We start from the raw sequence: 72,089 nt of genomic DNA on the forward strand, positions 1-72,089 counted from the left end.
AGGAACAATAGACCAGGCAGGCCAGGTACAGAAGGTCACCAGGGCAGAAAGCCCCAGGTGCCTAGGAACTGACAATTGTATGGTCAGACCTTGCCCCCAGAGGGACTTTTTCTCACCTGGCATGTCACTGGTCATGTGGTTTGGACCCCCTGACATTTTCTCCCCTAGCATGTCACTAGTCATGTAGTAGACCCCCTTAGAGAAGGAAAAAGGGGGCTGGAGAATAGCCTCATATGACTCCCATGTAAGCCCTTGCCTGGCCACTCCCTTAAACTCTGAGTTCCAGGACAATGAGGTTCTGACCCTCACCAAATAATCTTAGGATCAAAGCCTCAGGTCTGTTGACCATGGAGATAAGGTTTTGGTCAAACTAGAAATAACATCTAGATCTCAGTTGTGTTTCAGAAAAGCAGCAAAGCCAGGTGGGATGATGCTATGGCTGACATCAGGACCAGCTGTGATGGCTATGACCTGCCCCGGCACATACCAGTCAGTGGCGACAATGACAATGAAAGGACACACCTGGAAAAGCTAATGATATTCTACTAAAATCCTCCCTGGGGACCTCCCTTAAGATCCCTGCCTTTAGAGAGGGATAAAAACCCTCAGGATGGAGGACCCAGCACAGCTCTCTTGGTCTCTCTCTCTCCCCTGCCCTCTCTCTCTCTCTCTCTCTCTGTCATGCCTTTCCCCACCCCCTTCTTTCCCCCAGCATGCAATCTCTCTAAAGCACACCTGATCCTTTCTGCCTCTCCTTCCTCCAGGCAGGTATACTATGCAGCCTTGCTTTCTTTCTCCTAAGTTCCTAGTGCCCTTCTTTTGCCTCTGTAACTTGTTTCCTGAGTCCATGCAGCCTAACTGGCTCGCCTATTCCACAGCTCACTTCTTCTACCTCTGTGACTTTCTAAATAAACTTGTGGCGTTATTTGAGTCTTGGCTCTAAATTCTTTCTTAGTCAGAACTCAAGTACCAAGGTTGCTGAACTGAAGTCCAATCGCCAGTAAGATTCTGGTGCCATTTCACCACCAACAATTCTATGTACTTCTCCGTATAAATACTTTGATGAAATGGATATGTTTCTATGAAAAGAAAGCTTTTCATAGTTGTCTCCAGAGAAATTAAAAACCCTAATTTTAAAGTTTTCAAGGAATGAATCACAGGCACACACACATACACACAAACAGCGTGGCATACTAATGGCTTGACTAAGGAATTCTTTCAAACATGTATGAAACCACAAAATGCAACTCTTATAGAGCTTACAAACAGGAAAATCCTTCAGCTGATTTCATAAAATGTATTTCCCTTGTGCAAATAATTTAATTCAATCACTGAACACATGAAAACAGATCATTAAACTTTGTGTTTCTCTGAGGCTTTAATATGGCAACAAGTTTTGTGTATCTTCCTGAAGAAGGATTTCTCAAGCTTATTTGATTACAGGAACTTTTGTTTGGGCAGCATTGATTATTTCCTAGAACAGTGTGAGAAACATTGTTATACCAGGTGAACTCTAGCAGCATGCAAGAATATTCAAGCATTCCTCTTTTAAAAATACAGCTAAAAGAAATATCTTCCAAGAAAGCAATGGCTTAATATTAGGAAATATGTTAACATCGTGAAACCCACCGATGGATCAAGGATGGCAGTGAGAGAATACTGGTTGTCTTGCCGGATGATAGAAAGCAATTTGATGTAAATCAGCACCACTGCCGACAAGAACTTCCTTAGCATAACAAAAGTATTTCAAAAACCAGCCTACTGTATACGTAATAGCAAAAAGCTAATTAGAGAACACGTGAAAAGTCAGAAATAATACAATTGTAAATGGAAGAAGAACCCTTCTTCCAATTACTGCTTCCATTCTCAGAAGAGACCTGCTTTTGAATCCGATTTAGCCTGAATTAGAGAAAATCTGTCATTTCACTCCTTTGGCAGTACTTTGCATTGCTAACAGTGGGGAAACTGGATGATGGCCCTTTAGCAAAATTAACTTCTTAATGAATACAAAGTTTTTTGTATATGCAAAATTATGCATGTAGCCCAAATTTGTTGACAAAAATGTAGCGTGTATTTGCAGTCTTCCTGTGCTTGGAAACAGTGGGGATGCATGTGAGAGTTTCTGAGTGCATTTGTTTTGTATTCTGTTTTTTTAAATTTTATTTTTCAATTAAAATTTATATTCAAGATTATTTTTTATTAGTTTCAGGTGTACAGCATGCTGGTTAGACAATCACACACTTTAACAAAGTGCCCTCTTGATGTTTCCAGTACCCACCCGGCACCGTACATAGTTATCAGAATATTATTGACTATATTCCCTGTGCTGGGCTTTCCATCCCCGTGACTATTATATAACTACCCATCTGTATTTCTTAATCCCTCCGCCCACTTCCCCCTCCCCCAAGCCCCTCCCCTCTGGCAACCATCAGTCTGCTCTCTGTGTCTATGAGTCTTTTTCAATTTTGTTTGTTTTGTTTTAACATTCCACATATATATAAAATTATATGGTATCTGTCTTTCTCTGACTTATTTCACTGAGTGTAATACCTCTAGGTCTACCCACGCTGTCATAAATGATAAGATTTCACGTTTTATGAACGAGTAATATTCTGCTGCATATATGTGCTGCACTGTTTTATCCAATCATCTGTTTATGGGTACTTATGTTACTTCCATATCTTGGCTATCATATTGGGTTGGCCATATGGTTTTTCCTTAAAAGACACATTTTTCTTTTTTTTTTCTGTGCACAGTTGTCTCCATTTTGCCCCCACCACTTGCCCCCTACCCTAGCCATCCCCACTTCCCACCCTTGATCCTGCCCGACTTTGGCTTTGCCCATGTGTTCTTTATAGTTGTTCCTGATAACCCTTCCTGCCTTTTCTTTCCATTATCCCCTTCCACTTCCCCTCTGATTACTATCAGTTTGTTCTTAATTTCAGTGTCTCTGGTTATATTTTGCTTGCTTGTTTGTTTTGTTGATTAGGTTCCACTTATAGGTGAGATCATATGGTATTTGTCTTTCACTGCCTGGCTTATTTCACTTAGCATAATGCTCTCCAGTTCCATCCATGCTGTTGTGAAGGGTAGGAGCTCCTTCTTTCTTTCTGCTGCATAGTATTCCATCATGTAAATGTACCATGGTTTTTTTATCTACTCATTTACTGACGGGCACTTAGGTTGCTTCCAGCACTTGCCTATTGTAAATTGTGCTGCTATGAACATTGGGGTGCATCAGTTCTTATGAATTGGATACTAAAAATGATACTGCCTTTTGACCCAGCAATTCTACTCTTGGGACTATTCCCTAAGAATCCGGAAATACATTTTTCATTTTAATCAATAACTTTATTGATTTGGATATTTTTGAGTATGTTGGCTATCTCCTGTGTAGTATAACATTGATTGTTCTCAATTAATGTCTGGATTTGTTTGCTATCAACTTCAGCTGGTCTACCTGACCCTGGAGCATCATACAGCAAGAAATCTTCAGAAGGAAACTTCGCAAACCACTTTTGACACGTTGGATCAGTCACGGCACCTTCTCCATACACTGTACAAATCTTTTTTTGTGTGCATTTCAGTTGTGTTTTTACCTTTCTTGGAATAGTAAAGCATAATATGCCAAAAACGTTGCATATGTTCTTCCATCTTCAATATTTTTAAATGGTACACAAATATTCACCTATTTTCACAAGTTATTTTTTAATGTATGCTGGTTGACAACTGTCATAATACAATCTAACAAAATTTTTTCGAATGAAGTTAAAGACAACTAAGTACTACTAGAGACACTTAAAAAAAAATGGACTTTTCAGCCAACCTAATAAATAACACTATGAGGAACACAAGAGTACATACATTCTTTCAAATTAGCGGTTAGCATATCTTCAGATATATACCCAGAAATGGAATTGCTGGGTTATAAAAAAAGTTCCATTTTTAATTTTTTGAGGACCTCTATCCTATTTGAATGAAGAGAAAAGGGGATGACAGGAAGAGCTCTCTACAGAGTGGAATAAGAGATGCAGCAAGTTGGTTACAGACAGCAAGCTTGGGAGAGTGAGATGATTGGTGAGGTAACTCATGTGGGAAGTTAAAGAGAGTGACACCTACTAGTGACGTTTAAGTTGTTCTCAGATGCATGTTTATTGTAAACTCACTTCCTTCTTCTCTCTGTGTCTGCCAAACACCAGCACCATATTGGCATTATTTCAGGATAGAGAGGAGAGAGGGTACTCACAAAAGCAGAGACCACAGTACTCATGCTGTTTTGATTATTGTTGCTTTGAATTCAAGAACTGTGATAAGTCCAGCTTTGGCCTTTTCTCCTCAGGATTGCTTTGGCTATTGTGGTCTTTTGTGGTTCCATGAAAATCTGATACTTTTTTGGTGTATTTTTTTTAAATGACATTGAAATTTTGGTGGGAATTGCATCAAATCTGTATATTCCTTTAGGTGATATGCCGTTTTACCTATGCTGTTTCTTCCAATCCATGAGCACATAATACCTTTCTATTTATTTGTGTCCTTTTCAATGTCTTTTAATAATGCTTTGTAGTTTGCAGTGTACAGGTCTTTCTCAATCTTTGTTAAGTTTATCCTTAGGTAGTTTAATTTTTTGTTGTTGTTGCCCAGAAATAAACTCACATATACATGCACAGATAATTTTTGACAAAAGGGCCAAAAAAATACAATGGAGAAAAGAAAGCCTCTTCAATAAATGCTGGAAAAAGTTTTGGAAAGCCACATGCAAAAGATTAAAACTAGATACAGTTTGTCTCCATATACAAAAATTAACTCAAAATGGATACCAGACCTAAATATAAAACCTGCAACAATAAATTACATAGAAGAAAACATAGGTACTAAACTTTGGACTTTGGTCATAGATAAGATTATTTTTAATTTGCAATTATTCTTTATATTTTTACTGCATTGTTTGCCATCACCATTTATCCCTCTTATACTCCCATCTCCCCACACAGTCACTGCACTGTTGTACACATCCCTGAGTCCTTTTTCTGTTTTGCTCACTCCTGCTACCCCTTAACCCCCCATAGTTGTCATCCTGCTCTTTATCTATGAGTCTGTTCTTATTGTGCTTGTTAGTTCAGTTTGTTCATTAGAGTCCGCATATGAGTGAAATCATATGGTATTTTTCTTTCTCTGACTGGCTTATTTCACTTAGTGTAATGTTCTTCAGGTTCATCCATGCTGTCACAAAGGGTAAAATGTTCTTCTTTTTTTATAGTCGAGTAGTATTCCACTGTGTAAATGCCCCAGAGTTGTTTTATCCACTCATTACTGATGGATACTAAGGCTGCTTCCATAACTTGGTGACTGTAAATAATGTTGCAATGAAGATAGGGGTGCTTATGTTCTTTCAAAGTAGTGTTTTGGGTTTCTTCAGATATATATTCCAAGATTTTATGAATTAATGCCAAAGGTAGGGGAACTAAAAGCGAAAATAAATGAATGGGACTATATTAAACTAAAAAGTTTCTGCACAGCAAAAGAAACTGCAACAAAACAAAAAGGCAGCCAACCAAATGGGAGATGATAGTTGTAAAAAACTGCTCTGACAAAGTGTTAATATCCAAAATATTCAACACTGAACAAACAATCCAATTAAAAAATGAGCAGGAGATATGAACAGACACTTCTTCCAAGAAGGAATGTGTGAAAGGCAAATGGCCAATAGACACAGGAAAAGATGTTGTCCTTCACTAGCTATTAGGGAAATGCAGGTCAAAACTATAATGACATACCACCTCACACTGGCTATTACCAACAAGGCAGATGATAACAAGTGTTGGACAGGTTGTGAAGAAAAAGGAACCTTCATGCACTGCTGTTAGGAATGCAAACTGGTACAGCCACTATGCAAAAGAGTATGAATGCTCCTCAAAAATTTAAGAATAGATTTACCATATGATGCAGCAACCCTTGTTCTGGGTACCTACCTAAAAAGCTGAAAACATGTATTTGCAAATATATATGCACCCCTATGTTCATTGCAACATTTTTCATGGTGACCAAAACATTGAAACAATCAAAGTGCCTTTCAATAGATGATTGGATAAAGAAGATGTGGTACATATACACTATGGAATAGTACTCAGCCATAAGAAAAGATGAAATACTGCCATTTGCAACAGCATGGATGGATGTTGAGAATATCATGTTAAGTGAAATAAGTCACACAGAAAAAGACAAGAACCACATGATTTCACACACATGTGGGATATAAAACTGAAAGCATCACATGAACGAGAAAAAACACACACACACAAGCTCATAGTCACAGACAAGAGTAGGTAGTTACCAGAAGGAAGGGGGATTATGGGAGTAGTAAAGGTAGAGGGGGTCAAATACAAGGTGATGGAAGAAGATCTGACTTTAGGTGGCGGGTACACAATGCAATAAACAAATGAGGTATTATCGAATTGTACATTAAAACCTGTATAATTTTATTAACTAATGTTACCACAATAAATTTAGTGAAAAAAAAAGCAGAGACCACAGTGTAGACTACATCAGACACTAAAATTTAGAAAGAGATAAAATTACTATGAGACTATTAGCCACAGAATGATCAAAAATAGTGCAATAGGAGCTGGAACTTGCAGAGAACGTGGAATGAAATTCTTAGTTGTTTCATTTGGAAATTAAGGAAAATAGCAACCTGGAGACATTGGGTTTCACAAAGATTCTCAGTATCACCAACATTATCTAAGTCTGCTTTTATATTTTCATTCAGAGCAATCAACCAAGGAAAAGGAATGCAACATATAAATAATAGAAGAGAGACGGCAAAAATATCATTATTCGCCAAAAGGACGGTTGCGTATGTAGAAAACCCAGAGAAATAATGAGAGACTTCAGCGAGGTAGCTTGGTTAATAGGGAATATATCAGTGTTTTCTTCTAGTAGTAATAATTGGTTTGCAAATGTGATGGTAAAAAGATGCTATTTACTATAGCAACCTGACTCAGGTTGCTATATTTAGCAAATAAAAATATGGGATGCCCTATTAAGTTTGATTTTTCAGATAAGTAATGACTTTTCTAATTATAAATATGCCCCAGTAATATTTAGAACATACCTATAGTCAAAAAACTTGTGTATTTTGAAATCAAATATAACAGGCATGCTGAGTTTCGTCTAGCTACCCTAGACCGGAAATATAAAATTTCATTTAAAAGCCAGGGTGCCGGTCATAGAGCTGATTACACTCTCCTGGCTACGTACAGTCACTAGCCTCATCATTCAACAACGATTTTCACTATAGTCTGCACTTTTATTGTTCTTTTAAAATTGCAGCCAAATTGTGGAATATAATTTTTAATAATTAGAGTAAGTTTTAATTCTGTGTGGAAAAACCGGTTCCCTTACTTTTGGCCCAGTGGAGCCTTTTGGTATCTAGCTGAATTTCCAAAGCCTCCCATAAAAATAGCCAAAGTTTATCAGCATCCTTCCCCCTTCAAACAAGTACTCACCTCTTTGCTCACACAGCGTTGGCTACTGTGCACCAGCCCCTCTTCGATGCTCACATCAGCCTCTCATTCCACTCTCCCATATGGACTTGGAAGGCCCTCAGGGAGTTCAGGCCACACTGTGGAGAAATCTGCTACGGTACATTAAACATTGACCGTGGTCAGGACAAAGAACCAGCTGTTGAGCTGGAATGTCCCAGAATCTGAGTTTGCAAAGTTTTTAAAAAGGGAAGTTGTTACTGGTGGATGAGCTATGTTTCCCTGAAGGATGCTGTGTTCTTGGGAGGCAGCCATTGCAGTATTTCAAAAATTAAGTTATAACTGAACAATGTATAAGGATGTATAAAAAGTAATTTACCATTTTATAATTACTTTTAATTAACTATTTTATAATTACTTCTCATGGTAATGCCTCTGGGCCTGATTGTGAAAACAATTATCGGCTGGGAATTTGCATACCAGTAATAGGCCTTAACATAAACGCCATAAATGTAGCTATTTCTTGCTACTTATTTGGCACATCATGAAATTGCAGCTCTAACTATATATTATTCACCCTCAACCTTCTTCCAAATTGAAAGGAAAAATAAAAAGAAAAACATGTTTCCTTTTAGAAAAATATTTGAAATAATTATAGATTATTTTGTTCTGTAGTCACTTATATGTTGCAAAGTTATCAAGTTATTAAAACAAAAAGCCACATGTACTCTCCTTGGCCTTCAAAGTGTCCCCCAGGCCCCGTTCTTACCCATTTACGCTTAGCTCTCACCAATGACAAAGCAGTGTCATTGCATAGGATGTGCCCATGTTTAAAAACTACACCGAACTCATTGCCTTATTTTGTAACTGATGATTAATATCACGATATTGTCAATTAAAGCAGCCGTACTGCTTAACACAAAAACAATGCATTTTTAAACATCAGAACAAAGATCAGCCGAATCACACAAGGATTCACAATAAAACCTGTTTAAGAGAGAAAAGAATAAGGAAGCAGAATGCCCTTAATTGCTTTGAGTCTAGCCTTCTCTTTCTCATTAGCTTCAGCACAGGTTATGATTCAATACTTAATTTCCCACCTGCATCAGAAAAATTAACTGAAGGGTACATGACCTTTGCCTGCATGTGCTGGCCACCAACTAGCACATTATGGTTCCTTGGAAGAGACTAATGAGAAAATTATTAATAACTAAGGGAATTTTATTGTTCTCTATTAGCCAGACACTGATGTAGCAGCATTGACCTAAAGTCAAGATAAATATAATAGGAAAAGAGCCAGGGGCTTTGGTCAAACGAGCCTAGAATTCAAGATGTCCTTCATAATCGAGTCTTCACCCCATTGCACTTTGCCCTCGCCAGTAAAGGAAAAGTCATTGCCTGCAAAATGTCCACTTTTTAAAACTGTTCTCAAGGCATTACTCGTTATGTTACTCAGTGTTGTTATTACAGATTCCTTTAGGGCTGAAGGAAAAGAAAAACTGTGCTTCTCATTTTGACAGAGAAGATACCTCATCATTTCTGCTTGTCTTTTCTTGGGTTCTAGGAAGCTCAGCGCCAGTTCTTTTCAGCAAACAGAACTCTTTGGGGTACAAATTTCAGCTCTTTTTCTCCTTTAAAGTTGGGTTCGTCTTCTAGTCATATGAATAGGTGTTTGTCTTTTACCCAGTGGAAATTCCTTTTGGAACAAAAAGAAATTCTCTGATTTCTCTGGTAAAGGTATGGAAGTAACATGCTAAGCCATATTGAAGCTAATGAGCAAGAGAAAGCTAAACTCGAAGCAATTAAAAGCATTCTGCTTCTTTATTCTTTCCCCTTTTTAAATTTCCCATTTCTTTATTGTGAATCCTTTGAACATTCTACTGGTCTCTACCCTGACACGCTTCTTAAAAATTAATTATTCCTGTTTCAAGCAGCATAATTGCTCTGCATAAGTACACTCTTATTTACTTTTATTTCATGCGATGTTTCATATCTTTTCAACCTCACCCGAGCTCCAGTGAGCCATTAAGATAACTGGCTGTACATTTGCTGACCTTCTGATTTTGTCGTGGAAATCCCTTCATCACACACCCTCAAAACTCATTCTGCATGTTTCCTTCCTCATGCTTTGAAATTCAGCACTTATCTCTTCTCAGCCACTGAGCCTTTGCCGACGGCTCTAGCTTCTACCGATTCTGTGAACACTAAAGCTCTCGACATATATGCTACAAGGTCTTCAACCGGTTTTTTTTTCTTTTAAGTTAGTGGTAAGCGTTGTCTCTTTAAATAAATGATAAGTGTCAAGAGACCAATTTCCAAGTTTTTGCATATATGCAGAGGTTTGAGAAATATTTGTTGTTGACAAGTTTTAGTCATTTAAAAAAATAACTTTCCCCAGCCTGAACATTATTAATAACACATCTTTGCTCACAGCTAACCACACACAAAACTAATTCAGTTTAATTACATCTACTCTTTTTTAGATTCTCTTTACCAGTTGTTTGACCAAAGCACTCGGCTCTCTCCTTATTATATTTATTCTTATTTTAGGTCAGGGCTATTGCCTGTATTTTCCACCATTAGAAAAAAGTATTGTTCTCCTATTTATTAATAGTTTCCTTTTTAGTCTCTTCCAAGGGCCCAAACATGTTCAGTTAATTTATCTGATAAAGGGATGAAAGTAACAATTGTCTGTTAGCCACGTTGAAGCTAATGAGCAAGAGAAAGGGAGAAAGCTAAACTCAAAGCAATTAAAGGCTTTCTGCTTCTTTATTCTCTCCCCTTTTTAAGTTTCCCATTTTTTTATTGTGAATCCCTTTTTTAAAGCTGGTCTCCAGCTTTAAAAAAATTAATTGTTCTTATTTTAAGTAGTACAATTGCTCTGGTTGATAATGTTGTGATATCAAAGCAAATGCTATGGAAGAATCCAAAACAACATATCAAAAATAAACAGTATGCAATATATGCAAATAGTAGGTATATCATAAATACTACTGATTACTAAATAAAGCTCAATTCAGACAAAATTTAGCATAAGTTCCTGGCTGGTGTGGCTCAGTGGATTGAGCGCTGGCCTGTGAACCAAAGGGTTGCTGGTTCTGTTTCCAGTTAGGGCACATTCCAAGGTTGTAAGCCAGGTTCCGAGTAGGGGGCACATGAGAGGCAACCATACATCAATGTTTCTCTCCCTCTCTATCTCCCTTCTTTCCCTTCGCTCTATAAATAAATAAATAAATAAATAAAATATTTTTTAAAAAAGATGTAGCATAAATGGAAGAAATTATAAAATTTTAAGATCACCTGAGACAACAGATTAATATCAAACAATTTTATTAAAACAAAAAGTGGGCATCATAGGATAAGTAGTTGGGAAGAAAAGACAATTGAGTTATCTAAAGACAAAAAAAGAAAGGAAGAAGAAAAATATCATGCAGTGAAATGACTTATTTAATTTGTCGTTAGGAGCTGAAAGTAAAAAAGTGAGAAATTGAAAATCAGTTTCTGTTCAAGTATAATATGCATTGGAATGACTTATAGATATTGTATGAAGCATGCAAATGGACATCACAACTATTGGGTTCGGGACTGAGTGCCAGCCTGTGAACCAAAAAGTCACTGGTTCGTTCCCACTCAGGGCACATGCCTGGGTTGCGAGCTAGGTTCCCACACCAGGGCACACCAAAGGCAACCACACATTGATGTTTCTTTCGCTCTTTCTCCCTCCCTTCCCCTCTCTCTCTAAAAATAAATAAAATCTAAAAACAAAAAAACCTGTTGGGTTCGCCAAAAAGTTTGTTTTTTTTTTTTTCTGTTAAAATAGCTCTAGTAGTGCTTAGTTGTCTTTAACTTAATTTGACAAAATTTTGTTAGATTGTATTTTGACAGCTGTCATATCAGCATGCATTTTTTAAAAAAGCATCAAAATTGGTGAATTTTTGTGTAGCCATTTTAACATTGAAAATGGAGGAAAATACGTAACATCTTTGACATTATGATTATTATTTGAAGAAAGGTAAAAACACCACTGCAACACACAAAAGGATTTGTGCAGTGCACGGAGAAGGTGCTGTGACTGGTCAAACACGTGAGAAGTGGTTCGCGAAGTTTCGTGCTGAGGATTTCTCACTGGACTATGCTTCACGGCTGGGTAGACCAGTTGAAGTTGACAGCGATCACACTGAGTCATTAACTGAGAACAACGAATGTTATACCATGCGGGAGATAGCCGGCATGCTCAAAATATCCAAATCAATGAAGTTATTGGTGAAAATGAAAAATGTGTCTTTTATTTCACAGAAAAAAACTAAGTGGACCTTTTGGACAACCCAATATAAATCAGTTAATTGAGACTTGGAAAGCACTGTATGTCTAACAAAGAAGAAAATGCCAGAGTAGTGGTCTCTTTATGTAAACCCAAGTGGTCCTACATCTGTGCAGATTGGGGCATCCTAGTCCTGGGAGATTGGGACTGGGTTTTCCATGATGAAGGGTAGTAAGCCTCTTCTGGCAGGCACCTGCGTTAGGGCAGCAATAGAAATTACCAAGAATTTGAAAGTAAGAGGTATCTGATTCTGTTAAATGACTAATGTCATAAAGGAAAAACTACAAAAATATATGTAGAAACAATGGTTTTGTTTTTGTAAAATTGCTTATTCTAAAACTTCCATTGTAATTGGTGTCTTATTTACCATTATTTGCATTTAGATTTCTCCCTATTATAAAATGAAAGTGACAAGTGCTTGTAGTTTGAAAATCTTGAAGTTTAAAAAATATAAATAACAATCATGCAAACTTCCAACTCCAAGAAAAATTATAGTAATATTTTGTTATAAACATTTTGAGAATTAGTTTTAATTCACAACACAAACACAAAAGTTTTAGGTCAAACCATATTGTATGTAATATTTTGTTATTTTATATTTTCCCAACTAACAGAATATTGTGAAAATTTTAATATGCCTCGTGGTAGGCATGATAATGCCCAGAATTACACCCCTCTTCCCCAACATGTTCACACTGTAATTCCTTGAAACCTGTGAATATGTTAGGTTAAATGGCAAGAGGAATGAGGTTGCAGATGGAATTAAGGTTGACCTTGAGATGGGGAGATGATCCTGGGCTACCCAGGGAGTCACAATGTAATCACAGGGGTTCTCATGAGTGAAAGAGGGTAGAATGGAGAAACCAGAGGGATGGAAGCATGAGAAAGACTAGACCCACTGTTGCTAACTTTGAAGATTGAAGCAAAGGGCTATAGTCAAGAAATGTGGGTGGCCAGTAAAAACTGGAAAAGACGAAGAAACAGGTTCTCCCCTAAAGCCCCTAGAAGGTACCCAGCCCTGACAACACTTTGATTTTAGCCCAGCAAGACCCTTATTGGTCTTCTGACCTCCAGAACTATAAAATAATAAATTTATATTGTTTTAAGGCATGAAATTTTTATATTTTTATAGCAGCAATAGGAATCTAATACAGTGATACATGGATGCCCATTATTTTTTATACTACATAGTGTTTTATTGTTGAATAAAATATAACTTAGTAACTAATCCAGGAGTTAAAAAACTCTCTTTAAAGGAACACAGAGTAATATTTTTGGCTCTATTTACTACATTGTCTTCACTAGAACTACCCAACTTTGACATTGTAGTATACAAGCAGCCAAATATGTAAATAAATGGGCTTGCCTTGGTTTCAATAAAAATTATTTACAAAACCGGGCTGCAATTTGCTGACCCCATGAACCAATATGCAACTGAAGGATGTTTAATTATTTCCAAGCAAATGAGTTGCTCCTTATATTTTTCTGATTAAATAGATATACTATTTTCTTTTGCTATATAAATAGTAAGTAGTATTTCTTACTCTGACATTTCTTCCTTAAATATTCTCAATCTTTAAAGTTGGTTTTAAAATTCAGAACAAATTAAAAGCTTCTATTTACCTTGTTCTCAAATGCAAACATTTAAATGTGAAATGTTAGATGTTGGTTTTTTCTTCACTAATTAGAGTTTCATTCTTAAAGAAATAAAAGGATCTCTAATGCAAAAAATTAGATTTCTCAGCCTTAAGCAGAGGTGACAAATGTGGCATCAATCCCTACAGTCACCTTCATTGACAAAGGGATTTTAAGTTGTGCAACATAACTAATAAGAGGTACGAAAGGAAAAAACAAAAATAAAAACAGACAGGAAACAAAGAGCATAGGTTCCAAAGCCAACTTCCCCTGGCTACTGCCCCACACAGCTTTCCAGGTCTGTCTCCATGATAAGAAAGAGTAGAGAAAAGTCTACAATTTTGACTTTTCAAATATATGAAAGTATTGTTGTTTTTAAGAATTTTCAGAATTTATGAAGCCAAAAAAAGAAAAGAAAGAAAAAATAACTTTATGGAAATTAAGAATAAACTAAAGTTTGGCTGGGGTGGGGGAGGAAATGTTGGTAAATATACAAGGAAACAAGCAATCCTGTGATTATTCTCTTCACAAAACCTGCAGGAAGGGAACCAGTGCTGATGAGTGAGTGGATTTGACAAATGTGATTTATCTCCTTTCCGATGTCGTGTTGGCATCTTAGATACTTGTGGACACTTACATCCTGACTAATGTACTGACCCAAACTGAAGGGAAGATGCAGGTGGCAGACGGAATCAAGCAACGGATATTGTATTACTCGCATCTGTGATTTCCCAAAGAAGAATTCAACAGACGTGCCGCATGCTGCAAAGGCACATATTCCACTGTAGCTGCTGTAAATTCGTCACCCTGCATTTTCCTTGAATGTTTCTTTGTTCTTGGTGATGATTAAATCAGACTGCATTATCTGCTTTTCACTAGTGACTTCCTACTTTGCATACAGACACAATAATTTTGTCTTTTTCTTCTACTTTTTTTTCCAAATATTTTCTAAAACTTTGGTAACTAAAGTTAGAAGGGAAAAAAAGCTATGATGCCCCCTAGAACTCTTAGAGATTCTGGGTAATATAAAGTAGGAAACAGGGTAGAACCTACCTGAGAAATAATAGATGTGTTTTGGTGTCTTTTATTTAGCCTAAATAAATATGAGAAGTCAAAGAGAAAAAAAAATGACCTCTGGTTATATATGGGCCACTCACTGATCTTATACCTACCAAATATATAGAAACTATGGTGAAAACATGTATTTTTAAGATAGAAAATTTTTTAAAAACACACAAAGCTGAGAAGAATCTGAACTGGCAGGACCGCGGTGAGAGCAAGACCCAGGGCTGAAGCTGAGTCTGTAGCCTGTGGTTTGGACTGGGCACCCTTACTAGAATGCTACCTGCAGCTAAGGTTTGGGAATGCTCTTTTTTATAAAATGCAAGCTGCACATTTTCTCCGATGGTCCTGTTTCTTGATAGAGCCAGCTCCTTGCTCCAGGTTGCTGGTGGTAGCTGACTCACCACTGGAAAATTAGACTTTGTAGCAATGTTGAAGATGAATTCACCCTGACTCTCCGTGAGGAAACCCCAAACCGAGGCCCTCACTCACATACCAACAGGCTCAGAGATGGACTGACATAAACACAGAACTGCTTCTGTAAGAAGGCTTGTACAGCACAGACAACACAAAAATCCCTGAAAGCTGAATCCCATGTAAAATTAGTACATGGAAGAGAGGACAGAACATCGGAGGAAAATTCTTCAAATTCAAGGAAATCAGTTTACAGAACTCAAAATGGGTGAATCCACACCAAAGGAATGAAATCTACAGATAAAATCTGAAATTCATTTTAAGGTAAAATCACTTAAAATGCTCAAAGAAATTAAAAAATAACAGACTGCCTAAAATCAAGAACAAGATTACACAGACATGCACACATATACTTGCCAGCTTATTTTGTTCACAGACCTCTTAGTAGTCTAATCCTTTTCATCTGTTACATGTACAATTTTACTTCCATTACATATGTTTCTCTCATTCTTTTGTCTTATTGCATCACCTAAAAATTCCAGAACATAATTTGACTAATGTAAATATCTGCCAAGATCATCTTTTTATCATTTTAATGAGGCCGCTTCCAGGATTGTATGTGCAATTATATGAGGGTGGTATTGGACCCTATATTTGTTATTTTCCAGAACAACATTCTTCCTTTAAAAAAATTTTTTTTGATTAAAAACATACTAAAAGGATACTCTTTAAAGCTCTTTTAAATAATAAGTTAAATCTTAATTTTAATTTATATTAAGGAATTCTGACTATTAGAGGGTACTTGTATTTCTGGTATATATCTTAAGTAGTGACATACATAAGGGGTATGATACTTGGCGTATCTGCAGCTTTGGAAACTGCTTTTCTGTTATATTATTAATTTTATGTTTGTTTTGTTTTGATGCCTTTTTCTTATAGTTAGCATTCATTAGAGACTTGTTTATTTAGAATTGAATGATACCCGACAGCTAAGGTCTGAATCTTGCCAGCTTCATGCCTCATAATTTTATTATATCTAATCACCTTCTTCTCCACCAAGATTTGCAAAATAACTCTTTTTCCCTTTACCCTTGTGAAGTAGGTTTCTAAATGTAATATATGTAGCTTCCATACAATCTTGTTTTTTAAACAAAAGTATTAAATACCTCAACGCTTTGCTCCTGTTATTGAAAAGAGAAGATCTGTCAACTAAAAGTAAAATTTAACCTAAGGAATTCTGTTTGACTCCCTTTTCTTTTAAGAAAAGCCAGAGCATGCCCTTTGTTTCTTTACTCCTTGGGCGGGAATTATTGCAGACATCATCCAATCACTTGAACAATAAGGTAACATGGGGCAAGACAATGGTGGTATTACATGTCATATTTTTGTAATATAATATTATTTCAGTCTAGGTCATTAGTTTCTCATTTTAATATGTAGTTAAGTTATCATAAACTAATAACAGATATACAGAATAATATTTCAATTTTTTTGTGGAATACTTGTCACAAACTGTCATTCCCAGCTACTGGAAATAAGACAGCTAGGAAGGTTCAAAATTCCAAATGGACTTCCCTCATTGCCTACAGAATGAATAATGTCTTGTGAGCACATATGTGCACACACACACACATATGCTTACTACTTTTCTGTCAAATTATTAAAGACATCAGTGTGATAAATAAAATACAAATTATTCTAAAAGTCATCATTACTTTTTGCTCATTTTGCACTTCTTCACTAACTGAATGATGAATGTTAAACTTTTGATAAGTAGTATTTTGCATTTGTTTAGTTGAAAAGAACTATCTTCCTTCTTGAAAAAGTTAGAGTATTATCAATCTAAGTTTTGGACTTCATTCAATGAGAGATGTGGTAAAGTGACTGGAAACTGATGGATATAAATGTATAGGAAATAAAGAACATGGAAAAGTGAGACATGCTTGCCTGAGTTCATATCATTGTTTCATCATTCACAAGCTATCTGACACTAGGAAAGCTACATAAATGCTCTGTTCCTGTTTACTCTTTCATAAAATGGGGAAAGGAATGCACGGTACCCATCTCTGAGGTTTGTTGTGAGAATAAAATGAGTGCTTATGTGTAACAGCGTAGGAGAAAGCCCAACATCTAATAGGAAGATTAGATGATAATTTAGCAAAGATCCTCTGTTCTCTTCACAACATATAAAGAATGTACAGCTGCCTCATTGATGCTGACCTTGGTCATGAAACTTATTTTGGAACACAATGTCACAAAGTCATGATGGAATAAAGGTGGATTAAAATGTGCCTGTCGGAGCTGAGACTTTAAAAGCACTGCCTCTTTCGGCTTGATCCCCTTGCACTTTCTGTTCTCTGACACGAAAAAGATGTACCCTAGGGTACGGCTGGACTTTATTCTGGCCTCAAAATCTGTAGCTGAGTCACCTAGTCTACCCACAGACACACAAGCAAAGAAAAAAAAGCTTATCATTGCATGACAGTATTTTGAGGTATTTGTTACACAGTAATAACTAACCAACATATACACACACTCTGAAAATTATGTGTAATTACAAAACAAATAGAACAATCTATGATCTTTTCATGCAAAGCTAGAGATAGTCATTAGGGCAGCCCACAAATATTTTGCCCTGCTTTATAGCATATACCAGGTTCATACCTTCTTGACTAAGAACTCATGCGTAGCCAGGTAATCTGCCTCTGGTCAATACTAGCAAAATCAGTATGTGTCACTTCTAGGTAGAAGCTTCAGGAACCAGTTTATGTTTTATCATGATCTCTTTTACTTTTCCCAGAGTAACCCACAAAGTTCCATACAGTGTCTATGAATCAGGCTGGCTCCAAAAATGAGGATAACAATGAAACAGATCAAAATCCTCAGGCAATGTAATATCAACACATTGCACAAGTTAGATGCACTGCTGTTATAAGCCATGGAGATTCTGGAGTTGTTAATACAGTGTAATAGTTTATCACAATTGCTAAAAAGTTGTACTGAAGTGAGGTTGTGCCAAAACACTTCTTTAAATAATAGGTTTATTGAGATACAATTTTCAAAATATAAAACTGTGGGGGAGGCTCCGCCCACAGGGTCCCCCAGCTGCTACGGATGAGAATAAGTCTACCAGGACATGATCTGCTTGGGGAGGGAAGGTGGCTGATCTCTCAAAGGAGAAGGGCCAGGAGCCTGTTCCTCCATGGGCTTTTATTGGGTTTGATTTGCACAGGAATACAGGTAAAGCTCATCAATCATTGTCAGGCAGTAAGGATCAAACAATAGATAACATTCAAAGAACTCTGAGGGCTTATTCTGAGTCAGGGTCAGTTAGCTAAAGGGACATAAAACTTCAGGGAAACAAACTCATTTCATGCTTGGACCCTTATCATTTAAATTGAGGGTATTAGCAAAGCAGTTTTCACAGGATTTTATGCATTCTCTCTTAGGCTCGATCTCCCCAGGGAACCTGCCCTTTCCAGCACAGGGCTGTACCCACCTCCGGCATTGTTCCAAGTTTAAGGCATTGTTTCAGGTTTAAGTCAGGCAGGGGAAGTAGGCAGCCAAGAGATTAGGAGACTTCTTGCAGACAGAATGAGGACTCAGGCTATGTCAAAGCCAAGGAGTGAGTGTCCATCACCCCCTTTTTCTATAGCCCCCCAAGTCCTTCCCTGAGGGCCCTTTCATGACCATGCCTGTGTTAGGTCATCCCTCCCTTGAGGAATCTTACCCGCCATTGGCTAACTGGTCAGGCTCAGGGCCAAGCAGGGTGAAGTAAAGGGGGCAGAGGTGGCACCCCTGCCAGGGGATAAGCTTTGTCTCCTTAGTGGCTCATGGTCCCAAGGTCTGTCACTCAGCCTTAGCCATGGTGCGTTACAGCTTCTGAAACCAGGCAGGATGGTTCCCAACATAAAACTCATTCTTTGAAAGTGTGCATTTCGGTGGTTTTGAAGCACATTCAGAAAGTTGTGCAACCATCACTGCTATCTAATTTTAGAACATTTCATCATCCCCAAAACAAAACTCATACCCATTAGCAGTCACTGCCCATTTCCCTCTTCATCTCTAGTGACCACTGATCTACTATCTATTTCTCTATATTTACCCTTCCTGGACATTTCATATGAAGATATTAATAAAACATAATGTTTTTATGGTGCATCAATATTGTAGCATGTATCAATATTTCATTTCTATTGTCAAATAATATTTTATTTTATAGTCGCACTTAAATTTATCCATCCATCATTTGAACATTTTGGTTGTTTACATTTTTTATTATTATTAATAATGCTCCCATGAACATTCCTATATAGGTTTTATGTGAATATATGTTTTAAATTCTCTTGAGTATATACTTAGAAGTGGAATTGCTGGGTTTTGTGGTAACTCTTTGTTTATATTTTTGAGGAACTGCAAAACTATTTCCAAAGTGGCTGTATTATCATTCTGATGATCAGTATGAGGGTTTCCATTTCACCCCATCATTGTCAACACTTATAACAACTTGCTTTTTGATTCTAGTTATTCTACAGGTAGGAAGTGGTATCTCATTTTGGTTTCGACTTAACATTTCTCTAATGACTAATGATGGCAACATCTTTTGACGTGCTTATGGGCTATTGTATATGTATTTTGGGGAACTGTTTATTTAAATTCTATACCAATATAAAATTGCATTATTTGTCAAAGATAAGGGATAAAAATTTACTAATAATTTCTCCTATTCTATAAGTTGTCTTTCACTTTCTTAGTGGTGTTCTTTGAGTCAAACATTTAAAGTCAAATTATCTGGTTTTTTTCCTTTTGTCATATGTGCTTTTGGTGTCTATCTAAGAAACTATTGCCTAATACAAGGTCATAGAGATGCACTCTAATGTTTTATTCTAAGAATATCATAGTTTCCATTCTTACACGTATGTATATAATCCATTGCAAGTTATTTTTTTATATACAGTGGGAAGTAGAGGCCCAACTTCATTTTTTCCATGTGGATATCCGGTTGTTCAGCACCATTTGTTGGAAAAACTATTCTTTATCACTGAAATATTTTGGCACCTACCATAACATTTTTACTAAAATATGTGTCATTAATGAGGAACTGGCTTATGAGCAGCTAAGAAAGTGAATTGGAAGTTGTATTAATGGTAACTTGCTTAGGTGACAGTCAAACTTTGCTAAAATATCCACCTTTATAGTTCACAAAGTAGTAATGTACACTAAATGGGTACAACTAACTGTGTTTGATAAAATACTAGAAAAAAAAGAGAACTGAGAACAAAGATTGACCCATACATATATAAGGCTAAAAGGCAACACAAAGTATAAAACTTTAAGAACTGCAATCAGCTGAATTGCCCCCCCTTCATATATTGAAATCCTAATCTCCAATGTAATGATATTCAGAGATGGAGCCATTAGGGCTGGAAGAGGTCATAGGGGCAGAGTCCTCACGGTGGGATTAGTAGCCTCACAAGAAGAAACATCAGAGAGCTTGCCTGCTATCTCTCTCTCATGCCATGTGGGGACATAGTGGAAAAGCAGCCATCTACAAGGCAGGAAGAGAGTCATCACTGAGAACCACATCAGCTGGCACCTTGATCTTGGACTTCCCAGACTCCAGAACTGTGACTACGGCATTTTGCTATGACAGTTTGAGCAAAGGCAAGAGAGTTGACAGGGCACATGGTTCTCAACTGCAAGTAATACCAAAGAAACTGAAAAAGATTTGTAGTGACAATGAGTGATTGTAACTTATCAAATGAAAGCTACAACCCTCATACTCATTAAAATTTCTGAATAAACTAAGTGTATAATAATACCAAAAATCTCCATAAGAATCAAGAAATTTACAATAGAAAAACATCTTGAAAAAACTGCAAGTATGAATTTAGGCACCTAGAGTCACCTGAAAGCTGGCTTAATCTTTGACAGTTGACCTAGTTTGAATACGGTCCCCCACTCCCAAATTCACACTTACCTGGAACATGAAAACGTAACCTTATTTGGAAATAAGTTTTTACAGATGTCATCAAGGTGAACTCATACCGATTTAGGACACTTAATACAATTCTTATAAGAACACCTAATCTAGTGACTACTGTTCCATGCCCTATGTCTAGACATAAATATAGACACAAAAAGAGAAGGCCGTGTGAGGACAGAGGCAGAGATTGGAACGATGCACCCACTGTCGGAGGAATGCCAGCAATAACCAGAGCCAAGAGACAGGCATGGAATAGACTTTCCCTCAGAGCCTCCTGAAGATACCACCACTGCTAACACCTGATTTCAGACTTCTGACCTGTGAGAGGATAAATTTCTCGTTTAAAGTCACTCGGTTTGTGGTAATTTGTTATGGCAGCCCCAGGAAACTAACGTAATATCTAGACTGCCATCTTCAGATGTAGCTAAAAGGATATTGGTATACAGAGAAACTACTAAAGTGTAAAGCCCAAAGCTACTGAGAACAAAATTTCAGGCAGCTGCAGCAACAGCCAGAGGAGGGATCAGGGCCTCACCAAGGAACACTACCAAAGGTCAGAGCTGCCTTCATGGTGGTTTGATCTGCACAACTGCTCAGGGCCCCAAACTGAGACAGACCCATGCCTGGTTTAATGCTCCTGTCAAAAATTTGTGAATAAGAGGTCCTCCGTTTTCACTGTGCACTGGGCCCTGCAAATGAGGTAGCCAGTGCTGGTTAGCGTCACCTCCCAGTGTCTGCACAGTGAGATTTCAGAATTTGCTATGAACCAGTGAGTATTCTGTCTCTCCCACTCTTTTAACAAGGGTATTTATAGATCTGTTTTGTCTCCATTTCTCCACTGAATATTGAGTCTTTGAAGGGGAAGAAAACTTGTTTGTCTAATGCACGGGTCTCTTGAACAAAAGGAGCTGCCTCCAGCTCAGATGAGAAGAAAGTCGGGCTTCACGTAGGGAACCCAGACTTGGAGCTGCTTATGTGGCTAAAGCCTTGGAGAAGGGATTGCATTCCTTGTAGAAGGGATGCTGTATTTTCTGTGTACAAAGGAAAATGAACAAAATTTGGGGTAACACGAGACATGGGCTGAAGTAAGCATTCGAGTGTCCCCAATGCCTGGTTCTCTCTGGAGGCTTATTCTTCTCTGCCCTGTGGAACTCAAGCAGAGGCATGTGAGTTTCTTTGGTTAAAAAATAGAAGCAAAACTTGAGTGTTGCACTTTCAATCAGAAACTTTTGTATGAACTTCCTTCCCTTGCTTTTTCATTCTGCTAGAGTCCCAGACGATGGCTGTTCTAACAGCCAGGTCCAGGTGTGCAGACGACTGTGTTGCAGACCAGAATGTCAGCTGATTCCCAAGGAGCACACGGTGTCAGAAAAACAACTGACTTGAAGCTAGCATGTCCCTCTACATAATTTGCCAATCTTGCTTAATCAGGGACAAACATGTCTAAAACCTCGGTCACTTCAAGGGTAAAAGTTGATAATCTTTATGGAGAATCACTCAGCAAACTTAACTAAGTACCAGCTCACACAGCCACATGAGCAGACGCGCATGCATACACAAATATTTGGAGTGTAAATAAGGATATTTTGATTTAGTTACATAATGCTCTCCTCAAAAAAAATTTATTCCATGTTAAAATAGTTCATTTGGGAGGCTGTAAACACCCCTTACCTGGAGGATTGTAAAAATATGGTTACTCTCATCTGAATAGGATGATATGACTATGCCTCAAATCTGCCTGAAATTCTAGGATAAGGTTTTGGAAAGGGAAGTGTTAGGATCTGTTTATAACTTTCTACTATGAAACTGTGACAGATTGGATACACACACAGACACACACACAGACACACGCACACAAAGAGGAGATTTTGGCAAAGGGAGATCTTGAACATTTAAACGAGCAGGTCTAACATTAGAAATGGTACTACTTTCTATTTGGGACTACTACAAGCAAACAACGCTATTTATGTATATGGGAATGAGGTAAATAACTGTTTGTCAACATTAAGCAGCCTGTTTACTATACATTTCTAAGATTATCCAAATGGCAGCTATGGTTATCTCGCCACAGTCTACTGGCACAGCTGTCAAGGAGTGGCCTGCGATGGTGTGAAATACCAGCCATCTGCTCCCAGCTGGAAAACTGATTGTTTAGGAATAGTAGTGCTTTCACATTATTTATAGTTCTACATTGTGTTTAGCTGCATAGGAGCATGGCAAATGGGACATCCTTTAGGGAACAGGTGTCATCCAGAAAAGTTTGAAAGAGCATAAAATTGATCCAAACTTCACACTTCTGGAACATAAGGATATGTCATTTTTCTCCCTGTGGGAGTTGGTTCATCGGTGGGATTCTGCTGAATAAAATATTATCTAAGAAAAGGCTTAAGAGTGACACCAAAAATTAAAATGCTCAATTAAAATGAGTGTGGACCAGAATAACAAGAACTGAATTTCATCATTCTATTCACTGATTTCCTGGAAGGTCCTGGTCAAGTGATTTAATCTTTCTGGTCCTCATTTTCCTGATAAGCCTAACTAGATTATGATATCTTTCCTACCAGACTCATGTTTTAATAGAATTCAAATGGAATCATATGAAAACATTTCCAAGAGATGAGACATAAAATGTCAGTTGCAGTTATTATGATGAACTCTGATCAACTGCTCTAACACCTACTCTTCCCTGGATTGAGTTCATTTCTGGCACAAAGCATTGTCTTATGAAGATAAAGAACATGACAGAGACTGCTGGCTATCTAGACAATATCCATTTTTCCTTCTTCCCTACTAAGAAAGTATCCATTTTTCCTACTTCTCTACTAAAAAAAAAAAACAAAACCCAGTCCCATTTTGGGTGGTGGTGAAAAGTGCCAAGCTAAAAGCCCTATGGCCCAGCCTCTCCTGCACATGTGTCTAATGGCACAGTCCCTGACATTGAGAAAGAATCAGAAAATGTTGACTACTTAACAGAAATGTCTTTGGAACAGATAAACTTAGTTGACCTTTCCCTTTTGTCTTTGCCCTTCACCCTTCCCTTCATCCTCCTGAAATATGTACAGATTTCATCTTGTGACAGGAGGATCGAGATAAGACTCAGGTAGCAGAGTAGGAGGCTAGGAGGTGCCTGGCTCCCTGGTGACCATGGAGTGCCTGTACCAGCCCTGGCCTGAGTGACTCTGGACTTCTTTTAAGTGAGAGAAAAGTAACACCAGCCAAATTCAATCCCCAACTCATATAGGAACTTTGTGTTTAAACAATTGACACTGTATATTTTTAATACTATACATTTATATTTGCTAAGTTGTCATATGTATTGATTTTACATAAAACTCACTAAGAAACCTTACTGTTAAACAATTTACACAATATGTTTTATAGCATAGAAAAGACACTGTGGTGTCTTCAGGGTTACATATACTGAACTGTACTTTGAACTAATTTTCCAGGAAGCATAAATAGAAAGTGCCCCTTTCTAATATAATATAAAATACAACGACTGATCTTTAATCATTTGTAACAATACTGCTCTGCCTTTTGAATTTTAAAAAATAATTTATGTTCTTGATGCAGGAAGTAGCTGTAGCTACGACAAAATGGAGTTATGAGTTCTGATAACAAGTTGAGTCCATATTTACATCCATGGAATTCCTCCTATTGGCTCCCCTATTATCCTGTGGAATGGCAGCCTAGGGCAGTTGAATCTGAGTGTCTGGTCCAAGGTTACTAAGAGTAATTTGGAGTTAAATTGGGACAATGTCCAAGCACTGCACAACTACAGCTAAAGCTGCCCAGTGGGCCCACTCCCTATGCACCTGACTATTTTCAGCACTGGTGCTTATAAAAAGGACACTGGATTTAATAGAGCATAGTCATGCTTGGCTAGCTTGAGAGATACCAATACCATTTGTCAAACCTGGATCAATATACTAGATTACAGATATTAATACTGTTTAGTCAGTAAAAGGACCTGCTGGATATTGGCAACTCTTTGGTAATCAAAAGAAGAAAAGCTTCTAGGTGTATCTAGTGAAGTGAAGAGGTAAAGCAGATTTAGCATGTAGTTATCTCTTTAAGACAGAAGTGACAAAAATCAACAGGACAAAGACAAGTGTTTTTATATAAGTTCTTTAAAATATTTTATTTTTTAAAAACCATAACCCTCAGTCATGTACGTACATCAAAATTCAAATGCTTCCCAGGAACACAGAAAAAAAGGTAAAAACTGTCCATTTCAACTGATCTCATTCTACTTTCTAAGAACCACATACTAAAATTTGGTGTATACATAGTCATCCTTCCAAAGTATCTATGCCTTTATGCTCATATAAACACACACACAATTTATCATACATATTTTAAAGAGTATTTTGTTTGTTTCTGCCAATAAAACTGGTTTATAATATGCCTATTGCTCTGGAACTCAAATTGTTTTAAGTTAATATTAACAGACACATTTTATATCTATATATACAGATCATTATGTACAAGCTTAGTTTAGTCTTAAAAAAACTATAGAGGATTGATTGATGGCATTATTATCTAATTAGCCATTCTCCTTTCTGAAAAATAATGTTTAGGTTATATCCAATATTTTGTTGTTACCTATAATGTTTGAATTTTTTTCTGCTTCCACCAATAGCAGAGAAGCTGGTTACAGGCTATCCTTTCACTGAGGAAAACAAACAAGCAAGCAAAATATAACCAGAGACATTGAAATTAAGAACAAACTGGCAGTTACCAGAGGGGAGGTGGGAAGGGATAATGCAGGGAAAAAAGGGAAGGATTTTCAGGAACATGTACAAAGGACACATGGACAAAAGCAAAGAGGGGTAGGATAAAGGGTGGGGAATGGGGATGGCTGGGATTCAGGGGGAGTGGTGGGGGTAAAATGGAGACAACTGTACTTGAACAACAATTAAATAAAAAAATTAAGCAGTCAAAAAAAAAGAAAACATGGAGTTTTAGAGATCAATCATTTGACTGATCAGTAGATATCTATCGATAATACATAACTAAATCTAAAGCTTGGTCTAACTATAGAAAAACATGTTTGATGGCATCAGGAAGATTCTGAGGCACTGTGGACTTCCAAGAGTAACTGAGGTAAAGAAAGACCAGCAAAATTAGACTGACATTATGTCTCCCTTCAGAATAACTGATGCAAAAGGAAGAGTAATTAAGACATTGAGAAGCTGAGCAGAAAACATCAGGTGAGAAGGTGGGAGCTTTTGAGAGCTCATAGGACAGATGAAACCAAAATATTGAGTTCTATTTTTCTAAAAAGTAGAGAATTTACAGACTTCTGGCCAAGATGGAGGCATAGGTAGGTACACTTTGCCTCCTCGCACAACCAAAAGAAGGACAACAAATTTGAAAACAAAAATTAAGCAGAACAGCCAGAAAAATGAAACTATATGGAAGTTTCACAACCAAAGAGTTAAAGAAGAAACATTCATTCAGACTATTAGGAGGGGCAGAGTCAGGCAGCTAGGAGGAGAGGACTTGTGGCAAGGCAGTGGCTGGAGGACCAGATGGGCAAGGCAGGGGCTGAGGGACCAGGCAGTCCCACATTTGCATGTGGATAAACTGGGAGGAACAACTGGGGAGCAAGACAGACCTCGCAACTCAGGGTTCCAGTGCAGGGAAATAGAACCTCAGATCCTCTGATTATAAAAATCTGTGGTGGATGTGATGGCAAGAAAAACTCCCAGCCGCACAGGAGAATTCCTTGGAGAGATCCACAGGGCCCTAGAATGTACACAAACCCACCCACCTGGGAATCAGCACCAGAAGGTCCTAATTTGCTTGTGGGTAGCAGGGGAAGTGACTGAAAACCTGCCAAGAGCCCAGCAGGCAGCATTGTTTCTTCTCTGACCCCTCCCCCACATACAGCACTACAATGCAATGACCTGGGTTGCCCCCCCCTCAGAGAATACCTAAGGCCCCACCCCTTACAATGTAACAGGTGCATGGAAACAAAAAAAAAAATGTGGTCCAAATGAAAGAACAGATCAAAGCTCCCAAAATACAACTAAGTGATGAAGAGATAGCCAACTTATCAGATGTGGAATTCAAAACACTGGTAATGAGGATGCTCACAGAAATGGTTGAGTATGGTTGCAAAATAAAGGAAAAAGTGAAGGCTATGAAAAGTGAAATAAAGAAAAATATACAGGGAACCAACAGTGAAAGGAATGAAACTGGGACTCAGATCAATGATTTGGAGTAGAAGGAAGAAATAAACATTCAACCAGAACAGAATGAAGAAACAAGAATTCAAAAAAATGAGGAGAGGCTTAGGAACACCTGGTACAACTTTAAATGTTCTAACATCCAAATCACAGGGGTGCCAGAAAGAGAAAAGGAAGAACAAGAAATTGAAAACATATTTGAAAAAATAATGGAGAACTTTCCTAATCTGGCAAAGGAAATAGACATCCAGGAAGTCCAAAGAAGTTGGAACCAAGGAAGCACACAACAAGGCACATCATAATTACATTAGCCAAGATTAAAGATAAGGAGAGAATCTTAAAAGCAGCAAGAGAAAAGAAAAAAGTTATCTACAAAGGAGTTCCCATAAGACTCTCAGCTGATTTCTCAAAAGAAACCTTGCAGGCAAGAAGGGGATGGAAAGAAGTATTCCAAGTCATGAAAGGCAAGGACCAACATCCAAGATTACTCTATGCAGCAAAGCTACAATTTAGAATGGAAGGGCAGATAAAGTGCTTTCCAGATAAGGTCAAGTTAAAGGAGTTCATTGTCACTAAGCCCTTATTATCTGAAATGTTAAAGGGACTTAACTAAGAAAAAGAAGATCAAAACTATGAAGAGTAAAATGACAACAAACTCGCAATTATCAACAACTGAACATAAAAAACAAAAACAAAATCTAAGAAAATAACTATAACAGGAACAGAATCACAGAAAAGGAGATCACATGGAGGGTTATCAGCAGGGAGGAGGAGGAAAGACAATGGGGGACAAGGTACAGGGAATAAGAAGCATAAATAGTAAGCACACAATAGACAGGGGGAAGGTTAAGAATAGTATAGGATATTGGGAAGCCAAAGAAGTTATATGTAGGACCCATGGACATAAACTAAAGGGGAGGAATGCTGGTGGGAGAGGAGTTGTTGGGAGGAGGGGAATAAAGGGGAAAAAATGGGACAACTGTAATAGCATAATCAATAAAATAATTTTTTAAAAAAATAAACAGTAGAGAATTTGGCAAGCACATTGAGGATTTTTATTACGGATTTCTGAAGAGACACATTTTAATAGTTATAGGAATATCTTTCACAGATACACACACAAACACATACACAATTAAAGTTCCAGAAGAAGTCCCTGACTGGTGTGGTTCAGTGGATTGATTGATGGCCTGTGAACCACAGGGTCAGGGGTTTGATTCCCAGCCTAGGGAACATGCCTGAGTTGCCAGCCAGGTCATCAGTGATGGGCACACAAAAGGCAACCACACATTGATTTTTCTCTCCTTCTCTTTCCCCCTCCCTTCCCCTCTCTAAAATAAATAAATAAAATCTTTAAAATAAAATAAGTTCCAGAAGGAAAGAGGGGAAAGAATGTGGCCGAAGTAATACTTTAAGATATAATAGCCCAGAAAATTTTCAAAACAGAAATAGGACCTGATACCTTGGACTCAAGAATAACTAACTACAAACCCCAAGCAGAACAAATACAAAAGGAGTTCATCATAAGTGCATCATCATAAAACTGCTGAGAAACAAAAGACAAAAGAATAAAATCATGAAACCAGCCAGCAACAAAAGATACATCTTCTTCAAGGGAATAGTAAAAACAATGGCAACTAACTTAACACAACAAGTGGAGGGTGAAAACAGTATAGTGACCTCTTCACAAGGCTGGGTAAAAACTGCTAAAGTAGATTTCTACATTCAGCAAATTAAGAAAAAAATATTCAACGATAAAGAAAAGTAAAAAGCTCTAGAATCAAGATGGTAGTGTAGGTAACTGCCATACACAGAAATTCTTCCCACAATCACATCAAAATCACAACTAAACTACAGAACAACCATAATTCATAACCACCTCAAATCTACTTAAACAGAAGTCCTACGACAAGGATATAAAGAAGAAGGCACATTGAGACTGGTAGGAGGGACATGACACAAAAGGCTGGTCCCACACACACATGTGGCAAATAAAAATTGAGAGCAATATCTCAACTGCAGAGGGCCCTCCTGAGGAGCAAGGAGTCCCAGCCCCACACCATGCCCCTCATCCCTGGGTTTCAGGGCCAGGAAGAGAAACCCCCATAACTTCTGGCTGTAAAAAGCAGCAAGGATTGTAGCTGAGTTAGAAGAATTGATGTTGGCAACCCAGATGTTTCTCTTAAAGGGCCCATACACAGATGTATTCAAATTCACCATCTCTGAGCTCCAGCACTGGGACTCCAGCTTTAAAGGTGCCAGGGATATATGAGGAGAAACAAAATTGTCTGGCATCTGCAAGGAGAGCATTCTCCCAGACAGAGGCACTGGCGGAGACCGTTAATCCTTTGCTGAGCCCTACCCCCACAGAGCTGGCAGATGGGCAGCATAATTGAGTCTCCATCAGCCTGGCTCACACTGTTTGCTCCACCCTGGTGATTCCCTGAGACCCACCCCACCCAATTTGCAGGCTCACCCAAGCCCTTTTCATCAGATTTTCCATACAAATTACCTGTCTTGGGTCATGTTATGGACTTTCCTAAAATCTCTCGAGGAAATAGCATCCAGCTTTGGCTAGCCCTGTACCTTTTGCTAAGTGGCACCAGGTCCAGCATTAATGGCAGCCACTATGGTTCACAGGTTGGTCTTTCCTGGGCACCTCCAAGCTCAGCACAAGTAGCAGCCTTCTACAGACCACTTTGTAGCTCATGCCTGGTAGCCAAAGGTAGGGCACAAGAACAGCTGGCCTTGGCCTGTACTCCCCAGGAGGCCCCAAAGCACATCCAAGCATCTCTCAACCAGCTCCACAAGTGACACACTCAAGAGGCAGATGCAGCAGGCACCAGAGGCCTGCTGAAGTAAGATCTGCTCCATGTGGTTGGCCCCTTCACACCTGATTCTCCACCGTGGTCACAGCTAGTCCTAGAAGCCAATTGGCCTGGGGGTAAATCCCTTCCATTGAAGTGCCAACAGCAATCAAGGCTCAACTACAACCAGAGGGTTTACCCAGCCCATACTGGGGCACAAATGGAGTGTCCAGCTTTGGTTATTGGAGAGGCTGTGCCACTGGACCCTAAAGGACATCTACTATATAAGGCCACTCTACCAAGCCAGGGAAGTCATAACAGCTTTACCTAATACATAGAAACAAACACAGGGAGGCTGCCAAAATGAGGAGACAAACATACATATTCTGAATGAAAGAACAGAATAGAACTCCAGAAAAAGAACTAAATAGCCCTGGCTGGTGTGGCTCAGTGGGTTGAGTGCTGGCCTGCAAACCAAAGGGTCACCAGTTTGATTCCCAATCAGAGCACATGCCTGGGTTGTGGGTCAGGTCCCAAGTAGTGGGTGTGCAAGAGGAAACCATACACTGATCTTTCTCTTCCTCTCTTTCTCCCTCCCTTCCCCTCTATCTAAAAATAAATAAATAAAATTGATTTTTTTAAAAAGAACTAAACAAAATTGCTTGTAGAGACAAGCAATCTACAAGACAGAATTCAAAACAAGGATTACAAGGATACTCAATGAACCTGGTGGGAGGCAGGTGCAGGGAAGAGGGGAATAAAGGAGAGGAAAAAATGGGACAACTGTAATAGCATAATCAATAAAATATACTTTAAAAACAACTAGATGAGAACTTCAACAGCATTAAAAAGGACAGAAAAAAACATTTAAAAGAATCAGTCAGAAATGAAGAATACATTATAGGGAATCAACAGTGGAGTACATAAAACAGAGGATCAAATCAGAGATTTGAAAGATTAGAAGGCAGAAAACTCCCAATCAGAACAGCAAAAAGAAAAAAGATTCCTCAAAAATGAGGCTACAGAGAGCCTCTGGGACAATTTCAAGCATACCAATATTTATATCATGGGGGTACCAGAAAGAGAAGACAGAGAACAAAGAATTAAAAACCAATTTGAAATAATAATAACAGAAAACTTCCCTAACCTGGTGAAGGAAATGGACATACAAGACTAAGAAGCACAGAGAGTCCCAAATAAGGTGAACCCTAAGAGGCTTACGCCAAGACACATTATAATTAAAATGGCAAAGGTTAAGACAGAGAGAGAATCTTAAAAGCAGCAAGAGAAAAGCAGTTATTTATGTACAAGAAAGATCCCATAAGACTGTCAGCTGATTTCTCAAAAGGAATTTTGCAGGCCAGGAGAGATTAGCAAGAAATATTTAAGTGATGAAAAGCAAGGACATATAACCAAGATTACTCTACCTAGCGAAGCTATCATTTAGAATCCAAGGACAGATAAAGAGCTTCCAAGTTCTTTATCGTTCTTGCCAAGGACAAGAAAAAATGCAAGGAGTTTATCAGCATCAAACCAGTATTAAAGGAAATGTTAAAGATTCTTCCTTAAGAAGAGGAAGGAAAAGATAACAAATATAAGTAATAAAATTTCATAAACAAGTACTTTAAATGCAAATGGATGAAATACTCCAATCAGAAGACCTATGGAGTTGAATGGGTACCAAACAAGACCCTTACACATGCTTTCTACAAGGGACTCACTTCAGATCAAAAGACACACACAGACTGATAGTAAAGGAATGGAAAAAGATATTTCATGAAAATGGAAACAAACAAAAAAGCTGGGTAGCAATATTTATACCAGAAAAATAGACTTTAAAACAAAGGCACTATAACAACAGACAGAAAAGGACTCAGCAATTCCACCTCTGGGTAGTTATCTGAAGAAATCCAAAACACTAAATTGAAAAGGCATATACATCCATATGGTCATTGCTGCATTAATTACAATAGCCGAGATATAAGGAAGCAGCCTTAGTGTCCATCAATAGATGAATGGAAAAGAAGTGTGGCATATATACAATTTTATTAGCCAAATAAAAGAATAAAACCTTGCCATCTGCAACAAAATGCATGGACCTAAAGGGTATTATTCTGAGTGAAAGAAATCATAGAAAGAAAAATGACATATGATCTTACCTGTATGTGGAATCTAAAAAACAAAATAAATGAACAAGCAGAACAGAAACAGACTCATAGACACAGAGAACATTCTGACATTTGTCAGACAGGAAGAGCTGGGTAAAGATGAGTGAAAAAGGTGAAGGGGATAAGAAGTACAAATTGATACAGAACGGTCACAAGAATGTAAGTTATACAATTTCTAAGCCCTGAACTATTCACCTGAAATTAATTAATATTGTATGTCAATGGCAATTGAAAAATGAAAATATTATTTAAAGTCAAAAACATTTCATACGAACAAAAACTTAGAGAATTAACCATCAGTAGTTGTTTACTAAAAGAAACGCTAAAAACAAGAGGCTGTTTTTAGGGAAAAAGAAAATTACACAAAATAGATGCATGAAAAGAAATATTTTTGGCAATATCTAATTGAATCACATCTTCATAAATGAAATTGAAGTGTCTTAAGTTTTTATACTTGGTAAGAAATGGTATACTTTATTTTAGATGCCAATAAGAGTACATATTGTAATCTACTCTGAAACTTCTGAAAAAGGGCAAAAGATTGTGCATTTAGCAAGCTGAGAGAGGAGAAACTGGAGTGAAAAAAAAAATTCTTTACTCCAGAAGTTGCCCAGAAAGGTAAGCAGGAAAAGCATAGGACATGTGATAAAATTGAAAATAAATTAGAAACAGCAGAATTAGACTCCAAGTATATAGAAATTACATTAAATACAAATTTAGGCAGGGACAAAAAGAATTATCCTGCAGGAGATATATATTATATATTGTATATATGAAAAATAGAGACATTTATTGAAGAAGATACAATAAACATTATTCATAGGACAATGACACCTCAGTCCCCTTCAAAGTAGGCACCTTGGGACCTCACACAGTTCTCCCAATAGCCACCAGCTGCTCCATAGTATTTTCCTGAATCCCATCAATGGTCTGAAATCTCTTCCCTTTCAAAGGTGATTTTAGCTTGGGGAAAAGCCAGAAGTCATAGGACTCCAAATCTGGGCAGAGTCACCTGGGTGATTTGATGTTTCACCAAAAAATTCTGCATGAGATGTGATGCGTGAACAGGCGCATTGTTGTGATGAAGCTGCCAATCACCAGTTGCCCATAGCTACGACCTTCTGAATCACCCAAATGGTTTCCACAGAGGAATGTTCAAGCTTAACGCAAAACGTTATGCAAATTCATTGCTCTACTTGCTCAGTCATTTTCTATGTGCTCATTCTGTGGCCTCTACCACCCCACTGACTAGTACAGCGAAGTTGTCATTGTTCACACATGCATGTTCCAGCCAACTCTCCTTGGCTTCTACTTTACATCCATGTCACTCAAACCATTCTTGTTATATTAACAGTGGCTGGACTTTTTCTGGACAGACCTCAATATGGGTTAAAATAAGACCCATTTCCTAGCTCACTATCCTTCATGCCAGATACCCATGCAGTTAGACAGGATTCTGTTTAAGGTCTCACAATGCTAAAATCAAGGTATCAAACAACCTGCATTCTTACCTGTGGGGTCTAGGAAAGCCTCTGCTTGCAAGCTCATATATATCATTGGTAGGAATGGATGTCCTGCCACTGCAGAATTGAAGTCCCTATTTCTTACTGGATGTCATCTGGGGTTTGCTCTCAGCTCCTAGAAGATGCTCTCAAATCCTTTCTGTGGTCCTGTCTGTTTTCAGAGCCACTGAAGGAATACCTCTTTTGCTCTGATCCTTCTCACACTTCGATTCTCCCTGTCGTCCCCTCTGCTACTCAGCTGTAATCTCTTTGCTTTTAAAGGGGTCATGTCATAGATTAGGCCCACCTGACTTTTGGTTAACCCAAAGTCAACTGATAGATTTCTTAATTTGCAAAATCCCTTTGCCATATATCATGACATAATTAAGAGAGTGATTTATCATTATAGTCAAGGTTTCACTCTCACTCAACAAGAGGGGATTGTACAAGTTGAGAGTCAGGTCATTAAAGATCATCTTAGAATCCTGTGTACTGCACTGCTTACAAGATAGGAATTTTAAATACATAAATATATGAAAAAAGGACCTATCAAATACCAACCAAGACAAAACCTGTGCATTTATACAAATATCAAACAAAAATGCTTAATTAATAAGTTTTAATGAAAATAAAAGACACACTTCATGAGGACACAAAGGTTAATTTGCCAAAAGGATATATAACAATGATAAATTTGTGGGCACTAAAAATATAGCTATAAAATAAAAATAGAATTAAAGATAAAATCAATAATTCCACAATCATGGTGAGGGATATTAACACACCTTTCTCAAAAACTAATAGAAAAATGGGGAAACCTCAGTAAATGTATAGAAAATGTGAGCAACATCATTAACAAAATTGATCTAATTGATATATCTAAAATATTTAACACAAAAAATGACATAACACACCTTCTTTTCAAGTGTATATAAAACATTGACTAAAATTGACCATATGCTGGGTCTTAAATCAAGTCTCAAAAAATCCCAAAAGACTAAAACAACAAAAAATGATGATGATGATGATGATAATGATGATATTAAATATATGATGTCTATACATAAACTTACATCTCATTTTTAAAGAAATTAAAGGAAACCTAAATAAATTAAAGCATTTGAATAAAAATATTATGAATCAGAAGACTCTATATTATAAATATATCTATTTCTCTAAACTAATCTGTGGATACCCTGTGATCTTAAGTTAAAAAAAATCATAGCATTTTTTTGTTGAAATTGAAAAGTTGATTTGAAATTTGTGTGGAGATACAAGAGACCTAGTGTTGCCATGACAATCCTTGAAGAACAGGGCTGGAGGACCTAAATCACCAGATAATAAGACGTCGTACAGTTATTTATTCTAATAATAAACTCACCTCATTTGGTCTGCGTTTTTTTACACTCTAAATGCCTGATATTTGTTCATCCAATGCTTGCTAATTCGAATTAACCTAGAAAAACATTCCATGTCTTTCAGTCAATGATGCACTGCTTATCTGACATTTATTCATTCAACACACATTCACTATATATGTCCAACTCAATGTATATGTTGGATGTCAGGCACTATGAAGTTAAGTGGCAAGGACAGACAAATAGACTAAAATAGAAGAATAGTGTGAGATACAAAGTAGATTGTTCATATATGGTCACTTGACTTATAACAAAAGTGACAGTGCAGACAGTGAAAATAGAACAATCTTTTTATTAAATTGTGCTGTATCTACTGGCATATTTGGATACAGAGAGGAGAAAAAGAAAAAACCTTGACCTCTGTCTCAGACCATAAACATACAAATCAATTTTAGACTAATTGACATAAAATTTTAAAAGTAAAAGAATGAGTTTCTGGAAAATAACAGAAAAAATGTATTCATAAATTTTGGATAAGCAAAGATGTGTCAAGTAGTATTAACCACAAGGAAAAAATTGGCCAACAGGAATACATTACAAACTAAGAGCTCATTAAGAAGGTCAAGGAGCAAAACAAGTGGAAGAAGATCTTTGCAATAAACATAGTTGACAAAAGCCTCAAACCATAATTTACGAAGAATTCAAGTTAACAAGAAAAAGAAAAATAGTAATCTAATAGGGAAAAAATGAGCAGAGACTCTTGTCAGTTTGGTTATAAGAGAAAATAATTCAAAAGACTGTTAAAATACAAGTGTGCTCAACCTTATTAGTCATTATGGAAATGCAATATAAAAATTATCATGAGATATCACTAAACACTTAAAAGCTATAATTAGAAAAGATATAATAATACTGCTAAGGGGAATGTTTAATGGTATAAGCACTGTGGCACTTAAGTTGAACATGCGCATGACCCAACCATGCAATTCCACTTGAATATATTTTTTAAAGAAATGCATATCACGCAAATCAAAAGGCATGTATAATAACAGCCATAACAGCATTATTTATTATTCATAATAGCCAAAAGCCAGAAAAAATGTCAAAAGCCAGAAAAATATTTATTCAGTATACTACTCCTGCAATGGAATCATCTACCACTAGAGATTAAATAAACTATTGCTACATACAACACAGCAGCACCCCAACACACAACACAAACACTTGTCTCACCTGTCTCACAAGTTTCAAACACAAAGCTGAGTGAAAGAAGCCAGACACAAAGGAATGCAGCTTGTATGTTTCCCATGTAAAGTTCAGAAGGAGGCAAAAATGATCTGTGTGCTGATTAATGGTGTTCACTTTGTAATAATTCAGCTAGCTAAACATTTACTAGTTACACTATTTGGTGTGCCTCGTATACTTCATTAAAATGTTTGTTGACCATAGAAAAGAAATTTAAAATAATGCTTGAAGAGTAACATTTTTACATATATATTGAATATTTTTATTAGTATTTTGGTACAGTTCCTGGATGAAGAATTGCTGGCCCAAGGGTATGGTATACTCATGAAAGCTCAACTATTTTTTTTCATTGTGTTAAAAATAAATATCATCTTCAACAAAAAAGCATATTTTTCTGTGGCCTACTGTTACATAATCCATGTAATACTCACCTAACTCTGTGATGTATATAGGTTGCTCTTACTACATTTTATTAGTGAGAGAACTAAGTTGCTAAAAACATTAAATACTTTGCTGAAGATCTCTTAGCTAGTATATGCTAGAGCAGGAGATCAAAACAAGCTTGGTCTCAATCCAAATTCCCTTTCTTTCTCCTTGGTCAAACTATGTACAATATGCTGTACTTAAAAATGGAATTAACACAAGACTTTATTATTTCATGAGTAATTAATCACACACATAAAGTCCCAACCCCCAGATCCAGGATTTAGGTCATTTCTACATTATATTTCTGTAACTTCAATAAGAACGGAACATTCTGGTATAAATTGAAGAGACCCATAGAACTATTGTAAGAATGGAAGAATTTTTTAACTTATTCCCTAAACTGGCAGAAGATGAGCAAACAAACCCAAATAATTTATTAAATCTGGCTTCTAAGAATTTTTAGTGTTTATAAGTTTCCCATAATAAAGTCACTTCATTGACTTTGAATTTTATTTCCATCCTAAATACCTGACATTTGTACCTAAAGTTTAATTAAAATAATTCAGCAATAAATTTAATTAAAAGTAAAATAATCTAACAGAAATCTTCCACTTCTTCCTAGGCAGCTGACATGTATATATTCATTCAACACAAATAGTTTCAGAGGGTCTACCCTGTGCCAGGTACTATGGTAAGCAACAGACATCAGACAAAAGAAATGCTCTGCCTTCAGAAAACATTCTGATAGAGAAGAGAGGAAATAAGTCACCAAGTATGTATAACCCATTCTAGAGCTTCTGTGAGCGTCTTCTCTTCTGAGAGCTTCTATGAAAATGCTAAGGATGCTACTTAATGAAGAATAAAAGGGAGTCAGGAAAGTTAAAAAAGAAGTATGAGTATACCAGAGAGAGTGTCCAAGTGGAGCCAGGTGAAGGCAGGGATCAACCCCTGGAAGAGAAAGCAGCCTGCACATGAAAAGGTAGAATGATTCACAAAATGGAAAGCAGTTCAATAGACTTTGAGTATGGAGTATAAGGAGAGGGTGTGTGTGAGGAAATAGGATAAATCAATAGGAGGCATATTAAAAATGTCTTGGCAAGTCTTTTTAAGAAATATGGGCTTTACCTGAGGGAAATACAAAACCATTAAAGAATTCCAAAAAACAAATTGATTTTGCTTTTTAAAATGTGGATTTGGGTACAGTGTTGATTATTGACAAGAACTAGATGAAATTGCAGGCAAAACGATGTGCTATAAAGCTTTTACAGAAAACTGATATGAAAATAGCCTAAATTAGGAAAAAGTCAACATGATGAGAAATTTTGAAGAACAGGGAGCCACTGAAAGGCACAATGGGCAGAATTTGGCTTAGGGTTGGCAGAGGAGCCAGCATCATAGCCAGCTTTCAGCTTTCTGTCTTGAGAAAGTGGATACGTGGTAGCACTTTCTCTGAGATGGGAACTGAAGGGGTAGAAGCGCATTTAGAAGAAAGGTATTGATTAAGTTTTATACATGTTGATATTAAGGTGCCTGTGGACCAGCCATGCAGATATTCCAGTAAGAACTTGAATACACAGGCCTAGAGCTCAGAAGAGATATCTGGCTGGGAGCTGGAATGTGGAGGTTATTAAGACAGATGATAATGAACACCAGCCATAAGGACCAGATTACAGGAGTTGATGGTGACTCTCAATAGGCCCATTGACATCATTGGTAACTGGGTTATAGGGATCAAGATACTCTCTCTCCTATCTCTTTCCCTCTTATTTGTGTGCCTTCCCATGATGACACCCTCTGTTGGAGCCGCTGCCATGAAATTTTAGAAGTGAGTCAAGAAATACGGAAGACCTACTTCAGAGGACAAAGCAAGACCCATTTAGCTGACACCCGGGTCCTCCTACAGCTCTGCCACAGTAGTTTAACAACCACCACCATCTTCTACTTAATCTAGGAAAGTCAAAAAGTGAGTTCCCTGTTTGAATTTGTTAGCCCTCTGATGGCGTCAGAATAGCCTGAATTTATGTCAACCAATATTCCTTTCTCACACATTTTGCTGTTAAAGTATTTGTCTATTAAATAGTGTCTTATATTTACAAAGTGCTTTACAGTTTTCAAAAGTTTCAAAGGTGTTTCATTTGCATCTCACGACCCCATAAGGTACACTATTATCCCCATTTTATTGACAAGAAAAAGAGAGAAGTGGATGCTTATAAGTCATTATTTATTGATGCCTGTTATCCAGTTTTCCAATGCTAGTTCCATAAAGTAGAGTCAAATATCCTGGCTGGGCTGATCTAAACTCCTAACACTTGCTACTTCTTACAAGTCTTTATTCACTTTGGCCTGAGTTCCCATTTAGTTAGGAAAAGAGAATCTGTATTTTGTGACAAAAAGCACACTCAAGATGACTCCAGAAGACCTGCATTCCGGTTCTGCCCTGTCCAGCCCATTCACTCCTCTGTGGCATCACCTTCCCATCTACAAAATGAGGAGATCAGGCCGTCTCACAGGTCTGTGTTGCCATGGGGATGAATAGGATGGTGAATAAGGACAGCGTGGTGTGAAATGTGATGAACCCTGCACAATGGGAGGCAGTCACTTTCCCATTAATTAAAATCACCCTGGAGCTTTATAAAAGTGCCCAAGGCTGGGTCCCACCTCAGATATTTTGAATTGTAATTTATGGGAGTGGTTTCAGTATATCTGTATATTTTTAAAATACAGTTAAAAAATAGAAGTTGATGTAGCAGTACCTTTACAGCTCTGGTGAGGCAGCAAAGCGAGACTGCTGAGTGTGGGCTCAGAGCTCAGACACCTGTGAGCAAAACCACACCTCTGCCACTCACCAGCCATGCCCTCTGAGCAAACCTCTTCCCCTCTGTGATCCTTGGCTACCTCATATTTAAAATGAACATTGCTCACAATTGTACTAATTAAAAGCTTATAAAACATTTAGCCTAGCAGCTCACACACACACACACAAACTCCTTCAAAATGGTAGCTATTGTTACATTATTAATGCACTGAAGCCTCAACCATGTAGCTTTAGGACCATGGTCCTGGCTCCTGTCATTAAGGTCCATCTTCGCCGAGTGCTGCTTTCTCGGAGCGGAGACTGGGAATACGGGGGAGCTGTTCCTCAAAGCTAATTGCTGCCAGTGCAGACTCCGACACTTTCCTTCTTTCTGCAAACCTTTTCAGGCTCCCTGGGATGTCTATTGCTCACCCACTTGAGAGTTTAGTGTTATTAGCTAATTAAAGAGAGGATTTGCCCTCTTTTATATATTGCACTTAATGAATTAGATAATCCCAGCATAGTAACCATGGTATGCTATTTATAAAGACCTGCCATTTGGTTGTAATTTTTCAATGATTAGAGCTTAATTCCTCTTGTAAATTGCCTATAAGTAACAAATATACCAGAGCAGGATGTTCAGGTTTATGGCAAAGTAAAATTTATCAGTTTGGTCTTTCTTGCTTCTAAGTGAAACACAGTACCTGGGCTCGCATTGCCTTCACATCCAGATCTTTCTGAGCAAGAACGACACAGAGCAACTGGCTGTAATTGAAAGTAGAATACACAGCTATAATAAAAGAGACAGTGGTATTACCTTTAAATACATAATGTTCTCTTGTTGCCTTATTTGTGTCTTTTTGGAATGCAGAGACATTTCATTTGTACAAAAATAAAGAAGAGACCTTCTACCTGAGCATATTTGAGGGATTTATTTTTTATCCAAACTCTTTAAATATACCAGATCATATTATGTTCTTCTTTCTCCCTCCCGCTGCCTCCACCACCCTCTGTCTCAAATGTAGGTATCTCATTACAACAAACGTCACTCATTTTTAGACTCCAATTTGCCACCATCCCACACAGACCTGCTGTTCCATCTCTCCATGTTAATTCCCATAAATAACTGATATCAAAATACAGAGTCTTGGAGATACACTTCAGAAAACTTCATGTGAGGAGAACCAGAAATGAGAAGGCTATTTAAGGCTTTGAAGTGGCTTGAGATTTGTTTAATCTTTCTCTGAGGTTTCAGCAATGCTTAATGGCAGAGGATTAGCATGCCCATCATAAAATTGGATTAATAAATAAATATATCAAATGTACCTTCAAAAATACAGAGCAATTTCCAAGTAACCCATATGTTCCCAGGCTGCTTATATCTGCTTGTATAGAGGCAGGATAATTTATGTACCAAACACATATGTGATTCCTAAGACATATTTAAGAGTGTACGATGTTTAAAACATTTATTGAGATCTTTATCTATTTGTGTGTATGATTTAATGATGATTGTCTACTCTGCGCACTCAAGTTATCATACTGTTTAAAAGGAACGCACCACAGCTTAGGGTTGCCGAAGTGTTCTGAAAACTTGACCTAACTTCTAACTTCTAAAGCCCATGAAACATGAATTTAGAAGCAATCAGTTTATCTTTTCCCCCTATAGGAAGAGGGCCTTTCAGAAAGAATTTTAAGATTTAGCACATGCGAAAAACAAGACTCGAAGAGTAAAATGACCTGCCCAAGATGAAGCTAAGAGTAGGCATATTCAAGATAGTGGCCCTGCCTGCCAAATCTTTATGGCATTGACAGCTATACCCAAAAGGTACTGAATTTCCACAACTATCTTTACAGTGTAACTGAAAAGATTGCAGTGTGTTCTGATGATGAGTATTGTTATCCATTTCTCTAACTTTTCTGTAGTGCAGCTCAGGACACCCATGTCTTGGTATCTATACTAGTGAGGACCACTGGATTCTGTAGGTGACATGAGTGGTATTTGAGAGGAACATACTTATTTTGAATTGTTTTCATATAATTCAATAGGTTTTGAACTGTGCTGCTCAGAATCCTGGAGACTTCACAGATGGAATCGAGACCACTAAGAAGAGGAGAAGGAAAAGCGGAGCACCAATGGCTCTGCGTCTTGTCCCTTCGACGACCAGATCATCTCCATCTCATGAGCTTTGTGTAATGGGTTTCTACACAAGATTTCATTTCAAGGAAGGGTTTTGCTAATAATAATAATAATTCAGAATACTGCTATTTTAATATATTAGAGCAATCATAGGTGGCTAAGGTACTAGGATAATTCTAAGAGATATATGATATGACATCCATGTTTGGTGACCAAATATCCCACTTTATAAATTTCCGAAGCAATGACTATCTAGGGGAGACATATTTAAGTGGATTTTGGACAGCTATGCATTCCAGAGATCAGCAAACTCTCTCAGCTTATATCTGTGGTCCCTTTCAAAAGAGTGCCAGTTGGAATTATAAATTATACATAGTCATGCTACATAAACATGTATGGCATTAGTATATTATTAAATAAATTTCCTTTTTCATAGACCACTTTTAACTAATAGGCTCAATGTCTAGAAGAAGAAACAGTAGCATAAATACCATTCAATTTGGTACAGGGCAATTCAGGCTGGGAGCACACCATGGAGATAATGTAGTCCCCTAAATAGACTAATTTTGACTGACCAGTTGGAAATATGTTCATTTAACATCTCCTATAATAGTTTATTTAATAAAATAGATCACTTTACTTTTTCTGTGAAATGCTAAATAGTAAACCTTCTAGAGTTTATGGGCCATCTGATCTTTGTCACAAGGACTCAGCTCTGCCATTATCACAGAAAAGCAGCCACAGAAACACATAAATGAATGAGTGTGGCAGTATTCCAATAAAACTTTATTTACAAGCAATGGACCGTAGGCCAGATTGGACCTGTGGACCTATTGGCCAGTGGCCTGTATGGCCACTTATTTGTCAGTCTCTAGAATAGAGTAGACAGAAATACAGTTAAATATCTCTCCTCCACACAATTAATACTTCAGTAATTTATCAAGTAAGGATATGAAAAATAATTCTAACTTAAAAAGTCCAAAGATAAATAACGGATTATCATCAACAACAAAATTTCTCCATTAAACTGCAAAGTATTATCAAATCTTCTCTGAGTTGTAATTAAAATGACTTATTAATAGTAGATTTAAAGAGATCTATTGTCCTAGGTATTCCAAATTCATATTATGTCCATTCAAATAAATTACATGCTACACATATTTTGTCTTGAGTATGGAAAAGCTTGACAGAGTAAATGGTCCAACCAAGACTCTAATAAACCTAATTAAGTAGTAACAGCATGAAAATTAATATTCCTTTCTTAAGAAGTCATGAAAAAATGTGGGTTTACAAAAGTATGTGAACCATGAAAAATGCATTTATTTACTTCTTGAATGGGAGATATTCACTACTATACTTCTACCAAATGAACTATTTTCCATTTAAGAACTACACGCGTCACATAGCCACACACAAGTAAACATCCTGAATGCAGCCCAGAGGCATGTCCAAGCAGGGTCACACAGATACACAGAAACCATGTACACAAATTAATGTCGTCTCTAATGACACAATGTGACAGCAGAACTCCAGTGTTTGAAAGACAGTCACAGAGATCTTAGCCATGAAAATCTGGATGCCAATCCTGACTAGCCTCTCATAGCTTCATTTTGAAAAAGTCGCTTCACTCTAAGTCTTACGTTTTCCATATGTAAAGTGAGGGATCAGATTAAATAACATGGTAAGCTTCACCCAACAAAGCAGGCAATAAAACTGAGAAAAACAAAGCCTACATTTATTCTTTGCTCCACCAGTGTGGTGACCAGCAATAAGTCACTTAACTCCTCAAAGCTTATAAAGTAGACCTGATAATAATAGTACCTATTCTGTAGGGATACCCTAATGTACCTAAAGCCCTTAGCTTTATATGCTTGACACATAGTAAATATTAATTGCTTTTTATATTTGGTAGACATAAGTTCCAGCACAGAAGTTGAAAACAGCCATCCTTTAAACCCTGCAAAACCAGAAGAACTGAATACATAGAACTAGATTCCAGCATAAAATCTTCTTAAAAAGATAGAATGATAGATAAATAGACAAACAGAGAAATAAATGTGCTATACTCTATCTTTTTTGTGGATTTATAAATGATATTTGTCAAAATAACATTTAATTTTTAAAAAATCTTCCACAGCAATAGTAAGAAAATAAAAATAAAAATAAACAGTAACCCACTCACCCTAATAATATGGAAACACAATACCTGGTTATTATTCAAAAAAAAGACCTGGTTAGATAGATGTCTTCACATTTATGTTTTAAAATAATTAAATTTCCTAACCAGAGATCTTTAAAAATTACATAAATATGAAAAAATGCTGGATAAAAATGTCTTCAGCCCTAAAATCTTAATAAACAGCGATGTTCTAATAAAGTGGATTGCAGCATCCAGAGGTGAGAGAAAGGACAAAGCAAGAGGCCAAGACTGGGGAAAGACAATCTTCAGATGGCCTATCTAACAGAATAGACTGGGTTAATGAGACTCTACATGACAGAAGTCATTCTACACGACAGAATCAGGTGTTGGAAAACTTTTTCTGTGTAAAGGGCCAGATAGTAAATATTTAAGGCTTTATGCAACATATCACCTCTATCCCAAAAACTCAACTATGAAATCTGCAGTATGGAAGTAGCCATAGGTAATGTATAAACTAATACGTGTAGCTGTATTCCAATAAAACTTTATTTACAAAACCAACAGAAGCCAAATTTAGACCACCGGCTGTAATTTGTCAGCCCCTGCATTACAGCACGTCTTCCAAATCTGAGTCCTTTATCCTTATTCATTTCTTAGTCAGATGGGAAAAACATCTTTTAGTAATAGCTTCAAAAACGGGTTCCTGGACATTATTATTTTGAGAGTTTTGCCTGTCTTGATATTTCTGTGACCTTCTCACAAAGATCATAGCGTGGCTAACTGCAGAATTATAACACGTTAATTGGATTCTGTGCCGTTGCCCCCTGTCTCTGGTAGTACGGGTAAATGACTGCAGAGACGTTCGGTTTTCCTTCTGAGTTGCCTCAAGACCATAAGATTTCCCGTGTTAGATTTTCACTAGTATAAAATTCATTAGCAAATGATTTTCAAAAGTTGCATCAGATACTTTTTAAGATAGAATAGCAATCGACACGAGACTGAAAATTCCTGGGCTGCACGACCCCAGGGCAGCCGACTTTGAGGAGATGGACAAGCAGTGCTTTGCACATGTTCTTCATTACTGATAGATATATACAGACAGAGGTAGAGAAAGAGAAAAAAATTAAGTTCTTTTTATTTCTCTCAGATTTTAACCAAAGATACATTAGCTTCGTGGATCTGTGAGAATTTGAAAAAGAAATTCCTTGGAACACTGTACAGTGTCTTACAACTAACTTGTCTTACATGGGACATTTCATAAATCAGTCACCTGGTTGAACTATTAAAACATTTCACATAACTACAATGTCTCTGGTTATATTTTGTTTGCTTTTTTCTTCTGTTGATTATGTTCCAGTTAAAGGTGAGATCATATGATATTTGTCCCTCACCGCCTGGCTTATTTCACTTAGCATAATGCTCTCCAGTTCCATCCATGCTGTCGCAAAAGGTATAAGCTCCTTCTTTCTGGGGAGAGGGGTTTACCAGAGCTACTATAAAGGACACATGGACAAAATCAAGAGGGAGGGTGGAGGCAGGGGAGGGAGGTGAGTTTGGCTGTGATGGGGTGGAGGGATGGAGAGAAAATGCAGACAACTGTAATTGAATAACAATAAAAACTTTTTTAAAAAAGAAATACAAATCATTAATAAAAATAAATACAATTTTAAAAAATTAAAAATAAAACATTTCACATATTTAATCATTTTATTTTTTACTTGTTTAGTAGGAATGGTGGCTGTCTTATGTACACAAAAATCATTTATACATTTATACTGAAAGTTTGACTTCTATGTGAATTTTATCAGATTTCTTCCATTATGGAGGGAACAATGCTCTGTCCTCATAAGACAAGGATTTGCCTTTCTTGCTGAGAATGTTTCCGCCAACACCACCAATTGTGGCCTAATAGAAAGTCTGCTGCACCCAGAGATTTCCATTGACATGGTCTTTAAGCAAGGAAATCATTTTATGATGAAAGATATGCTACCATGGGATTAGCCCCACAGAATTCACTGGTCTTACCACACACTGCACTACCGACAAGTAATTGGCCTGATAGAAGAATGGACTGGCTTCCTGAAGGCTAATTTCTTTTTTTTTTTTTGTATATTTTACTGATTATGGTATTACAGTTGACCCATTTTTTTCTCCCCTTTATTCCCCTTTGCCCTGCACCCACCTCCCTGCAATACCCCTCCCTGTTAGTTCATGTTCATGGGTTGTACATATACATTCTTTGGCTTCTCCATTTCCCATACTATTCTTAACCTTCCTCTATTTAGTGCCTACCGTTTATTCTTCTTATTCCCTGTACCCTCTCCCCATTCTCTCTCCTCCTTCTCCCCACTAATAACCCTTCATGTGATCTCCTTTTCATTGATTCTGTTCCGGTTATAGTTATTTTCTTAGAGTTTGTTTTTGTTTTTTAGGTTCAGTGGTTGATAATTGTGAGTTTGTTGTCATTTTACTCTTCAGAGTTTTGATCTTCTTCTTCTTAGATAAGTCCCTTTAGCATTTCCAGATAATAAGAGCTTGGTGATGATAAACTACTTTAACTTGACCTTATCTGGGAAGCACTTTATCTGCCCTTCCATTCTAAATGATAGCTTTGCTGGATAGAGTAATCTTGGATGTAGGTCCTTGCCTTTCATGACTTTGAATACTTCTTATCAATTTCCATATTAGTGATCTATTTCTGAATAACAATTACCTCAAAACTTTTGATTTAAACAACAATAATTCATTATTTCTCACAATTCTGGGTTATAAAATGTTCAAATGTGACTTGAATGGGTAGTTTACTGGTTTTCCTTAGGCTCACTTGTTTGGCTTCAGTCACTTGGATGCTCAGTGATGACTAGATGGTCCAATATGACACCACACAAATGTCCAAGATTTCAGCTGAGATAGAATCATTGGAATGGCTAAAGCTCTGTCTCATCCCAGCCTGCTCACTCAAAGGTGGAAGCATTCTAAGAGAGCAAGATATGAAATACAAGCACTTGTCAAGACTCTGCTTTTATCAATGTACGAGGTCTATCCAGAAAGTATCCAGCCATGTAATATGAAAAATAGAGATATTTATTGAAAAAGATAAAAGATACAAGAAACATCATGCATGGGACAATGTTGCCTCAGTCCCCTTCAAAGTAGGCATCTTGGGACCTCACACAGTTCTCTCGGTATCTCTCCCGCTGTTCAAAACACTCTGCAAAGCCTTTTGTTGGAATCACTGTCAGGTGCCCCATCGTATTTTCTTGAATCTCACCGATGGTCTGAAATCTCTTCCCTTTCAAAGGTGATTTTAGTTTTGAGAAAGCCAGAAGTCATAGGGTGCCAAATCTAGTCTGTAGGGGAGCTGAGTCACCTGGATAATTTGATGTTTCACCAATAAACTCTGCATGAGATATGATGCATGAGTAGGCACATTGTCATGATGAAGCTGCCAATCACCAGTTCCCATAGCTGCCACCATTTTCATCATATTGCATCTCTCAAACAACAAAGAACATTTTTTAAATATTTTTTTGATTTTTTATTATTATTGTTGGGTTTTTTTATTGTTGTTCAATTACAGTTGTCTGAACATTGAGGTAATGTGCCTTATTAATTGTTTGGCCTGGAAGGGCATACTCATGATGGACAACAACTTCTCAATAAAAAAACACAGTTAACATGGTCTTTATCTTGCTGCGACATTGCCAGGTGACTTCCATTGGGACAACTGGGGTTTCATTTCTGGATCATAGCCACAGACCCACAATCTGTCTCCAGTTATAACCTTCTTGAAGAAATTTGGTTCATTGGTAACAATTTGAATCAAGTCATTAGCAAGCGCAGCATGATGTTCCTTCTGCTCTCGTAGCAGAAGCCATGGAAGAAATTTTGCCGTGACATATTTAATGCCAAGATCCTGCATCAAATTCTTGGACACAGTAGTTTTTGGAATCCTCAGATCAGCTTCTAGTTCTCACACTGTCAGTCGCCGATTTTTGTTGATTGCAGCTCATACACATTAAACATTCTCAGGTGTTCTGCTGGTTGCAGGCCTTCCAGAACATGGATCATTTTCAACAGATTCTCGACGACCTTTGAAGTGTTTGTGCCACACTTTCACTTGCACTGAACTCATTGATCATCCCTGAAAGCCTTATGAATCATCTGAATAGTTTCTGCAGAGGAATGTTCAAGGTTAATGCAAAATTTGATGCAGATTCATTACTCTACTCACTCAGTCATTTTGACTGTGACGGCCACACAGTGCACATGCTCATTCAATGGCAACTACCACCACCACTGACTAGTATAGTGAAGTCATCATTGTTCATGCATGCACATTTCAGTTCACTCTCCTTGGCTGCCAGGTTACATCGATGTTGCACAAACCATCCCCATTGTATTAACAATGACTGGACTTTTTCCAGACAAACCTCGTATGCTGACATCCATCCCATTGTTACCGGACTAAAGGGGTTCATTTGCCTGCACACATCAAAACCCAATAAGACACAAACAAGAACTCGTAGCAAAGAAAATAGGGTTTATTAGTTGTGAAAGTGGTAACATGCCAGGAGTCACATGTGAGCTACTACTCAAAGACCAGGCTCCCTGGTGGCTTCTAGGAGATGGGTTACATATAGGGAGAAAACCGCTAATCATGGTGACTAAGGGGGTTAGGGTCATGATCAGGGTCATGGTCTCTACTGATTGATTGATGCTGGGGTAGAGGGTAGTTGATCGTTATATCCGGTCCTGACATCAGCAATGGCATTGTTTTCACTGGTTTCACTGTTTCTCTTGAGTCTGGAGCTGAAATGAAACTGAGGCCTAAATGTTATCTTTAATTTGATTGAAACTCTGTCTCCGTGGCCAATAGACCCGAGCTTTTGTTCCAAAGATAGTTTAATGCTGACCAGGGAATGAATGTGCAAGAGAGAAGGACGCATGTGAGTCAGGGTGCTGGATGAGTGAGTTTAAGTCAAAAGGAAAAGAAGGAGGAAAGGTTATATCAAAAAAAATAAAGCTTCTGAGCAGTTACACCATTGGGTGAAACAGTCACATGGCTAAACCTACAGCCAATGTGAGAAATTAACATTGAAGAGATAATCACCACACTTTACCACAAGGCTAAAAGGCAAATGGCATTCCCATGACAAATATTAATAGGCATTCATATCAGGAGATAATTATTTTCAAGGGACTAAGCAGATGCCTCCAAAATAGGATATAAGAAAATGGGGGCAGACTAAGTGGTGTTAAATTTTGACTTTGTTTGAAAAGTGGAAGTGAAAAATTACCTTTTAAACATGTGTTATATAATAGATAACCTTATGTTTACAGTCTTTTGAAATTGAATTTTGGATTTTTTGGATCAACTCAATAGTGAGAGTTTATTATAAATCTGTAGTTGAGAATAATTTTGAAGTTCCTTGTTTTTAAAAAATAAGCTTACATAAAGGATTTCTTTGAATGATTTGAATTTTAACTTTTTTGTCCTCCTTTTGAAGCAATATTAAGATGACTTTGTAAATTACTCATATTCACTGCATGGTAGTGACACATAACAAATGTTACCTGAAAAGTTACCAAGACGTATTCTAAATTTTTATAGTGAATCCTAAGAATAAGAAGAAAATAGCTGCTACCTGTGCTTTCAATAAATGTCATCATTTCTCCTCACAATAATAATTATGGCTATAACTCACCATTTATTACCTGTCAACATTGAGCAAATAGCAAACAAGGAATTAACCTTTGAACACAACCAAATGAACATAAAAGAGCTAGATGTCTTAGGAGTGAAAATATTTATACAAATGCTAATTAAGAATTTGGCATTTAAATCAAAAGGGATAAAATACTGTTTTTTAGGCAAGGGTGGAAAAATACCATGAAAGCATATTTACAATTTTTATGTGGATTAAATATTAGAGCCTGAATTTGTAAAAGACTTGTACTAAGGTTGTGGCTGTGAGCAAAGTTCACGTCTCAGTGCCTGCATTTATGTGTGACTATCGAGACAAACTAATTTCACAATATTGGCTCTCAAAAATAATATGTTCAGTCAAAATATTCAAATTACTACTCCTGAGGTATGTGTGAATAATACCAAAACAACTCTGATTTTTTTAATGTCATTATGATCCTTTAAATAAAAACTCAGTTAACTCAGTTAATCTGTTTTTCAGTCATTTCTATTGCTATTCTATAGAAATTGCTAAACTAAAAGTGGTGTTCATATCACTGATTGGAAATACAAACAACATGTTATAATCCATTTGTAAACAAAGTAATATTAGTTCAGCTTCCTAAACCCTCTTGGTGTAGATAATTTACATGTAAATACATCTGTCTTACGAGGTTGTAATCTTTGGAGGGAAGGCCAAGAGAATGTCACTTAGGGTTAAGCTCTACTGCAAGTAATAGAGCTCCAAAAATGTTGGCTAAATATAATAGAGTCATTTTCCTCTCATGACAAATCCAAGTATAGGTGGTCATGGCAGATATGTTGGCTCCGCAAACCTCTGAACCCAATCTGCTTCCATCTTTCTGTCTCCCCCTCCTTAGAGCATGGTCTTCATTCTATGGTCCAAGATAGAGATCAGACATCACTCTGCAATCCAAACTGCCGTTTAGAGAAATATGGGAAGAAGAAAAGGTCAAGAGGTACCTTCGAGCTTTCCTATAAAAAAAAGTTTCTGAGAATCTGTCACCCATCACTCAAGTGTACCTCACGTTGACCAGAACATAGTCAAATAGCCACACTTAGCTGCAAAGGAGGCTGGGAAATGTAACATTTATTTACATATGCTCAGTTCAAAATTCTACTACTGTGGAAGAATGAAGAAGAGATATTTAAGGGTAACGTCATCTGGACCACAGATTATTTTCTTGTTTTGTTCTTGTTCTTCAGGTTCCCTATACTCTTCCCAGTGCTTAAAAAATAGACTTTCACTAAATCTTTGTTGAGTAAGTTAATAATTAGAAGAATGAGTGGCTGAAATAAACTAATGCAGACAAGTTTTAATATCTAAGTTCATTTCTAAAGTTTTAAGAAAATACATTTCAATTGAATATTAACTAATGTAATTAAAGCTTCCAAAAAAATCATTACAATCAACTTTTCAGATTGCTAGAAAATATCTAAAAATTTTAAATGATCAATCTAAAATAAATATTTAGAGTTTACCTATAATAATTATAGGAAGAGTATTCGCAAATAGATTCTCCAAGGAACAGTACATGAATTAAATACCATATCCTATCAAAAATAATAACTTGAACAATAAATAGATATCAGTTTTGTGGGGGCTAACCATGTACCTGGAACTCTGTGGAGTATACTGCATGCATCATCTTGTTTGATCTTCAAGACTACCCCAGCAATGGGCAAAACCACCCTAGAGATGAGGAAGTGAAAGCCACAGAAGTTATGTAAATTGTTCATGGCCAAAGGAAGTAAGAAGCAGGATTCAAACTTGGATCTGGCTATCTCCCAAATATGTCTTCACTGTGAGAATGTCATGTACAAAATTAGGAAATAAGACTGGATTGGCAGCCTGGATTCAAAATTATGGATGGCCTTCAATTCAGGCTACAGAAATCAGGCTTTGTGTTTTACCTGAAACAAATTGGAAAGTGTTTTAAATGTTGAGAGAATGTGATAAATATAAGGAATTGGGGATATTATCCTAAAAATGTTATACAGGATGCAGTGGAAGGAGAGGAGGAGCAAATAGACTGATTCAGCACTCACAGTTTTCCAGGAGTAAAATGATGTCTAGATTGGAATAATAGCTCCAGAATTTAAAACATGGTTACAAACACAGATACATTTCAAAGAAAAGGAAAACAAAGATGAATTTGAAGGACAAAGCTTATATTACAGTTGTAGGTGACTCCCAGTTTTTAAGTGAGGTCAAAGAGGCTATCAAACTACAGTCAAAATCCTTTCTCTCTCCTTAGTTTCCCAAAGACCCACCTACCCGTAGGGTCAGTCTCACCCTTTTTGATCATTTATAGTAGAGCAAGAGGTACATACATATGACCAACATCAAGACCAAGAACATTCCAGTTCTTGAAGCCTACGCTGCTCCCACTTACACCACATCAGTACTTAACTAAGGTTTTAAAGACCAATCATTAGAACGTGAGGTCTGTCCAGAAAAAGTCCAGCCATTATGAATATCATGAGAACAGTTTGCACAACATCAAGGTAACCTGGCAGCCAAGGAGAGTGGACTGGAATGCACATGTGTGAACAATGATGACTTCACTGTGCTAGTTAGAGGGGACAGTAGACACCAGTGTGTGAGCAGGTGTACCATGTGGTCATCACATTCAAAATGTCTGAGCTAGTAGAGCAAAGAACCTGCATCACATTTTGTGTTAAGCTTGAACACACCTCCTTGAAAACTTTGGATGACTCAGAAGGCCACAGCTATGGGCAACTGGTGATTGGCAGCTTCATCACAACAACGTGCCTGCTCATGTATCACATCCAGTACAGAGATTTTTGGTGAAACATCTAATCACCTAGGTGTTTCAGCCCCCCTAAAGCCCAGATTTGGCACCTTGTCACTTCTGGCTTTTCCCAAAACTAAAATCACCTTTGAAAGAGAAGAGATTTCAGACCATCATTGAGATTCAGGAGAAAAGGATGAGGCAGATGATGGCTATTGGGAGAACTGTGTGAGGTCCCAAGGTACCTACTTGGCAGGGGACTGAGGCACCATTATCCTATGTACAGTGTTTCTTGTATCTTGTATCTTCTTCAATATATGTTTCTATTTTTCATATTGGATGGCTGGATAACTTCTGGACAGACCTTGTACTCTTGATCTGTATTCTTGATCTGGTAATAAGTAGAAAATGCTGACAGTCTTATGGGAACTCCTTTGTAGGTAACTGTGTCCTTTTCTCTTGCTGCTTCTAAGATTCTCTCCTTCTGTTTAATCTTAGGTAATGTAATTATGATTTCTCAAAAGAGACCTTACAGGCAAGAAGGGACTGGCAAGAAGTATTCAAAGTCATGAAAGGCAAGGGCCTACATCCAAGATTACTGTATCCAGCAAAGCTATCATTTAGAATGGAAGGGAAGATAAAGTGCTTCTCAGATAAGGTCAAGTTAAAAGAGTTCATCATCACCAAGCCCTTATTATATGAAATGTTAAAGGGATTTATCTAAGAAAAATAAGATAAAAAATAGGAATAGTAAAAATGACAGCAAACTCACAGTTATTAATAACCACACCTAAAACAAAAACAAAAGCAAACTAAGCAAACAACTAGAACAGAAACAGAACCACAGAAATGGAGATCACATGGAGGGTTATCAGTAGGGGAGTGGGAGGGGGAGAGAGGGAGGAAAGGTACAGAGAATAAATAGCATAAATGATAGGTGGAAAATAGACAGGGGGAGGGTAAGAATAGTGTAAGAAATGTAGAAGCCAAAGAACTTATAAGTATGACCCATGGTCATGAACTATAGGAGGGGAATGTGGGAGGGAGGGGGTGGGCAGGATGGAGTGGAGTGAAGGGGGGGAAATGGGACAACTGTAATAGCATAATCAATAAATATATTTTTAAAAAAAATTTTTAAAGAAGTAGAAAGTGCATCACAACTGAAATATACCAGTTTCAAACATCATGCTGACTGAATGCAAATTTCTTTTACTAACACTTCCTTGCTAATTACCTTCATTGCTCTAATCCTTTGACCTCAGCCTCTTAAGGTGTCTGTTTTCATCTTTAATGGGTGACTTCACTTTATTTGCTATTGATTACATAAAAATTCTACAGCCCTCACCTTCCCATATCTGCCTCCACTACCATCTTCTTCATCTCTATCACAGTGAAAAAGTATTAATCTCCTTTCAATTTGAGCCTGGGCTCCATATCCCTTCTCTTCTTGCCTTTTAAATCTTTCAATTCTCAGTCATCTCTTTCTCTCTTATGTATCTACTTTTGCCCATCTTCTTCTACTGGACCATTCCCAAGGGCATGCCCCAATTTCTTCCTTCCATATTTAAATATATATATCTTGCTTTGATATCACTTCCTCCTCCAGCTACATTCCAAGTCCACACTCTATTTTATAGACAAATTCCTAGGCAGGGCTGCTGCACACATCATTTTAATTTTTTTTTTTACTTTCCACTTCAATCTAATATGACTGCTCTCTCCATTACAGGGACATCACTATAGACACTGGTGATAACCGTATTGAAAAATCCAAATGGCCACATTTCCTTCTTTAGTTTTTGTGCTCTATAAGAAAAATTTGAAACAACTGACCATTTTCTCTTCCCTGAAATGCTCTTTCTCTTAGTTCCTAAGAGAACTGTAACCCAAGTGCTCCTTCTTCCTCATTTGCTGCTCCTTTTAAGTCTCTTTTACTCTTGCTTTTTTTCTATTGTACCACAAAATGTTGGCATTTTTAAGAACTCACTTGTTTCCCATTGGTTTTTACATTCTCTTCTTGAGTGATTCCATTTATCCCAATGGATTTACATTCCAGACCAGTTTAATGTCCCAACATTAATGTACTATTCTCACCTATGCCTCACCTTACACTGCTTTGAGAAGCAGTAAAGCACATTGAATAATTGCCTAGTTTTAAAATTTGGTGCCATCATTTTCTAACTAGGGGCCTCGTTCACACTGATTACCTTCTGAGTGCCTCACTTTCCCCAATTATAAAGTAAGTGATAATAATAAAAGTACCTATAGCATTATAGTATAGTGAAAATTTTAATAGTTATCATGTGTGAGATTGTTAGAACCATGACTGGTACAGAGTAAGCTGTCAAAAGAGCTAGCATTGGCCCCGGCCAGAAGATTCGTTTGTTGGAGTATCATCCTGTACACCAAAAGGTTGCAGGTTTGATCCTCTGTCAGGGTACATACCCCGATTGTGGGTTTGTTCCCTGGTTGGGGAGTTATACGGGAAGCAACTGATTGATGTTTCTCTCCCACATTGCTCTCTCTCTCTCTCTCTCTCTCCCAATCTCTCTCCCCTTCTCTCCTCTTTCTCTAAAAATCAATAAACATATCTTTGGGTGAAGATTACAAAAAAAAGAAGCTAGCCATTGTTGGAGCCTTTTATCATCAGTTAAAAAAGAAATAAACACACTTTAGCAGAGGAATAGTTAAAAACTCAGAGACCGAGGTTATGGCATAGACAGACGCTGAGGCAATCAAAATGAGAGCAATAGATGGGACCTTCTGAGAGTCAGGTGGTCAGGGCTGTAACTGGCCACTGGACATTCTGCTGAGAATGGTCTCTCTGCTTCACAGCTGCAGAGAGGGCCTTCTGGGCTTCTTTGCTTTCACGTCTTTACCGTGGCCCTATCTCCTTACATAACCTTAGTATACCTCTTCCTCGCAATCTAAAAGATCCTAACATTGTTTATAGCATTTTAATTTGTTAAATTATTTAGTTGGATTACATTACCTGGAGCATAATTCCTGGGTCAATAAGAATAAACACTTTTATGTTTCTAGACAGAATATTTATGTATGTTTTCTGTAAGTACTAGACCAATTCACATTACTTCCAGCAAAATGTGTGCATCTGCAACCTTATCCACATTGAATATTAGCAAAGCCAAATTATTCATTGTATGTTTGCCATGTCTTACTTGAAGGTTGTGGACTGTGATCATTATTGTGGAGACTGAGTAAAGTCCTGTGTATCAGGCCCTAGGCTTGTCCTGCCAGGACCCTGCCAGGCATCTCATAAAAAGGATTTGGAAAATCAATTTAACTCAAAGGTCCTTGAGTTTTAATAGTATAGATAAACAGGCATGATTGAATAATTATGTCCACTAACCTTTGGTGGTATAAATATTTTACAAATGTGGCAACTTTCCTCAGAATTTACAGGGATACCCTTGATATTAAGAGTTTTGTTTTAAATATTTATGTTAGTAGAATTGATTCATGAATGGTTTATTAGGAAGTCCATGGCCTTGATTTCAGACAGACTCCAAATGATGATTCATTTTTTTCCAGTAGTTTGAACAAATGCTCTAAACTTAAAAGTAGAATAATAATGACTATTTCTACAGTGTAATGTGATAATTAAATAAAAGAATATATATGCAACTGTTTGATACATTCTTGTTCACTCACAGCTTTTGGAGATTTTCCATCTCAGTACACTTCTCACAACCACTGCTAGTCATTTGTTCATATGCACAGTCTGCCTTTGTCTCTGGGAAGGTGAGAAAATACGGATCGCAGTCTTATTTCAAAGCCAAATGCTGTCCTTATATTTGCATATAGAAGGTTGTCAGCTATGCAATTTGTCAGCAAACTTCCTGTGATCCAGCATCTCAGGTTAAGTGTATTTATTCAACTGAAACAGATTTATAGGCCATGAAATACCCATCAATGATAATTTTTTCAGACACAGGAAAATCAAAATGTACATGTCTTAGGAATAATACCTTGTAAACAATCTTAAGTAAAAATAGAAAAACTATAAAGTCAGTAAATATGTCTTCCTGCCTCACTCATTCAATAAAGTCTAATCCATGTTTTTCCTGCCCTTCCCATGACTAATGATCTCTTTCTGTTATGGATAGCCCATTCTTATTACATGTACAATTCTGGAAGTTCTGATAAAGAGCTAGTCTATACTGTTTTTTTAATCAGTGTTTTATTTCTTCAAATATGTTGTCTGGAGAACAAGGACCAGTTTATGTACCTTGTATCTCCTGCAGCATCTAACACAGAGACCCATGGCCACAGTACATATGAACGTTTTATTAATCATCATGACTATGACTCACACCTAATATTTCATGAGTGTTTCTTACAGTTAGAAAATGCTAATCTTATAATTATTTTTAATAGTTGAACTTTAGAATCTAAGCAAAGAGCTCAATATTGAAGGAATAATTAATTCACACCTTATCCATTAATGCAACATGATTCAGGTACTAAAAATTATGTTTGTAAAATTTCTAATGACATGAGAAAGGCTTATGACATAATGTTAAAGGAGACAGAGTATTAAAATTTATATTCAGTGCTTACCTCAATTAGTTTATGGAGAACATATAAAATTAAGTTGAAGGTGTCTGACTCTGGCTAAGACACACTAGCTTGTAGCAGACCCTCCCATTAAAATAGAAATAAAATCTGGTTGAATAAAATAAGCTATGTGAAGGCATTGGAAAGCCACCAAAGTAACCAGGATTTGAGTATCCAAAACTATGAAAAGAAGAAAAACACATTAATGTTAACCTGACCTTCTATACTTCCTTATCTCTCAAAGTATCTGCTTATTCTTAAGCATTCTGAATACTGATTATTATGTTGGCACAGCCAAAAAATGGAGCTTGGAACTACCACAACACTTAGGACTTAAAAAGTCCAAGATTCAGAAAAAGAAAGTAGGAAGCAGTGATTCAACATTTTATATCATGTTATAGATTGAAACATTTGTGCAGTTATAAGATGCATTATATTATTTGCTCAATTATAAGCATAGGTTACAAAAACTAAGTCAACAAAAAGTGACAGCTAACAATTAAAAATCAAAGAAGAGTTTTGGGAAGACTCTGTGTTGTTGAAAGAAAAATTGAACATCAGGGTCTGCCAAGGAAGAAAAAACCTTTTCAAGACCCCAAGATATCAGCTGAAATTATTAGTGTACAAACTCAGTTGGAAAACAACTCAATCCCAGAATGGATGAAAGTGGTTTAGCTGGAATGCCTAATAAACTGCCTGACAAAAGCAAAAGTAAGTCATCTCTAGAGTAGATTTTCTTCATACTAAATTCCAAAATTCTATTAAACGATACACACACAAACACCCCACTAAGAAAAGCTAATTAAAACAAACCAACAAGATATTCAGATATTTTAGGTACCAAATCAGACATAGACTTTAAAATTTGTTGTCATGTTTAAATGTGGTATCTATTTTCAAAATCAGAAGAAAATGAAAACTTTTCCTATAGAAATAAAATCAATTAAAAAATTTTACAAGAAAAATCACACGCACACACCCCCCTCCCAAAAAAAACAAAAAAAAAAACCCTTGAGTTAAGAACTCAATAATTGTATTTAACCACAGGTAAGAAAAAGAAGAAAAGATCTGGAAACTGGGATCTAGGTCAGAAAGTAATTAGTTGGTTGAAGAATGTAAGAAAACAATGGGTAATTTTTAAAAAATAATAACTATGTGAAGTACATTTAAAAGTCTAGCCTATGTTTAATTAGAGTTCCAGGAGAAGAGTAAAAAGGGAAGTAAAAATATCACTTCCAAAAATTTGAAGGTACTCTACAAATTTTTACTTTCACCAACAAAATAGTAGAGTTTCTGTTACTCCACATTCTTGCCAACCCTTGGTATTTGTCAGTATTTTCCATCTTAGCTATTCTTGTGGGTATATATATACATATATATATATACATATACATGTATATATATATATACACACACATATATATACATATATATATCTTATTCTGGCTCTAATTTGCACATCCAATACCATTAAACATAAATTGATATAATTTAACATCACATTTATCTAGAACTGTCTTAACAGAAACTTTGATCTCAGTGCAGCAGCCTATATTATAACTAACAATTAAAAATTGACTGGAGGACACAGGAAAGTCAGCTCCTAAAAATACCAACATTTAGAGGTACAATAGAGAAGAAACTAGAGCAAATAGACTTCTAGAAAACTGTACACTGAGTAGAAGGAACACACTGAAATGGGAGATTCTATTAGAATTAAAGCAGAAAGAGCATTTCAAGAAGCAGAAAATTACCAAATGTTTTAAGTGTTTCTGAGAGATCACATAAGATAAGAAAGAAAGAAGTCCTTTAAGTTTCTCAACAGGGTGACCACTAGTAATTAGAGTGTGGTCAATGTAGTTAAGAAAGCAGTCATGCCACAAACTGTAGGGTCTTATTTTTAAATATGGAAGTATAAGAGACAAAATTAGCTGCTACCATCTTAAGGAAGAAAATTAAATGTACTAGATAATAAGACATATAAGCTGAAATAATTGAGTATGGAATTGGCACAAAGATAGTAAAAAATATACAATGTAATAAAATAGAAAATGTATTTCTAATGGAAAGAAATAACACCTTGACCCTTTATATCATACTATATGCAAAATTCATTTCCATGTAGATTTAAGATATAAATTTAAAAGGAAACCAATAATGGTTCTTGAAGAAAATATTGAAGAATATCTTTTTATCCTAGGGTAGATAAAAATATCTTACAGACAAATGATGAATTACACTCTATTGAAATCTATTAAACTTCTATTTATCAATGGGCACAGTTAGGAGTTTAAAAGAAGAGGGTAAAAGGGTGATAAATGGTGATAGAGGGAGACTTACTTGGGGTGGTGAACGCAATTTACTATACAGATGATGTGTTATAGAATTGTATAGCTGAAACCTATACAACTTTATTAACCAATATCACCCCAATAAATTCAATAATAAAAAAGAGATTAAAAGATCAAGGCACAAAATGGACAAAGGTATTTGCCCTACATATATCCAACAAAGGATTTTTATACAGAATACATGAAGAGTTCAGAAAAATAATGACTTAATGTTTGCTAGCACAGTAGAAAAGTGAACAAAACTTTGAACAGACACTTTACAAAAAGAGGATATCTAATTGGACAAGAGATATATCAAAAAGTGCTCTACAGCAGGAGATACATAAATCAAAGCCACAATAAAACACCGCTGCATGTCCTCCAGAATGGCTAAAATGAAAAGAACTGACACACACCACAAGCTGTCAAGGATGTGGAACAATCGCAGCTCCGCTACCTGTAGGTAGAAGTGTAAGTTACTACACCATTTTAAAAAACTAGCTGAAAGCATTTACTAAAGTTGAACATATGCCCACTCCCTGACCCAGAAATTTCACTTTTATGTATATATCATCCCAAAAAACAAACTAACAGGTATTAGAATAAAGGTACAAGATAATTTATAACAGTACCATTCATAATAGCTAAAAGCAGTTAAATTTTAAAAACTCACGAACAATAGAAAGCTTAAAATACAGTATATTACTACAATGGAAAATCATACAGAAATGAAAATTATCATACTACTGTTATGCACAGCTACATGGATGAACCTCAGAAATACAATGCTGAATGCAACGCCTTAGACCCCTCAGCCATTCTGACCCAAAGTGCAGCACAGGGAACATAGTCAACAGTATTGTGATGACTGTGAATGGTGCTGGTGGGCACTGGAAATATCAGGGGGAACCCTTTGTAAAGTGCACGATTGCCTAACCCTTATGCTGTACGCCTGAAACCAATAATAAATAATAATGAAAGAAGTAAACTGTTATGGGAAAATAAAAATTTAAATTTCAAAATAAAATACATGCTGAGTGACAGAAGTTGGGCACCAGATGATACGTTTATATAAAAATTGCATTTATGCAACATTCAAAAGTAGGCAAACTCAAATCTATATTGTTAAAAATCAGGTTAATAGGTACTATGGTAAACAGAATAATGCCTTCCTAAAGATATCTACCTGATAATCCTCAGATCTGTGAATATGTTTTCTTATTGGCAAATGGAATTTAACACATATGATTAAGTTAAGGATGGAGATGGGGGTTATCCTGGATTAAATTGGTGGACCCTCTATAAATTATCAAAAGGGCCATTATAAAAGGGAAACAGGAGAATTCAAAGTTAAAAGGAGATGTGACAATGGAAACACAGATTGCAGTGATGATTTTTGAAAGGGGAACTAAGGATGACAAATCAAGGAATGAATATGGACTCTAGAAGCAAGAGAGAAAGAGAGGAGGAAGGAAGGAAGGAAGGAAGAAAGAAAGAAAGAGAGAGAGAGAGAGGGAGGGAGGTGGGGAGGGAAAAGGAAAGAAAAAAGAAAAGAAAGCTTTTTCCATGAAAACTCCAGAGTAACACATCCCTAATAAATCCTTTATTTTAGACTTCTGAACCTAGACCTATAAAAGAAAAACATGTATTGTTTTAAGCTACTAAATTTGTAGTAATTTTTTGCAGTAACACTAATGCAGTAAAAGTAATGCAGTTAGCTTTGCAGGGGAGAGTGGGGAAGAACAAGGGAGAGAAACGAAAGGATTTTGCAGTTATTTAATCTCTTGATCTGCAATATTATTACATAAAGATTTTCAACTTGTGAAAATTCATGTACCTGTGCACTGTTTAAATTATATTTAATATATATGTATAAGTTGTGCACTAGGGTGCTTTTCTCTTTGATGAAAGAAAAATTTTAAAGATATAAGGTGGTTACACTAAAATAACTGGTTGATTGTCTGTGGTTTATACTGTATGTAATTATCATCTACTTTCTTGACAAGTAGCAAAAAGTCAAAAGTACTTACATATGCCCTCTCACAGGAGAGTGGGAGATTTACAAAGATGAAAAACACATACCTCAAATTTTCAAAGCTATATGCCCTACCAAGAGAATAGATATAGGTGTAAACAAATTTGATTTTTAAAAATTAAATGTAATCAGTACAGACTAGAAAAGGAACAGGTAAAAGGTTAAGTTTAAGTAAGGACATTAGAAAATATTTCTTTTTAAATAAACTAACATATGTTTATTAATTTTTCTTAAATGTGTGTATAGCTCACATATATTTCAATTTTTATACTTGTTTGTTAATTTATTAAGATATAGTTACTATACAATATTATAATAGCTTCAGGTATATATATATTTAATTTTTATTGATTTTTTTTAAAGAGGGAAACATCAACTTGTTATTTCACTCACTTATGCATTCATTAATTTATTTCTGTATGCTCAGATAGGGGATGGAACTCACAACCCCAATTGAATCAGACTGACACTCCAACCAAGCTACCCAGCCTGTGACTGTCTTTTATTTATTTTTTGTTTTTTTGTAGTTTCTTTGTCTGGGTTTGGTTTCATAGAATGACTTTGGAAGTGGTCTTTCCTCTTGACTTTATTGGAACAGTTTGAGAAGAATATATTAGTTCTTCTTTAAATGTTTGGTAGAATTCACCAGCTATCTGCTCCTTGACTTGCATTTGTTAGGAGTTTCTTGATTATTGATTCAGTTTTGTTACTAGTTACTTGTCTGTTCAAATTTTCTCTTTCTTTAAGCCTTGGAAGGTTTTGCACCTCTAGTAATTAGTACATTTCTTCTAGGTGATGGGCATAAAATAGTTCATCGTATTTCTTTTAGGTATTTCTTTGGTGTCAGTTGTAACTTCTCTTTCCTGTCTGATTTTATTTATTAGGGCCCTCTTTTCTTGTTCATGATTCTGGCTTAAGTTTTACAAATTTGGTTTATATTTCTAAAGAACGAGCTCTTAATTTTATATTGTATTTTCATTTTACTTAGTCTCCATACTCTTTATTTCTGCTTTGATCTGTATTTTTTCCTTCTTTCTACTAACTTTGGGTTTTGTTTGTCCTTTTTCTAGTTTCTTTAGATGCAAGATTAAATTATTTGTTTGGGATTCTTTTGTTTTCTTGAGTTAGGCATATATCACTATAAACTGCCCTCTTAGACTGGTTTTGGAACATTGTGATTCCATTTTGGTTACTCTCAAGGTATCTTGATTTCCTTTAGAGTTTTTTTCTTTGACCCGCTCATTGTTTAGTAGCATAGCATTTAGTCTCCACATGTGGTGTTTTTCCTGCTTTCTTCTTGTAATATATTTCAACTTTCATAATTTTAATGGAAAAAGCTGCTTGATATGATATGATTTCAACTTTTTGAATTTATTGAGACTTATTTTATGGCATAACATGTGATCTATGCTGGAGAATGTTCCATGTCCAATCAAAAAGAATGCATATGCTGCAATTTTTGGATAAAATGTTCTCACAATGTTTTTTAAGTCCATCTGAGCTAATATATCATCGAGGCCAATGTTTCCTTATTAATATTCTGTCTGCATGTTCTATCCATTTGTTAGGTAAATGCTAGGATTGAGTACCAGAGGGGAAATAAAGGCAGGGCCATCACTATTATAATCTAACAAAGAACTTAGTACAGAAGACTAGAAGGAAAAGGAAGACAGGCCTCACCAATTAACTCAGCAGTCCTGAGCCTGGTTTGAATAGATTGCCAGGTGTCCCAAGCATTACAAGCAAAAATAATGCAAGAAATGAAGGAGTCCTTGAGACTGTGCTGAAAAAGGCGGGGGTGGGGAGAGGATTCTGTAAGTTTCTAAACAATCTCTCTAAGATTGCTAGGTGTCCTAAAAATCAGAAGCAGAAATAGTACAGGGAGGGCCTTGAGGTAGTCCTTGAGATTCTATGCTGAGAAAGGGAGTTTTCTATATAACAATTTCACTAAGACAAAGAGCCTTTACTCACTGAGAAAGAAAGATTTCATAGCTATGCATTATTCCCAAGGTGGGACTGAGGAACCTAGAAGCTGACTGAGGCTTCTCAGTCCTTGAACCCCATAGTTGGTGTACATAGATTAGCTAAGTACCCACTTGTAGCCTTGGTTCAAGTGTATAGAACGAACCTATAAACAAACTTACTAACAACTTTATTTCCTCTATATGTGGGGAATTTAGACTAGCTAGGTGCCTGCTTGCAGCTTTGTGCTTGTATATGTTTCATAAATAAATTTGCTATCTCATCTCCACTATACGTGTTGTCTCTCAGTTGAATTCATCTCTTAACCGAGGCAGGAGAGGGAGGCCTCCTGACTTGGGTCCCTCTCTCCCCTCTGTAACACATTGATGTGAGTGGGGTATTAAAGTTACCTACTATTTGTACACTGTCAATTTTTTTCTTTGTGTCAATTTTTATTTTATATACTTAGGTCCTCTTATGTTGTGCATGTAATATTTAGAAATGTTATATCTTCTTCTTATATTAACCCTTTTATCATTATGTAATGCCCTTCTTTGTCTATTTTTAAAGTCTTTGTCTTAAAGTCTATTTTATCTGTATGGGTGTTGTTAGGCTAGCTTTATTTTCGTTTCTATTTGTTTGGAATATCTTCTCCCATCACTTCACCTTCAGTTTGTGTGTGTCTTTCAATCCGAGTGAGTTTCTTGTAGCCAGCATATAGATGGGTCTTGCTGTTGTATTTATTCAGCCATCCTATGTTACTGATTGGAACATTTACATTTACATTTAAAGTAATTACTTGTAGGTATATTTGCATTACTGTTTTGTTAGTTGATTTTTTTTTTGCCTTTTTTTGTAGGTCTACTCTTTTTCCCTCGTCTCTTGGCTATTTCCCTTGTGGTTTACTGGTTTTCTTTAGTGTTAGGCTTGGGTTTTCTTCTCTCTATATATGTATTTTTAGCATATTATGTAGGCTTTTGGGTTCTGGTTACCATGAGATTGAATACATATGAGGTCTGTCCAGAAGCTATACAGCCACCTAATATGAAAAATTGAGACATTTATTAAAGAAGATATGAGATACAAGAAACATTGTACATAGGACAATGACACCTCAGTCCCCTGCCGAGTAGACACCTTGGGACATCACACAGTTCTCCCAATCACCATCAGCTGCCTCATCCTTTTCTCCTGAATTTCAGTGATGCTCTGAATTTATCAGACCTTTCAAAGGTGATTTTAGTTCAGGGAAAAGCCAGAAGTCACAGGGCACCAAATCTGGACTGCAGGTGGGTTGAGCCACCTGGGTGATTTGATGTTTCATCAAAACACTCTTCATGAGACATGATGCATGAAGGGGTGCATTGTGATGAAGCTGCCAATCACATAGCAATCAGCCTTCTGAATCATTCGAAGAGTTTCCATAGAGGAATGTTCAAGCTTAAGGCAAAAAATGATGCAGATTCGATGATCTACTGGCTCAGTCAGTTTGAATGTGACAGCCTCACAGTACATATGCTAACTCAATGGCATCTACTGCCCCCACTGACTAGTACAGTGAAGTCATCACTGTTCATGCATGCGCATTCCAGTCCTCTCGCCTTGGCTACCAGGTTACATCGATGTCCCACAAACCGTTCTCATTTTATTAACAATAACTGCAGTTTTTCCAGACAGACTATGTGTGTGTGTATATGAATATATACACACATACATATACACACATATATATACACACACACATACATACATATATGCATACACACATATATGTATACATTCAGTCTATTTAAGCCAATACATATTTAAGTTCCAGCACATTCTAAAATGCTACATTTTACTCCACAATTTATGGTTTTGATGTTATAATGAAGATTTTTTGAGTGTATCTCTTAACTACTTATCGTATTTATATTTGATTTTACTATTTTTATCTTTTAACTTTTCTACTAACCTTTTAAGTGATTAATCCACTGCCTTGATTACATAATGCAGGTATGAACTCATCAGTTTACTTACATATGGAACTGTTTTAATTCACCCACGCAGCTTATATTTGATTGTAGTTCACTGGAACCATGCAGTTGAAACACACATTGTTCAGAGGTCCACTGGTAGTTGAGAATCTGCATGTGCAGATAGCTTACTTAAGTTCTACACAGATTTTTGACTGTCCCTCACCCACCACGGTGTTCAAAGTTGAACTCTATATTTGTCTTTACCCATGAGATTTTTTTACCTCATACATTTCTTTACTTCAGGTTTTGGCCCTTTTTTCACTTAAAGAAGACCCTTTAACATTTCTTATAAAGCTGTATTAATTGTGATGAACTCCTTTAGTTTTTGCTTGTCTGAGAAAATCTTTCTATCTCTTTCAATTCTGAATGATAACTTTACCAGGTAGAGTGTTCTAGGTTTTAGGTTCTTTCCTTTCAGCACTTTAAAAATGCCCTGGCATGACCTGTAACATCTCTAATGAGAAATTAGCTGGTAGCTTTATAAGGTTTCCCTTATATGATATTAGCTATTTTCCTCTGTTGCCTTCAAGATTCTCTCTCTATATTTAACTTTTGCCATTCTAATTACAGTATGTCTTCATGTGGGTATCCATGGATTTATCCTGTTTGATACTCTGTGTGCTTCTTGGACCTGGATGTCTATTTCCTTCCCCACGTTAGGAAAGTTTTCAGCCATTATTCCTTCAAATAGTCTTTCTGCTCCTTTCCCTCTTTTCTCCTTCTGAAATCCCCAAATATGAATGTTAGTATGCGTGATGTTGCCCCAGAGTCCCTTTAAACTATCCTTTTTTTGCCTTTTTGCTGTTCTGATTGAATGATCTTCACCATTCTGCAATTTATTTCACTAATCCATTATTCTGTATTATCCATCTGCTGTTGATTTCCTCTAGTGTATTTTTTCATTTTAGTTATTTATCCTTTAGCTCTGACTTGTTATTATGTTTTCTCATTCTTTGTTGGAGATCTTACTCAGTTCTTCTATTCTTGTCTCAAGTATACTGAGCATCCTTATGACCAGTACTTTGAATTCTTTATCAAAAATAAAGTTACTATGTCTATGTCATTAGAGCTTTATTAGGATATTTTATTGGGAGTTTTTGTTCCTTCTTTCACTTGGAACATATTCCTTTTTCTGTTTTTTATTATTTTTTTACTCTCTATTTGCTGCTCTGCATTAGACAAAACAACTGCCTCTCCCAATCATGAAGGAATGGCTTTGTATATGATTGGCCTCTGTGTAGACTGCATGTGTTGTGTGGTTTGGGCAGGATAGTTTGAACCAAGTCTGGCTCATCTGGTGCCTGGGGTGCTCTGGGTGTCAGGTTGGCTGGGTTGTAGCAGGTCCTCACTACAGTGGCCCAGGAAACCCTGTGGATGGCTTAAAGCCAGCGATAAAGCTTGGACCAGACTCCTGTCTAAGCTGTCTAGATAGAGAGGGATACAACAAGGTTGCTCACAATTGCTCACGATTCCTCACCCATTTGGTAGATACCTTGGGGCTAATTAAATGGATTTTCTTCATATGTAGTTTAAGTGCCTTTTATGGCCCTGTTTTATCTGTGGCAAGAGCAGGTGAGTCTGCTGGTGTAGACACCTCAATAATTTCTCTTCTTATTGCAGGTTACCCCCATCTGGTTAGGGTACCAGCAGTTACTGCATTTACGTCTCTCATACTCTTCTGTCTGTGGCCCCTCTGTCATTTACGGCGCAGAGCACTTTAATCAGCCCTCAGTTGCGCTTCATGAGGAAGCACTTTATATGCAGCTGCATATTCACTGTGTCCGTGGGAGAAAGTGAGCTCAGGATCTCCTACACTGCCAGCTTGGGCCTATCTAATTGTGCTTAATTTTAGATACTGCTGCAAATTGTGGTAACTTTATAATGAATTACTCTTAGCAATAACTACGTATAGTAAACTTGTGTATTAGTTCTGGGTAAAAGGAAATGAATAAAAAGTAATGTGAAGACAAATAATAATAATGAGAGCAACAATACTGTGCCCTTAAGATAGTGAGTGCAGAGCTTTGAGATCAAGTGTCAGCCACACGCTGACTTTATAAACTAACGCCATAAATCAGGCCAATAAATAAATTGATGAAAAGATGTTGTGTCAAATGGAATAATGCACTCAGAATACTATCATTCTCCTTTGGCTCTAAAATAAATAATGTACAGCAATCATGCGTTTACTGAGGAGATAAAAGGATTCTTGTTAGACTAGCAGAGCATTGTTAAGATAGAGAAGCCTCTCAGGACTCATTTCCATGAGCATAAAAGGGGCATCAGGTGTGAGAATCTCCATCCCCTGTGGCTCTGCTCCACGCAAGCCAACAAGTTATCTCCACAATGAAATTTATAAATACTTACTACTCACATTCCTAAGTGAGTAAGAGAGCAAGAAAAAAAAGTGCTGTTAGGAAGCTATTCCCATTTACTTTGTAGGCTGGTCAGGAGACTGAATGGGACATATTCGCTCAGATGCACTTTGCTTTCCTTCCAATTGATTTTTCACTATTACTAACATCTCTTTTTATGATTAAGACATGAAAAATTAGCTGCTACAAAGAATTCTTAATAACACAAATTAACCTTGCCTTTGTTAATTTACTTGATGAAACTTCTCTTCATTAAGGTGATTTCTTACACCCAAGCTTTGAAATGTATCACACTGTAATGGTATACTAAACTCACTAACTTGCATCTCCTTCTGACCCATGTGCACTCCATCCCAGACTCTACCTACAGTACTTCTATTCTTTAGGACATAGGATGAAATATCAACCTCTTTGTGTAGTTGTCTTTGCTCCTTCAGAACATCACTTACTCCCTCCATTGGGCTCCCATCTTTTAGTGTATATTACATTATATTTTATTTATATGTTAGTTTTTACTACGAATTGCATTATGTTTTATTTTAATGTATATTACATTGTTATATTAATTGAATTATGTTTCTGTCTCCTGTGAATTTCTAGCAAGCAAGGCTATATCATTCTTATTTGAGTCCTTGTTGACTACAAAGAGTTCAATAGATGTTTCTTAGTTAAACAAAGCAATAATAAATGATATGCTATCCCCAAAAGTACTAAATTTCAAAATGCTAACCCTACATATTGTTTCCCTTGCTCTTTAAAATACAATATCCATACCAAACTTGAGAAGTATCATATTCTAGGAGATATTCTCTCTGAAGCATTAAGAATTACTTTGCTTCATTGGGTAAAACTCCTAATGAGTGGCAAGGTTAAGAAAGTGACACCTACATTCTCCTTTAAGTATGCTTTATTCTGCACTCTACCCTTGGGGAGAGGGGACAACTTTCTTTATCCCAATCCAGTATTGAATTAATTTTTAATTTTCTCACTTTATTCATTTTCTCTTTATTTTCTTTGATATTTTTTTCTTATCTTTTTAAATCTTCTCTTTCAGAACCCTACTTCTGGAAAAGAAAAATGTTTCATGGTGTGGGTAGGAGGAGGCAGATTCTAAAACATATAATTCACATTTTTTTCCTCGTAACTCCATAAGCTTTATTTCAAAATTATTGTAAATTTTATTCCTCAAAATTGTCATCAAGGAATGGAAAAATACAAGTTGAAGACAAGAACATATTTAGTTTGCTTCAAATTTTTCTGTTATAAAAAAATGCTCATTTTATACTTACTAGGAGAAAAGGAGGAACAACTATTTACTAATATATTTTTAATTTTCTTTTTCTAGTGATGAGTTACCAAATTCTCATCCCTCCCATGGGCACTGTAAAAGAACGCTAGCTACTTGTCTCAGGGTCCACCTTCTTCTCATATCCTCATCTTCCCAATCAGGGAGGGCTTGGGGGCTCTGCATTAGGCACAATCCTGAGAGAGCTCCAAACTTAACTTCCCGCTAGTGCATATACCCTGTAAAATTCTCTCCCTCTGAAAGTGAGCATGACCTGTGAATACAAATACAGGGATAACACTCCCATGATTAGATCACATTATATGACAAGGATTATGGGAGAATCACTCCATCATTAAGTTACATTATATAAGACTCCATTTTACCTGACTAGAGAGAGACTCCCTCTCTGGCTTTGAAAATATGAGCTGACACATTTTGAGAGGGGCATGTGTTTAAAACCTGAGGACATACTGGAGCTGAGAATAACCCCTTGGTGTTGGCCAGCAACAAAACAGGGACTTCCACCCTGTGAGGCGCACACACACACACACGCACACACACCTCAAACCTGAATTCTGCCAACAGCTTGAATGAGAATAGGACTACGAGCCTCAGATGAGATGGCAACTCCAGCTAAAACCTTGATTTCAGCTAATCCATGCCCACACTCATGACCCACAGAAATTTTGAGATAATAAGTTTGGGTTATTTTAGGCCGCTACATCAGTAATAATGTGCTAAGCAACAATTGAGAGTGAACACACAGTCTCTGTTGAGAGTCCTCCAACACTCGTTGCTAATGCTTCTTTCTGAGTTGGCAGACGCTATGTCAGCCCTTCTTCTTCTGAAGTCTGGTGGTCCCAGCTGTGGCACATACAAAATAACTTCCAGGGCTCTACTATGTATGGGATGGGCATTCTTAGTGCCCTGCAATTACGCAAGTCTTTCATCTGTTTTGTGTGTGTGTGTTCCATTTTATTTTGTATGGTTGCATTTCACTTTATTCTCCTACATGAGCAACTGGGAGAGCGAGGCCTATGGCTAAGCTCCTGCTTCCTTGTGCTTGAAGCCTTTAATTTGTTTTGTGAAAGTAATCACTTCAATTTTTAAACTGGACAATGAGCTGTCATTCTAGGGGAGAGGATAACCACTTTCACAGAGTATGTAATTCTGTTATATTTTACAAGTGTTTAACTGAAAGTATTAGTATTATGAATATTTGAATAATTTTTTAATGGAACGAACACTATCATGACAAAAATAAAAATGAAATAAAATATATAATATATGGAAGAATTTCTTAAAGTATATTTCTGAAAACTTTGGTTGAGCAGTCTCTAAAAGATGTCATACACACAACGTATAAAATTCTACTCAAATAAGTGAGAGTTGCTACCTTAAATACACTTTTTTCAAAGTCTCTAGGACTTTTCAGAGGCTTTGTTATGATCATTTGCACCAGGGTATTCATAAAAGGATATAGAGTATGTAGCGCTTCTCTAACCTGCATGTCCAAGAAACATAAGCTGAAACTAAAGTCAGAAACAGTTTCCACGACAGAGAGTAGGAAAGTGATTACCAGGGTCTGGTGTTGGGGGCAATAGGGAAAGCTTGGTAAAAGGGAACACATTTTCACTTATAAGATGAATAATGTCTGAGGATGTAGTGAATAACATGGTGACTACTATTGATAACACTGCATTTTATCATTGAAATTTATGAAAGTATAGAGTTTAAAGTATAGAATATTCTCATCAAAACAAAAAGTAAATAATGGAAGGGAGATGTCAGTGAGATAGGTGGGAGCAGAGTCCACTTCCCCCTGCTCAGGGCCTAGCCCAGCCAACGGTATCCCAGCATACAGGAAGATTGGAGGCCAAAATTCTAGAGGACATTGAAAAATCAGATGGTAAGGAGAGTGCTTTGGAACAATAAGGTTCCTGGGACCTGTGAGGGAACCAGAGCGGCTGCACCCCCAGGCCCCGCGCCCACAGGGCGTCTGCCACAGGGTTCTTGGGAGAGAGCAGAGTCAATGGCTCCCTCCCCTGCTAAACAAGGTTTGAGGGACATCAGGAGGGACCTGGATGCTTGAAGTCACAGCGGGGGAATAAGGACAAAGTGGCAAACACACACGGGCGTTGTGCACTGGCTGAGACGTGGACTTAAGCTGGGGAGAGTTGGGCCTCAGTGGGCCCTGACCTGGTCAGTCCTGGGTTTGGTTGGAAAGTTGGGTTGTGTGAGAGGTCAGGCACTTGTTCGGAGAGGTAGGCTGGAACAGGAGGAATTTTTCAAAAGGAAAAATAGGTATTCATCAGCTGTTTGGGGAATTCTGGGACGGCCACCCCTGCCTCCCCCCACACACCCGCTGCAGCCTCAGCCGCAGGCCCACCTCTGCTGCCAGGACCCTGGCTGTGCCCCTAACCCTGGCCCCAGTGGCGTAGGGCACCCGGCCACACCCCCAACCCCAGAGGTTCCTCACCGACCCAGCTACCCCCACCAGGCTCCGGCTGCCACCACAGCGGCTGCGCACTCACACCTGAAACCTCCAGGAAGGTGGGTGCCCAAACCCATGGCCCAGCGCCAGTCCTGCTCCAGCCACAGAGGCTGAACACCCATGCCCACAGCCCTGAGGGCAGAGCGTGCTTGACCTCACTGCCCAGAGGCACCTGGAGCCCAACCCCATCAATCCCCCTTCAGCTTGCTGCAGCCAGGAAGACCAGCAGAACTGGTTTGGCTTGTTTAAAGCCTAAAGGAGGCTTCCTTTTTTCCTTTTTTTTCTTGTTTTTATTTTTTATTTTTTTAATTCCTTCTTCCTTTCTTTCCTTCTTCCCTTTTTTATTCCTTCTTTCTTTCTTTCTTTTTTAAATTCCTTTTTCCTTCCTTCCCTTTTTTTTTTCCTTTTTTTTATTCCGACAAATGAGACGATAAAACCTGGAGCTGTGAAAGGACTGCAGTTAGACCAAAAGAGGGGTCATCCCAACAACTGAGACAGTGAGACAAATTTCACTTTGCTACTCCATAGAACTTGCAACTTATTGTATATTTGTACTGTTATTATTTTTTCATTATTTTTACATCTCATTTTATTTGTATTTTTTATTTCTCTTCTTTCTGTTTAGTCTTCTTCACTTGGTTTGTTAAATTGCATTGTTTGACTAGTTTTCCTTGTTCTCTCTTTCCTAGTGTATTTTTAATCTTCCGTCTTTCACTTCACTTGTGTTCAAACAGCACACTATTCTAGGTCGTGTACTTCCCATTCTTGTTATTCAGATCACATAGATTCTGTCATATGATTGTTGCTCTATTACTATTGTGAAAAATTGCAGTTCCATATAATTGTAAATACTGCACAGATCCCCTCCCA

This window comes from Desmodus rotundus, chromosome 5, assembly GCF_022682495.2.
Source record: "Desmodus rotundus isolate HL8 chromosome 5, HLdesRot8A.1, whole genome shotgun sequence".
NCBI lineage: Eukaryota > Metazoa > Chordata > Mammalia > Chiroptera > Phyllostomidae > Desmodus > Desmodus rotundus.